This window comes from Acyrthosiphon pisum, chromosome A2 (assembly GCF_005508785.2).
Source record: "Acyrthosiphon pisum isolate AL4f chromosome A2, pea_aphid_22Mar2018_4r6ur, whole genome shotgun sequence".
NCBI lineage: Eukaryota > Metazoa > Arthropoda > Insecta > Hemiptera > Aphididae > Acyrthosiphon > Acyrthosiphon pisum.
In genome coordinates this window covers 23,201,653-23,270,297 of record NC_042495.1, presented here as the reverse complement: position 1 = coordinate 23,270,297, position 68,645 = coordinate 23,201,653, and the positions used below count along the sequence as shown (strand labels likewise).

General features: G+C 28.1%; 3 protein-coding genes across 10 annotated transcripts in view; all 3 read left to right on the top strand.

The window, feature by feature from the left end:
• LOC100163693 (kelch-like protein 2) overlaps window positions 1–1,561 on the top strand; it is a gene marked incomplete in the record, with an annotated part of 48,679 nt that extends 47,118 nt beyond the window's left edge. Inside the window, 1 exon segment of the mRNA XM_029489116.1 lies at window positions 1,117–1,561. Coding sequence (XP_029344976.1) covers window positions 1,117–1,290 — 174 coding nt within the window.
• Window positions 1,562–10,629: 9,068 nt separating this feature from the next.
• Window positions 10,630–18,754, top strand: LOC100165327 (kelch-like protein 2). 5 transcript variants are annotated; one of them, XM_016804419.2, is made up of 12 exons: window positions 10,642–10,778; window positions 12,764–12,864; window positions 13,905–14,061; window positions 14,142–14,277; window positions 15,839–16,014; window positions 16,072–16,168; window positions 17,185–17,341; window positions 17,411–17,517; window positions 17,583–17,870; window positions 17,946–18,086; window positions 18,148–18,409; window positions 18,485–18,754. In XM_016804419.2, exons 2-12 carry the CDS (start codon window positions 12,828–12,830, stop codon window positions 18,667–18,669), a joined length of 1,743 nt encoding a protein of 580 aa, XP_016659908.1. In that variant the 5' UTR covers window positions 10,642–10,778; window positions 12,764–12,827; the 3' UTR covers window positions 18,670–18,754. The 5 variants fall into 5 exon arrangements, with proteins under 5 accessions (XP_016659911.1, XP_001943576.1, XP_016659909.1 ...); XM_016804418.2 differs by having other exon boundaries at window positions 14,142–14,370; XM_016804422.2 differs by lacking the exon at window positions 12,764–12,864 and having other exon boundaries at window positions 10,630–10,778; window positions 14,147–14,370.
• A 1,933-nt stretch (window positions 18,755–20,687) lies between these two features.
• LOC100163255 (ring canal kelch homolog) lies at window positions 20,688–44,550 on the top strand. Of its 4 annotated transcripts, XM_008184951.3 has the most exons (14): window positions 20,688–20,877; window positions 21,103–21,211; window positions 31,924–32,080; window positions 32,153–32,381; window positions 35,212–35,387; window positions 35,446–35,542; window positions 36,570–36,726; window positions 36,797–36,906; window positions 36,976–37,269; window positions 37,350–37,496; window positions 37,554–37,815; window positions 37,891–38,031; window positions 43,331–43,413; window positions 44,233–44,550. In XM_008184951.3, the coding sequence occupies exons 3-13, from the start codon at window positions 31,944–31,946 to the stop codon at window positions 43,390–43,392; spliced, it is 1,812 nt and encodes a 603-aa protein (XP_008183173.2). In that variant the 5' UTR covers window positions 20,688–20,877; window positions 21,103–21,211; window positions 31,924–31,943; the 3' UTR covers window positions 43,393–43,413; window positions 44,233–44,550. The 4 variants fall into 4 exon arrangements, with proteins under 4 accessions (XP_008183173.2, XP_016659901.1, XP_001943634.2 ...); XM_016804412.2 differs by lacking the exons at window positions 20,688–20,877; window positions 21,103–21,211 and adding an exon at window positions 21,254–21,639; XM_001943599.5 differs by lacking the exons at window positions 20,688–20,877; window positions 21,103–21,211 and adding an exon at window positions 28,913–29,254.
• The last annotated feature ends 24,095 nt before the right edge of the window (window positions 44,551–68,645 follow it).

Below are 68,645 nucleotides of genomic sequence, written 5' to 3'. Positions count from 1 at the left end.
ACTCTAAATTTATAATCTTAAACGATAATCATTTTTAGGTAAAGATTTTGTCATTGAAGCGTTGAATTTCCATATAATAATGAAACTACGGCACTTTAATATGCCCCGATCAGTTCGTTATTCACCAAGGCAGACTGGAATCAAAGTATTATTGAATTCACATTTAAAATTATCTTTTGAATATCATTCTATTTACTTATATTTTGCAGTTTCTTCTTGCCATGTCATCTAGATGTGGAAACTGTTATACAAGCTGGTATGATCCAACAACCAAACTATTGCATAAAATAAAAAAACTAAAGATGGCGTATGAAGTATGTGCTCTAGCCTTAATAAAGAATCATTTAGTTTTTGCTTTGAGTAGTCAAGATATCAATTTAAGAACAGTTAAAATGCTTGATTTATGTTTACGACCACTTCAATGGAAACCAAATGTTGACATGTTAGTCGATCGAAATATTTTTGGAGTTGGTGTCATAGATGATCGTATATATGCTGTAAGTTAGGTTCGGTTCCCTAACTCGTTACTAATTGTGTATTATTTCAATATATATTATTATTCATTGTTAGGTTGGCGGAATTATTGATTTGACCGCATTAAATACTGCAGAAGTTTTTGATGTAAGTGTACAAGAATGGCAATTAATATCAAGTATGTGTACTGAGAGAATGGGCCCCGGTGTTGGAGTACTCGATAATCTTTTATACGCGGTAAAGTTTTTAACTATCAGTTCTTAATATTTACATTACATTTAATTAATTTTTTAGGTAGGTGGTTTTAAATGCCCATTTTCCTTGAAATCTGTTGAATGTTATGATCCCAGCCTTGACATATGGTCACCAGTCGCACAAATGTCTACAAGTCGTCGACGCCTTGGTATAGGAATCTTAGACGGTGTAATGTATGCTATTGGTGGTATCTGTCAGGAACATGCTAATTCAGTGTATCTTAAAAGTGTCGAGGCCTATACACCAATTGCTAATTTATGGTCTCCAATAGCTGATATGCACTTAAGCCGATACGATCCAAGTAACTATAAAAATTACATTTTTAAGAAAATCTTTCTAATGAACTTATTGAAATTAAATTGAATTTTCAATTTAGGAGTTGTCACATTTAATGGTTTGTTGTATGTTATGGGTGGATCTGATGGATCTAGTCAGTTGGGCTCTTTAGAAATATATGACCCCAACACCAACACGTGGACTATGGAACCATTGCCAACAAGTGGAGATGAAATTCATGGTGCAGTCATCATTGATATGCCATCACATTTGAGATCTTATTAGCTTATAAATGGTCTTATTGTTGGTGGTTGTATATTTTATTCATATTTATTTATAATACATAAACACGTGTTAAGTATTATTACAATTTTGATTTTGTTATTGTTTTTAATAGTTTTAGTTAACTATTTTATTATCTCTCAGTAAACTTCTGAAGAAATCATCCACATATTTGATTATCCATATCTTCTTATGTAATGGTAATTCGTTCTTATTAGTAAAAAGTATTATTTTTTGTATGTAAAATTAACTATTGTTTTCAGGAAGACCTAATAAATGAAATAACTTTTAATCTAATTTATATTTAATAATTTATTTTTTATTATATCTTTAATACCTTAATACAATGCTAATTAGTAATTACTATATTTACTACATATAGTATATAACATAAAATACCGTACATTGACAATATTTGTTATTTTCAAATATATAACACTATAATTATGTATGTCTATACGTTTTTATATTTTTTTAACATAATTCAAGTGTAAACATTAAAATAATACAATGTTTTTGGGATTGATACGTGTTGTTCGTTTTTCTTACCGATTTTCGTTGTTAAGATTACTTATTAACAATAAAACATTTACGATTCATAGATTATTTCAGTATATGAAAAAATAACGAGTGATTACAGGTGTAACTTGCACGTGATATGAATTCTACACACAAATGCTCCTAAATTGCCTATCCAAAGTGCCGTCAAGTTTACTTACGAAAAAATTTGGTAATAATAATATTATAATATATACATATACATATATATATATATATTATATCATTATATTTTAGACTGTCTACAATGTACGAGAATATTAATTATCGGTTATTCATCTTGTATTTTTTGTTGGGTACAAACTTTTAGTTTAATGATAAGTTACTTTTGTATCACATATCGTGTTAACATCATGTTAACGTTTTATTCAGATGTATTAAAATTAAGCTTTATTTTTTTATTACCCATTATTTTCAATATTGCAGTTTGAGATTTATTTTAAATTTTATTTTTTATCGTAGTACCGCTGGATATAATAATCATAGCATGTCAAAAACTATACAGGAAATTTCTTAAATGGTAAAGTTTATATGATTACCGATTTGAGTTGGACATATATTATATCGGTGGATTCGGTCCCATAATAGAAAGTCAATATTGTTTTTGAATGAAATATTCAAATAATCAAATATGATGGTTAGTTTCTGCGTAATACTAGTCTAATAAGTATAATAATATGATATTGTATATTATTGCATACCCAATCAGTTTTCTTGTAAACCATTAGTGACATCATAGTGTATAGTAATGTGTGAAGTGAGAGAATCAAAATCTAAAGTACTAAGAAAAAATTGCCCAAACACCAGTCAGTGACCCAATGCATACACATTTAAGGTATTTCGTGATTTTCATATGAAGCGTCAGCGGCGTCGGGTAACTATCCTGATCGAACACTCCCCTTCTACTAAGACGGTACTAACATAACCTCCGCGAGGGTATCCACCTTATTCACGGACTTATTTAAACTTAATTGAAAAAATAAAATGTTCAACTTTATTTAAATAACCTTTACTTGTCATACTTGAAAAGGCGGCATGTTATTCTACGTGCAGTTTTCAATTAGATGATTATTTTTTCAAATTTTATTATTTTATTAAAAATTTGCTATGCTCTCTCGAGACATTTTTAATCTAACTTTCACATGTATTTTGACTATGTGTGCAATTTAATGCGTTCTTTTACTTTTTATACTTAGGTAGCTTGACTCTGCTGGGTCGTTGGATACCAAAAACAATATTTATACACTAAAACCACGATGGATATAAAAATATTATCAAGTGAGTATAAATTAAACGAATGTGCACTATTAGTTTGATTTTTTAAAGCGAATGAAACAAATTTTTATTTTACTCCTTATTAATTTAGAATTTTTTTTTTTAAATATAATAAACGTCTAAACAACCGCTCCCTATTAATCTGTGATGTATTATACGTAATACAATTAATATTATAGGTACTCACAAACATAATTTATACAACTAATTATTTTAAACAAAACAGAAATGTTTAACCAATGTTAATTAACCAGTATTAATTAACCATAAATTTTTTTTTCGTTTAAATAAAGCTAAAAATTAAAGATAATATTTTTTTAGCAATACAATTTTGAGCTTTTTAACACGATTTTTATTGAACATGATTTCATAATTTCTATTGAATTTATCTATTTCATCTGACTCTTCGCGTTCTTACTATATTGCTGACAAAGTTAGTTAATCTTGTCAATGCAATGCAAATACAAATCCATGTTCTAAAAATTTCAAATATTTAATCGCATTTTAGTAAAACTACTAAAACAAATGTCATTGAATAAATTATTCGTAAAAATGATATAATTAATATGATATTGTTTACAAATATGATTCAAAATATTGATCACACTGACTGTAAGGTTTAGTAATTAATATTATTTTATTTACCATAAATATTGTGCATTTTTGAATATTGCTAATTTATTTAAAGATCTTTACATTTTGAAATATAATTAAACTGTATATAAAAATTTGGATTCCGAGAGGTGCTATGTCGATCTTACAATGTGTGTGTTTTTATTTTTTATTTGGAACAGTAAAAATGATTCTTATATATAACTCGGAATTTCTCTTAAACAAATTATGGCTCTATAAAAAAACTTGAACATTTAATTCAAGGTTGTCATATAGTCACTATAACATAGTGTAACTAATTAAGAAAAAAGTCAGATGTAAATTCTCAATAATTGTATAATTACGAGCATCTAAAGGTAACATGTTGACAAACTTCGTCTAAATCACAAATATATGAAAGCTTTTTTAAGTTAGAAAATAGTAATACAAAGAATATTTTGTTTTTATATTTAAGATTTGAAAATTGTTGCTTTTTCAAAAGATTTCATTCTATTTTTTTATGATTTCTATTTAAAGATAGTATTAGATAATATTTTCATACACAGGTACCTCCGATATCTCAGAGACCTCGCATTGTAACAGTTTTAAATTATAATATTGTTACATATATAAATAATCGCATAGTACAACTATCGCAGTAATTACATGGTTACAATTACGTATCACATTTGCATAAAATACTATTTGGGACATCGCTATGTTTATACAACAAAACTGTTTTTTGTGTATACCTAGTTTTATTAAACATATAATAAAAGTATTATTGTATTATATCACACTTGAGATACAATATAATAAAAATAAAATAATATAAACACCATCACTCCGCTCAGAATCTAAAATATTCAAATTTATTGAACAATCAACAATTAAAACATAATTTCATAAATTCCACTTAAAAAATGTTGTAATAGAATAAAAATAAACATGTACAGTTTTTAGTTTTTTACGGAAATTATTAAAGTATCTTTTTTAAATATTATGCTATAATTTAGTACGTTTAGTAAATAATATTATGTTTTACAATACACATTACACATGAAATAAATATCCGTGATTTACTAATTGATTACACGTGAATTAAATTCACGGATTTCTTGAATTTCAATACATTAATCTTAATTCACGTTCAAGGCTGGGTATATACGAGTTAATGAGTTAAAAGTTAAGTTAATTTTAACTTACTAACTTAACTTAGTAGTTCGCTGTTTTAATTAACTCAACTTTAACTTAACTCGTTAGGTTATATGTTAACTTAAAATCAACTTGTATTATTTTTAAAATTACCAATTATAATTCCCAATTATTAAGTTAATTTTGAATTTTCAGGTTATCCATAAAATATTTTAGTATATTAACGGTTTGTCGATTTAATTTATTTAATTCATCGAATATTATAAAATATTATTGGAAAAAATATTTCTTTTCGTATTTTTTTAATTTTTATAAATATGGACTAATATACTGACCTGCTACCAAGAATTGCAGTAACTCCAAAAAGTGATATGTTGGGAAATTGTGTTTAAAGGTTTTTTTAATTTTTGACCCAGAAGTTATAACTTTTTAATGATTTTTTCTATAAATTATTTTTAATAGATGTTCAAGTTATTTGTTGATATATTTTTTTTGTACTTCATTCATTTTTTGTATATTTTTACCACTTTTAAACATATTATAGGAGTTACTGCATTTTTACTTAGGAAATAACCCACATTAAATGTACAAAATGCAGTAAATCCATTCCTTTGATTCTTAATTTTTATATTATGTGCACTCTGCAGCAGCCTTCTACTGAAACATTAAGTTAAACTAAAATATAAAGTTGATTAAGTTTATAATCTTTTACCAGTAAAAAAAGCCTATTAATTATATTTATGAAATTAATTAATAAGCAAGTACAAGAAATATAAATACTAAAATATCATAATTATACCTAATAAAAGTATATTATAGATTGATTTGTAAATTTATTAGATAAAAACACTAATTAGTAATAAAACATTTTAAAACATAATTTCTTTATTTTCTGATTTATGTAAATAATAATAATAATATTAACATTAATAACAACAAAAGTAGTGATTAGATACTGACTTGTATCAAGATATAAAGGAAGATTAATAAAATATTGTTATAACATAGGTTAGTGGAGTTACGGCAAAGAAGCCATTTGAACACACAATATTACTAAGGCAATATACAGTAAGAGCATGTAAAACTTCTAGAAATCCGATTCCTAAGAAATAATGCAGTAAATCCATGGACTTGCTGCTTTTGTTCTTAGCATATGGCTTTACTGCACTTTTGCTTAGTATTTTATCTGAATTCCAGAATTTCTTTGAAACAATAATCGATTTTCAAGGAGCTTATAGTGGTTTTACTGCATTTTACCTTAGTTCAATTAATAAGAATATTATATAACCTCACTTTTCACAATTTTGGAGATACTGCAATTCTTGGTAGCAGGGCAGTATAATAGTAATATGTTATATGAATTAAGTACTAATGAAAAAATAAAATAACAAATAATAGTAGTATAATACAATGTGATAGGTATGTAGACCATTGTCGCCCCTATGACCGTATTATAAGATTTATCAATAGCTATATGAGCCTACGAATTCACGTTTAATAATAGTGGGCTTATTCTAATTATTATTAACCATTAGGTCTCATTAGTTATTTCTTATTATTTAATATTTTATAATTTATACGATTGTCGATTATCATGAATTGTGACTATTTCTATTTATTTATTTATATATTTAACATTTATATTATAATTGTATTACAAAAATACCTACCTACCTATAGTAGTGTAATACACATTTGACATTTATACATTCTTAGTTCAAAGTTTTCATTCCTCAGTTCCTCACTAGTTTGCTTACACTGCTGCCAAGTGATTTTCACTTATTTTAATATCTTTCCAATATTTTTTTTTTAAATTAACTTAATAATGGAAGTTAAATTAAGTTAACAAAATGTATTAACTTAACTTAAAACTTAATTGATGTATAAAAATGTTTATTAACTTAACTTTGAATTTAATTGAACAAAAAATAATTAACTTAACTAACTGAGTTAAAAAAATTATTAACTTGCCCAGCCTTGCAAATTTGAGAGATCTAGTACTGTGATCACTCAATTTAAAATAATTTTTCTATTATAACAAAGTAAAATTTTTTGTGTTGATTAAATTTTGTTGAGGCCTGACAGCCGCCGACCGACGCTCTCACACACACACGCAACACATTATTCGTTTTAATGACGTTCATTATTTCGTTCATTATATTATTGTCTTATTTTTGTATTATTTCGTAGTTCATCTATTCTATAATAGGTATTGTAGATTACGCCCGGTGCGTTATCAGCCGCCGCCGGCTCACCGGTGTGCATATATTTAACACGGCCGCCGAAAACTAGTTCGCTCTACAGTGTCAGCGAGAACTCATACTTTTTGCCATGGTGCATATTATCGCTGGTGTGTTTTATATTGTACTTATTATTGTAATTTTATTGACTTGGTGCAAATCATCAGTGGTTTTTTTTTAATATTATTGTTTTCTTTCCGAGGCGCGAATCGCCATAATATATAACTATTGTAATATTATTATTAGTGTTTGAAAATTTCATGAAATTTAAAAAAATTAAATATTTCAGTATTTTAATACATTTTGTTTTAAATTTTATATTTACATATCATTGTGATAAATCACCATCATAATTGTATGGAACCTAGATGTATACCTAACTTTTTGTATTATACATTTAAAATGGTATTCAACATTTTTAATTATTGTAATGTTTAAATGGTAAAACTGTAAAAGTAGGTATATAATAGTATATATGTTTATTGTATACCTACTGAATTCTTACATTAGAATTTAGAACACTGAATATTGTGTTAAAAAAAAAATAAATTTTGTTTTTATTGGTGTTAAAAAAAATTTCCATGTTTCATGTTTCTGTGAAATATTTAATACTTCAAACACTAATTATTACCTATAATATCATCGCAAGGAGCGAATCGTCATATAATTATTATTGTTGTTGTGTGTGTCAACCTTTATTCATTTTATAACACTGCAGAACAAGTTGGCCAGTCTGTGCGAAAAATATGTAATACAACTCTCCTAATGCATTGTTGCACTGACATTTGAAAAATATTAAAAATCCATAATTTGTTAATTTACAATTGATTTTTATAAGCATATATTAAAGTCTAATAATTTAAAAAAAATTTTGCTTTGACACTGAGGTACAGAAAAATGTTCGATCTTCTGTCAACGACTATGATTAAAGGCAACAAATACATCTTCTGGTTAAGACTTAAAACTGTATATTATATTTTCAGTATTAAATAATAAATGGAAAGACAATATTTCACGGCCGTGCCTCGTCGACGCATCTCGCAAAATAGTGCAGATCGCCTTCGAGTTCATAAAAACAACTGGTTTTTGTTTGCATACGTCAAACCACGAAGAAGTGACATTTTTACTAAATATTTAGATATACAATTATGAGACGTTGAATATTTTGGTAATTTTTGTACTGTTATGTATTATACATTTTCTACTTTTTGGAGTTTTTTCCAAGTTATGTTAAGTTGGGTAATTGATAATTATTTATGATACAATGACTCCTTAAAGTTCTATATATTCTTTTAAAATTATGTTACACTATACAATGAGTATATTTAATTATAATTATTAATCACATTTTCATCTACTAAAATGTTACATTATGTTGATTTGCGTTTCTTTGGCTATAATCAAAGCGTTACGCAAAATCAGTTTTTTAATCTACCATTATCAACAAACAAACTTTAATTATCAATGTCATACAAAAATAAATATAGTCATAATTACATGATACATAGCTACATAATTGATATGCAATAGCTTTACCGCTGCAGTCCCCGAGTTCCTCAGACCTTATTATTAAATCTACTGAGAAAATCTAAGTTATTTCAACTGTAAATTAAGCTAGTCAAGTCCATAAGTTGATTAGAAAATAAACTAACTATAGTTAAGTTAAAAAGTTTAAAAAAAAAATAACTTTTTAACTAGTTAATGCCCACCTTTGTTAATCACAGCGTATAAACCACTGAACTCATTACACGGAACGCGAATAATGTACATTATAATAATATGGTATGAATAATGAATCCTGCTAGGAAGCCGCCGTATTAATATTATGCATTCTGAGTCATGGGAAAACATGATGAAATATTACGTTATTTATGAAAATAATTGGTATCATCATCATAATATTAATGTTAAAAATAAAACGGAAAGCACTCGGAAGGACATTTTACACAATATTATATGAGGACTATACGCGGTCCATGCATTTAGATCAGTGCGGTATAAACCATGCGCGCACTTGTTGGTACGGAAAACCGTCTAAGCACGGTCTAAGCAGTTCGCGATAAAAAAAGATACTGCTCCGTGTTATATTGGAAAAAATTATATTTACAGTGTAGTGGAAACCTACTTGAAAGCAAGGCTGGGCATTAACGAGTTAAAACGTTAAAGTTAAGATAAACAGTTAATTTAATTTTAACTTTTTAACTCAACTAGTTACTTTTATTTTGGCAATTTCTTTTTTAATTAACGTGAAATTAGCAAATTAATTTTTGATTTTAAGAAGTAATTTAAGTTACTTTATTTTGTTTTTAATTTAATTATATTTCACTATTTCAGTCTATTTCGTTTTCATGCCAAAAAATGTTTACCATGAATTGTTTAAAGTTCAAAATTTATATCATTCGAATCTAACTTATATGGAAATACTGTATAAAGTATAAACACTATGGCCTATAATTTAGTTTTGGGTTGGAAAAATAAAGTACAAGTCAAATTTTTTTTAACTTAAAGGACTCATAGATAATATAAGAATGGATAGGACATAAGAACTTATCACATGAAAATTTAGTGATACTATTTTAAGGTTATATGGGGCGAATATTGATGTGATAATTGATAAATAATAATGAATATTAAATAACATAATTTTATTTTGTTAAAATATTATTTTCCAATTTCCATTTTCCAGGTACAGGTGGCAAAACAATCAAAATACAAACTGACAAATATCTAAATATAACTGACTATCATATTTATTCATTATTATTTAATAAAACAGTTTTGCACATAACCTCAAAAAGCCTCATATTGTCTTTCTCTCTTTACTTTCTCTCTTCCCCAAAAAAGCACACGGCCTCATATGGAACTGGTATAGGCATGTCCTATCCATTCTTATATTATCTATGAAAGGACTACACAACTGAAAATATATTAATTTTTTTTATATTTTTGGGAAATATAACTAAATAATAAAAGACTATAGGCACCACTAAAAACTGTTTGCGTCCAATATTTAGGCAGTTATGGGCATTTGAAAAATACGCGTGACGTCATAATTTCGCCGCCGCCGATTACTGTTTACACGATTTTACGGGAGTGATACGACTCTCGCTGTTTGAACGCTTATAACTCGGCTATAACTGGCTAAATATTGGACGCAAACAGTTTTTAGTGGTATCTCTGTTTTTATTTCACTTGATATTATATTTTAAGATCGACTTATTTTTTTGAGTGTTATGGTCCTTTAATAAAAATGTAACAAAAAGTGTGTATTAACTTTTAACACAACTGAGTTAACCTATACTTAAATTAACTTTTCACTTTTTCTTATTTACGAATATTAACTTAACTTAACTGAGTTAAAATTAAATCATTAATTTGCCCAGCCTTGCTTAAAAACCATCGAGTGGTCCACGACAGCAAAAAGGTTGAGAGCCACTTGTCCAATTGATCGGCTGTTGAAACGGTAGGCGGCGGCGGTCGGAGTTTGCCGCCTATCTCATACCTATTACCTATATTCTTTGGTGCATTACACGTTTCGTCAGTAGTTCAAACACAAAGGAAATTAGTAGTTGTGTCTGTGGCAGTGTCAGTGGTAGCTACGAATACTACGCAGTATTTACTCTTTGCAAATAACATCAAACATTTGAACAGTATAATATTATATTAGTTTTGGTAAGTCTTAAAAGTTTATTAGTTATTACTATCATCGGCAACGGGTTATAAATTAAATTATCTACAGTTAATATTTCGTAAATTCAAATATTTTTTGAAAATATTTATTTCCACCTAGGAAAAAAAATAGAAAATTGTCCGCACCTGTAAATATTATAATATATCCACTATAGCTATTACTTAGGTAAGATTGAAATACGGATTATGTGTAAAATAGAATAGGTATGTACCAATCATTTATGTTTCGGAACTCTATTATAATGTATTTTATAATACATACAGTTATTTTCATATAGCCTAGAAAAAATATAATATAGCTATCAAATTGTGAAAAGATACGTGGGCAAACTTAAATTATATTATGGTTAGAAATAGTGCTAACGCTAAGTATAGTGTTATAACATTTAAATATGATATTGATATTGTCTATAAACTTTATATTATACTATTAAATTATTTTTTTCTACACATATTCGGCCGAGTGGTGACAATGTCCAAAATATTATTATTAAATATGTGCGATAATTAATTTACATCGTAAATAATTCAAAACAGCTTCTAATATCCACAAAATGGTAAAAGTATAGTAATAGTAAAAATTACAAACTGAGTTATAATATTTCATAATTGGTCGATTCACTCTAATTTTTAAACTAACAGAGATAAACGCGATCTTCTGAGTATAAATTTGATACCTATATGTTACGCATTTCTAAAACAGAGACAAAAAAACAATATGTGTGTAACGTCATCCTTACTTCTTAAAAAAAAACATGATATAAGCATAAAGATATTATGTCCTTTGTAATACACATCCACGGCGGTGTATTTACGGAATTTATGGATTTTAATTTTTTTCCTGTTAAAACACAGAAAATTCTTTTGCCACTAATAGGCTAATTCGGTCGAGATCGGAATTCGTGCCGATCGAATTTTCTATGGAGATAATATTAATTTTTTTTAGTTCTATATATATATATATAAATATATATTTATTTATATATATGCGTGTAAATATGTAGGTAGCGTACCTACCTATTATGTTAATATTTTATTCTAAGTTATCTCTGTGTTCTGAACAATTACATTTGAACAAATATAATTTGATAACTATTATAAATATTTTGTGGTCGTGAATTTTCTATGTTACGCACTTGTAAGACGCAGACAACAAATATCTGTGTAACATCCTCCTTAAACCTATTTCGCACTTGAAAAAACATGATATTATATAGGCATAAAGATCACTTTATGGTCCAAGTATAAAACAATAGGTATAGAATAGAAACTCGATCAGCTGATTTAGTTTACGTTTATCTAAATAAATCTGAAATCTGAAATCGTGCTGTATCTATATAGTATTACAATTTATAGACCACAGACATAGATAATATATTGTTGATGTAAAAAAAAGAATAACTCGGTGGTTTTATTCATTCATCGTGTGTGTACTGTATTAATTATTAGAAACAAAATGTGATTTTGTATATCGAGCAAAAAAAAACAAACTTGACATTTTTTGTACGTAACCTTACAATGATAATATTAGTGATAAATACATGTTACTCGACAGACTATATTATGTACAAAACGGATGATACGTATAATATATTTTATATTTAAAGATGTATCATAGTCGATGTACATAATAATGTACTGTAGTAGGTACTAGGTATATATTAAAATTAGCAGAATCATAACCACTGATGAGTGAGAACTACTCGACAGCAAAACAAAATAGGCGAGTACATAATGTGTATATCATAATATTGAATCAAATATGTCATCGCATATATCTAATACTATATACTCGCGTGTATCCTACCTTTCATAAAACTCCACACAATATGTATTTATCTATCAGAAACGGTGTACTTATTCTAGCCAGGGCCGCTCTGAAAAACAATTTTCTGACTCAAATAATTTTTTTTTATTATTTTACATTAAAATCTATATTAGTATTTTATTACGTCAATATTTTACAGGTATATACATACAATATCATTATTATTTATTGATGAGTCTCATGTGGAGCAGGGGTTGGCGACAATGACTTATGTGTGCCGTATTCCAAGCATAGTTCGGGGTCAGTAGCAACCGGATGGGTAACCGTCCGGGTTTCTAGCGATGAATCCTCGCCCCACATACCAACCAACTGTAAATCACCCCCACCAAATGATAATGGTCATATAGTTGAAAATGGTTTAGAGTTTACAAACAATAAAAGAAAAAAAATAGCTTTATTTTAGATTCTGAGAGGAGTGATTCATAGATTTTACAACAATTTTTGTTTTTTTATAGTTATTTTTTTTTTGTGTGTCATTACCTTTTAGGACACTAAAAAATGATTAGATTTTCTGCAAAAAAATTTTTAAAGTGAATCTAGTGGTAGTTTTTGAAAAAATTAATTTTTGGTTTTAGTGTAATCTCTAATTAAATGACTATAGATACCTATACAATATACATATATGAAATTTTTACTGAATATTTATATTAGAATTTTCCTTATATCATACAATTTTCAAAATATTTTGACTTGTTTTGTGTTGCTTACGGCTTTTCATTTTCCAATTCTTTTAGTATTTTTTTTCTATTAATGTCAAAAAATTTTAATTGTTGGGTCAAAAAGGGTGAAAATGTAATACAATGTTCTTGATTTTTGTTACAACAGCAGTTGAAAAATATTAAAAATACATATCCACAATTTTTTTTTCCAAACATTTAAAGTTCAAATTCTTACAAAATGTATTAAATTAAAAAATGTAGAAAAGGCTCAACTTAAGAGGTTTTTTTATAGTTATTTTATGTTGAAATTTCGACGAAATTAGATATTTAAACGGAGAAGAATGATTTTAATTTTGTGTACCTCTCTAATTTAATCCTTTTTTGTTTGCCGGAATATTTTAATTTTTAATTTTTTATGTCAATATTCATTATTATCAAAATAGAATAAATATGGAAATTTGTTAATAATAACATGAAACGATATTATTACTTACATTAGGCGGATAGTGGAATAGACGACCACTATCGGTTGTAACAATTTAAATATTCCTTACTTATTGCATTTAGAAGCTATTCACATACATAATATAAATAATCTATCATTTGTATGATATTTTTAAGGTGTTATGTCCATAAAAGAGATGGATTTCGTAAAACCTGTTACGCCGTGGACAAGTGGCCTAAAGCAAGTTTTGAAATCCAACGGATGTAAACCTACAACATATATAAACAGCTGTCATACTAACAATTTTATTGAATTCCTACAATGTTTACGAAAGTATGACATCTCGAGTATGCCATGTTGCCATATTCGCTCCTATCAATATAAATAATAATAACATATTTTTATGTTTTAAGGGAAGAAGTGTTATGTGATATAAAGTTAAAAACAGATGATGGTGTAATAGTGTGTGCACATAAAGTTGTTTTAGTTTCGGCTTGTCCATATTTCCGTACAATGTTTACCAAATTTGCCGAAGCGGATAAATATGTTGTAAATATAAGAGATATAGATTCTAACATTTTACAACTGTTGATTGATTATATTTATACTTTCAAAATAATGGTGACTGAAGAAAACGTAATGGTAGATATATAATATATATTTTTTTAATTTTTAATAGCCATAGCCCAGACAGCAATTTTTTGTTTAATAATATTATTATAACATTAAAATCACGAATAATATTAGTATAACGTCATTATAAAACCATTATAATAATACCATTGTTACAAAATGCTGTACCTATGGGAGGCTGTCTGGCTGTGTGTCAAATAAAATGATGTACCTAGTGATGAAGCTGCCACACAATATGGATTTTTATGTGGTGCTTTCGGTTTACCTACCATAGATGAACGAATTAAAAAAAAAAAAGACAGGCATGTGGGTATTAGTCTGCTCTACTTACGAAAAGTCAGGTGGGTCATTATAATGGATGTGTTCAATTCAGGGATGGAAAACGTTTTTAATTTTTAATTTTTCGTTTTTGTTTATTGATTTAAAAAATATGGTTTTTGTTTAAAGTTAAATTAATATATATATATATAACTAAAATCATTATTATCTGTTTGAAATATACCTAATTTCGCTAAAATTTGAGCTTAAATTATCTATTAAAAAACTGTGTTTATATATATTTTAAATTGTCGGTTACATTAGGAAATAGGTACTAATGACAAATCTCGTTTTAAATTTTCAATCTTTAAATTACGAGTTTTAAATGCTATATGAAACAAAATCTTTTTTGAATTACAACAAAGTAAGAAAATCGTAAGATGATACATCATTGATCTACAATTTGAAGAAAAATCATTATTAATTTGTAACCAAAAAATATATAGAATTTACGGCAATTTTGATGAAATTACCAAAATTCTAATTTCAGACACATGTAAAATATATTGCGGATGGTCGCTCAACTTATTTTTAATTACACTAATAACAGATAATGTTAGGAACCAGCTATAATTGTATTCAATTATTAAGTTTCTTGACACTAACAATTATTTATCGACAATAATTAAAATTAAACTGTACAAAATCAACATTTGCCGTGGCTATAACAGCTCAAAAAGAGTACGTATTTTGATAATTTCATCAAGTATGGACAATTGTTGAATAAACTAAATTAATGAATTTGATGAAAATTAAATTAATTACTGGTTAGTTTTTGATTTACAAGGTAACAACTTGTTTAGCGAAATATCCGCATCGTTCCTTAATTTTGTTTTGAAACTGTTTAAATTAATTTTTCTACTAAAAGAGATGTAAGGCATTGAATGATAAAAAAAAAGTGAAAAAAAATAAACACATATTTCTAAACTTTAAGTTGATAATTGGCAGCAATTAAAAGACAACTTTTAGGAGAGTCTAACTATTAAAATATTAAGTATTGGAAAATATTAATCCAGAACTGTTAACTGTTAGTCAAAAATTAGCAAATGTTGCTATAGGTCAAATAAAAACGTTTGGGATTTTTAAAACTTGATGAGCTTAGTTATTTTAGATTATAATCAAAATTATTTAAATTCATAATTCTTGTTTATTTGTTTAGGGTCTGTTATCAGCTGCTATATTCTTACAGTTGGATTATGTAAAAGGCGTATGCGTTAAGTTTTTACAAAAACAATTGAACACTTCAAATTGTCTTGATATCAAAGAATTTGCCGAATTTTATAACTGTACGGAATTGTTGTCAAGTTCTGAAGAATACATAAAAACACATTTTTTGTAAGCTTTATTATAACTGTCAGTTAATTTTATAAATATTATGGTCGTGATTTTCAGAAAATTTGTTGAAACAGAGGAGTTTCTATCTTTGTCTTGTCAAGAAGTGATTAATCTAATCTCCCGTGATGACATTAACGTCCCATTTGAAGAAAAAGTATACATACTAAAATTCATAACTGTTGTATTTAATTAATGATGGTAAATTAATTTACTTAGGGTGTTTGTGAGGAAAATATTGAATCACATGATTCACAAATACTAATCACAGGTGGGTGGGTGTTGGGTACCCAAATATACATAAATAATTATGTAAATTTTTGCATGATTCAAAAGTATTGTAATTATACATTTTAATTTCTGATTACTGGGCTATACTATTATGGTTTGGTATAATTGGTCGTTGTCCTTATGTCAATCTAAAATAACTTTACTTAAATTATAATGGTATTGTATTCGTCTCACAAGTGCGTAACATAAACGCTCAGCAGATCACGCTTAACTCCGTTAAATTAAAAATTAGAGGGAATTGTCTTCTTCCTAAATTTTAAGGTAAGATTACTTATGGCGTCTCATAGGTTTTTTGTTAAATTTTAATGTTAAAGCGAGTTATTGTAACATTTTAAGATGAAGAAACAATTTACAATTTTAAAATACTAGATTAAAAATTAAAATAAAAAAGCCTACGATACGCCCTAGATAATAGTAATACCTTTGAAATTTATAAGAAGTTATTTCACTGTGATTTTTAAATCAACTAAAATTTGTTATGCTACGCACTTGTCAGACTGTGACAAGCAATGCCTGTGTAGCGTTCTTTTTACCTTGAAAGAATACAAAAAAGATAGGTTAAAAAAATTATAAATTGGATTCAATAAATTAAAAGTTATTAAGGAACACAATATTAACTTAACCAGTTTAAAATCTATTTAATTCCAATTAGTATGTGGATCACGTAAAGAGTGACTGCTTTCTATCTAATTTCATATTAACATTAACGTATAAGACAATTAAATTGAAAAATCAACATTTTTTTTTTTTACTTAAACATGCCTGATTGTGTATTTTTATGTTTTGTAGCTTATGTATATATAATATATAATATAATATATTATATTGCAAATGTAATTAGTTTTAGTTATATTTTAATTTAATCATATTTATTTGTTGTAGATATTTGAATGTGTTATTAATTGGGCAAAACATGAATTAGCTTGTAGAAATGACAGTTTGCCTAACCTAATGGAACATGTTCGTTTGTCATTGGCACCCCCAGAGTATTTATCAAAAAATGTAGTTGATGAACCTCTTTTTAAAAATAATATTAAATGTATGTTTTGTATTCATTATGCTTGTAACGTAAATTTAAAAGCTTATGCAATAACTATAAAATTTTCAGGTAAGGATTTTGTCATTGAAGCTTTAAATTTCCATATCGTAAAGAAACATCGGCACTTTAATATGCCCCGATCAGTTCGTTATTCACCAAGGCAGACTGGAATCAAAGTATTATTGAATTCACATTTAAAAATTATCTTTTGAATATCATTCTATTTACTTATATTTTGCAGTTTCTTCTTGCCATGTTATCTAGATGTGGAAACTGTTATACAAGCTGGTATGATCCAACAACCAAACTATTGCATAAAATAAAAAAACTAAAGATGGGGTATGAAGTATGTGCTCTAGCCTTAATAAAGAATCATTTAGTTTTTGCTTTGAGCTGTCAAGATATGAATTTAAGATCAGTTAAAATGCTTGATTTATGTTCACGGTCACTTCAATGGAAACCAAATGTTGACATGTTAGTCGATCGAGGTAGTTTTGGAGTTGGTGTTATAGATGATCGTATATATGCTGTAAGTTAGGTTCGGTTCCCTAACTCGTTACTAATTTTGTATTATTTCAATATATATATATATATATATTTCTAGGTTGGCGGAGATAATGATTTGACCGAATTAAATACTGCAGAAGTTTTTGATGTGAGTGTAAAAGAATGGCAATTAATATCAAGTATGTGTACTGAGAGAATGGGCCCCGGTGTTGGAGTAATCGATAATCTTTTATACGCGGTAATTTTTTTTTTTTTAAATTTGTTTGTAATTCTTACATTTCATTTAAATAATTCTATAGGTAGGAGGTTACAATAACGGATGTGCTTTGAAAACTGTTGAATGTTATGATCCCTCTCTTGACAAATGGACACCAGTCGCACAAATGTCTACAAGTCGTCGACACCATGGTATAGGAATCTTAGACGGTGTTATGTACGCTATTGGTGGTGACTGTCAGGAACATGCTAATTCGGTGTATCTTAAAAGTGTCGAGGCCTATACACCAATTGCTAATGCATGGTCTCCAATAGCTGATATGCACTTAAGCCGATACGATCCAAGTAACTATAAAAATTACATTTTTAAGAAAATCTTTCTAATGAACTTTTTGAAATTAAATTGAATTTTCAATTTAGGTGTTGTCACATTTAATGGTTTGTTGTATGTTATGGGTGGATCTGATGGATCTAGTCGGTTGGCCTCTTTAGAAATATACGATCCCAACACCAACACTTGGACTCTGGAACAGTTGCCAACAAGTGGAGATGACATTCATGGTGCAGTGGTCATTGATATGCCATCAAATTTGAGATCTTATTAGCTTATACACGGTCTTATTGTTGGTTTTTGTATATTATATTCATATTAATTTATAATACATGAAAACGTTTTAAGTATTTTTTACATTTTTGGTTTTGTTATTGTTTGAATAAAATTGTTTTTCATAAACTTAGTTGACTATTATATTATCTCTCAGTGAACTTCTGAATAATTCATCTACAAATTTTCTTTAAATATTCTTGTTAAAATAAGGTTAATTTATTTACAGAGTAGGTAATAGTGGATTACTATACAGTTGACAGTAGTATAACAAAATTGTATTATTTAAACATTTTATTCATGATTATCCATTTCTTCCTACCTAATGTTAGTTCGTTCTTATTCGTAAATGTATTGTGTATTGTTTGTAAAGTAACATAGTGTGTACAGGAACCTTATAACCTAACAAAAGCAATAACTTTTGTTCTAATCAATATTTAATAATTTTTTTTTTTTATTATAATATCTTTGATATTATTATACAATACTAATTAGTTATTAATACTATGAAATATAGTAATTACTAATTAATATATTTCATAGCATATAACATAAAATAACATACGTTAACAATATTTGTGATTTGCAAATATATGGCACTATAATTATGCATGCCTACACGTTTTCATATTTTTTTCATGAATAAAGTTTAGGTAAACATTAAAATAATACAATGTTTTTGGGCTGGATACATGTTTTTCGTTTTTCTGACCGATTTTGAGTGAGATTTTCGTTGTCATGTTTACTTATTAACAATAAAATATTTATGATGCATAGATTATTTTGTTATTTAGGAATAATATCGAATTATTCTAAGTGTAATTTTCAGGTGATATGCATTCTACACATAAATTCCCTGCCTATCCCGTGCGTCGCCCAGATTTTTTACGAACAATTTGGTTATAATATTATTATTATACTGAATACTGTCTACAATATATGAGAACATTGATTATAAATTAAGTAACTCGTTACTTTTTTTGGGTACTAAATTATAGTTTAATCATAGTTCACTTATGTACCACAAATTTTGTCTTAACTTTAATTTATCATTTTATTCAGATGTATTGAAACTAAGCTTTATTTTTATGTTACCCATTCTTTGCTCCTTTTCGTGCAAATTACTTTTAATTCGCTTAACTTTGATTGTACGCATTGAAATCGTATTCAATAGAATTCAAGAATTCAACGCTAAATAATTGTCTTTACGATTGGACTATAAAATGGGTAATGAGAGTATAATTATAATTATTATAAGTAAGTATAGGTTTGGAATATAAAATATATGTTAATAATTATTAATTACTATACTACTACATTATTTTACTTAGCTGATGTTTTGTTTTCTATTGTCGTTTTTACATTCAAAATAATAGACTCGTTACCTGTAGGTTCTGAATAATTTACTATATTATATTTGAATAAACTTGTGTAATGAATATACCAGGTAAGCTCATACTTGAGTGTTAAAACTCAAACCCAATTAAAACATATTACAGAGTACAAAATATTATAAGACAACACATATTCCTTAACGATTGCATCATAGTCTTTACAAGACGTACGCACACTAAAAGATGCCATAGGGCATATACTAATCAAGTATAACTTACACGACAGAACCACATCCTCCGCGCACGCGCTAATGCTACATACACTTAAACAACAAAATAGGAGTGCCAAAATATTGTACAAAGAGATGGTAAAAATAAGACTCGTGAAGACAGGACATAACAAAACATTGCTTTCGCGAAAATATAACACAAAATGCACACATATGTGCACTATACGACATTCTCTCAAACAACCAGACCTATCCTAACCTAACCTAACCTAACATGCAAGAAACCCCTCTCGTACCAATATTGCCAAGAACCAACGACAATGTGCAAAAACACAACATAAATGCACGCGCATGTGCAATTCACGTAACGAACGCGAACAATCAATTCTGGTGTTACGCAACAACAATAGAGTGGGGATAAAACAATCGCTTCCCAATATAAGCGAAACGAACAGACAACAGACCAACAGTGCTGCACGACAATCAACACACATGACCACATCGATGACACACACAGCGAATCTACACATCACCGAGCAGTTTTTATTAATTTGAAATTTATCTTTCTTCAATATATTTGCAGTTAAAATTCTCGAGCAAAAGACCAGGGTAATTTGCACTGAGTGAGAGAACTAAACCTCGAATGTAGGTATAAGTAAATGATAAGCAATCATAAAAATAATAAAGATTCATATATACTTGCAATAAAATACACATGAAATACACACTAACCAACATCATAAATCAAAGCAACTCCTATATACTTCCATACCATCAATTATCTTCTCTACTCGCAAAACATACTTACAAACTCTATTAAATGACCAACAGTGTGTAATATAGAAATGTAAACTTAATAAATTGTGATAGGATATTGTAGTGTAAATCGTAAAGTGTTAATGACGTGCATCGATCCACACCTATCAGAGACGCACACATTCCAACGAGAGTCTACGTGCTTTACTCACTACGACACGGGGTAAGTGAACATATATATTTTTTACACTCGAAGACGAATTCTCAATTCGTCATTTAACATATATTCAGTAGTAGAATAAAAATCACGTAAAAACAGTTAGCGATAAGCCATTACATCATACTCGCTCACATCCATTGCTATTCGCTGATTTACAGCCCGCACTCCCCGCACCTTTCCATCATCTCTACATTTTTACTCTACTACAAAATTGTGTTCAATACAATGTAGAGATGAGTCAATGCTTAACAATTGTCCATACGATTCGACATAAAAATACTGGCCAAAGTATGAGAAACGTATTTAGTTACATTAACGCGGAACGCCCGGAATTTTTATTAAATAAACTATTGTCATTCTTTATTGGTGAGTACTGAGTTTGAATCTAATTGGAAATCATCGCAGAAAAAAAAAAGAAAATTAAGTTTTAGGTAAGTATTATACTTTGGACAGTTTTTTATGAAAATATCTCAGAGGGCCCGTGTTACCACGCTTTATTTTTATTTTACTAAGGTTACTCGTTATAAAATTGATAACCCTATCAACGTTATCGTACGATCTCGATAGTTACTATTGGAGGTAAGCAATATGTATGCAAATATGCAATATAAAATATTTGTTAATAATGATTGACTACCATACCTACTCAGAGGCGGTTTGTCATTTTTCAGTTGATGGTTCAAGAAAAGTTAATACCACCCATCGCACCCATCTACCAAAAAGTCATATTAGGTACAAAAACTTACCTAATTTTTACAAGTTTTTTCACAATTATTATTTATTCTAAAACTTGCTTAATAATAATTGTAATGATATGATGTATTGAATACCTATCCAATTGTACAGGCGAGTCGACATTACTAAACCAGATATATAAGACAAAACTAATTTTATCTTGAGCGCTTTATTTCATCATTTGCCTTAATATAAGTAGTTAGGCGAAGTTGGTGGCAACGTACACACTCCTTTATATGCGATGAAAAAATTTGGAAATTCCGACGCATTTTACACGGTGAAGTGTATAACGATGACCACTGCGCATGCCGACCGCTTATAGTAGGGGTCTTTTGGTAAAAACGCAATCTGCTTTTATATTATTTTATTACCTATGTTATCATCGGGGGCGGATTAAGATACAAATTTGATCCGGGAAATCTATACGCAAACCGGCGTTTTATGAAAAAAATTATACAAATAAATTTGCCTGGTAAATGCAGTTATACTAATTAATTGATTAGTACACTAGTTCGCACTTCTTTGGTTAATGTTTTTGAGTCACCTGTCACTTTACTATCGATGATCTCATCTGTTTTTAAGGCAGATATTTTACGATGGACATGAACACGTTACGATACAATCGCGGTTGCTCGGATGATTCATGTTATCATATAGGCATCACTAAACACATTTTGTTGTATAAATTAAAACTATTTAACCAGGCGACTTTTTTAGAACTCACGTAATATTAATGAGTAGGGTTAGGAAGTTCTAGCGAATGCATAATATTTTTCTAGGTTCGTCCTAGAATATTCAAAGTAATACACAAATATGTTTCACACTTCTTTAATGACATACATGAAATCTTATTTTGCTATTTTTTGCATATTTACGGTTTTTATTGCTTTTTTGCTAATTTATAATTTTTAGTACTATTTTTGGGTATATTTTCATAATAATATACCTAATATAGGAAATTGTCACATTATGTTAAAAATAATGATTAACTTAGCTTGAAGATTTAAATAGTAACTATAATTATAATTGCTATTTTTTTAAGTATGCACCAATAATAACGTCTGTTGACGTTGAACGTTCGTTTTCCACTTACAAAACTATACTATCGGATAACTGCAGGTCGCTCAAATTCGAAAACATAAGAAAACATTTAATAATCCAGTATTATTTTCAAGATAAATAAATTAAATAATTTAATTATAATTTATAAGTAGGTACACTTTTACAAACATTTTAAGTAATTTAATATTTTTATTAGCAGTTTATAATTCAACCAGTCTAGATAGTCCCTCCCGTCTATGAACCCAAACATTTTATAAAATTGTAAAATTACGTTTAATTGTGTTAAATGTGTTATGCCTATGTGTGCACTTTGAGTGGTTTTTTTTTTATACTTGGCTCAACTCTGCCGGGTCGTTGGATATATAACAAAAACACCATATTTATGCACTAAAATCATGATGGATTAACAATATTATCAAGTAAGTATAAATCGAACAAATATGCAATATAAATTTCATTTTTTTAAATAATGAAACAAATTTTTATTTTACACCTCCTTAATTTAGAGTTTTTTTTTTTAATATGATAAACGTATTAAAAACCACTCCCTATTGATCTGTGATGTATCACATGTAATACAATTATTAATATACTCACATACATAATTTATACAACTAATTAAATTGAACAAAACACAAATACCTAACTTATAAAATATATTTGTGTCCAAGTCTGTAGGTATCTACAATAAATTAATAATAATAATAACAGGGTCAAATGAGACATCAAATATTTATTGTTATTTTTAATCTTACTAATCACATTTCTTCAAAAATATTATGGTTAGTAATAAAATATAATACAATACAATTGTGTATAACAAATATTAATAATTGTTAACCAATATTAATTAACCATAAATGTTTTTTCGTTTAAATAAAAATAATAATTAATAATAATATTTTTTTTCAATAATACATATAATATTATGTAAGAACAGACATGGCAATACACATGTATAGTATATCAATGTACAATTAATATAAATAAATGTAGGTAATACATTTAAAAAACTGTAATAATAAAGAGCTTTAGAGCGAGCTATATATACTGCACACTGTATAACCATACATTTATAACCATAACAACGTAAAATAAATCTTAACCAAGCCAGCTATTCAGAAAGTTCATTAATTTTAATAAGAATACGGTTCTCACATTGTCTAACAATATAGGTTTAACACAGGGCTTGAAATCGTTTTCAAAACCGATTTCAGAAACCGATATAAACCGTTTTAAAACCGAAACCGAAACCGTAATCAAAAACGAAACCGAAAAAAATTGGATACCGGTATTAAAGTCAAAACCGAAACCGGAAAAAATTGGATACCGGTATTATAATTTAAAACCGAAACCGAAATAAATTGGATACCGGTATTAAATTCAAAATCGAAATCTGAAAAAATTGGAAACCGTTATTCTTTTTTTAACTGACGTGTCTTTAAATACGTAAATTCTATTAATACGCATAATTAATAATCATAATAAAATTGAGATCATAATTAATTTTGTTGAGAAACATTTCATTATTCGCAAAATTATTAGTTGCTTTATAAATAGTAATGACATAAAATAAAGTTACTAGCAAATACTATATATGATAATTGACAATACGGAACAAAGAATGATAATTGTATAGACGACATAGCCCCCTGAAAATACTTTAGAAACCGGTATACAAAACCGAAACCGAAACCGAAATTTCTTACTACCGGTATTGTTAAGTTGAAACCGAAATCGTAAAATTTCAAAACTGGTATACAAAATCGAAACCGAAACCGAAATTATTTCAATCGGTTTCAAGCCCTGGTTTAACATATAATATACATTTATCAATAAAAACATATTTATTTATTTTAAAATCTATTATTTCTCTTTTTAATATTGCTGAAAATCAGGAACATATTATTATGAGAACTATTTTGAGCTAGAAAATAGAAATTCATAAATATTTAAGATTTGAAAATTGCTGCGATTTCAACAGAGTTTAATATATTTTTTATAATTTCTATTTATAGATAACTACCTAATATCACAAAATATTTTCATACATACCTACGGTATTTCAGAGATTTCGCATTGTAACAATTTTAAACTATAATTTTGTTACACATAAAAGTAATCGCATTGTACAACGCTATCCCAGTAATTGCATGGTTACAATTTCTATGCCACATTTGTTATAACAAATTACAGTCACATAGAATTATATTTGTGACATCGCTAAGTTTAAACAATAGAACTGTTACTTGTAGCTATAGCTTCTTAAAGATATTATAGAAGTATTATTGTGGTATCACACTTGAGATAACTAAAATACAATCGCATAAAAGTCAAAATCACATTATTGCCCAGTACCTAGTTGTACCAAAAAAGCCATGTACACATTCAGTTGCTTCATAGCCAATCCCGGATTAAAGGGGGGGGTAAGGGGGGCAGGGTCCCAGGGAAAATTGATTTCGCGGGCCCTTCATTAACCCCCAAATAATTTTTTTTAACACGTCTAAAAAAGTTTTTTACAAAAACACACTTTTTTAAGTAGGTATAGGTATCACGATTAAAGATAGTTCATGATAGTTTTTTTAATCATGGTAGCTGTAGTAGGAAAATTATTATTAATAATTATAAAATAAAATTGTTCTCAATTTTATACCACGAAAAATTACTATAAATAATGAACTATGTTTTCCAACAATTTTGTTTGTTTTTTTGAACATTTTAAACCGATTTAACTATTAAAAATAAAAATGTAGTAATAAGATAAAAATTTTAGAAATAAAATGTAGTATAAAAAAATTTAGTTATAAGAAAAAAATCACATTATTGCGCAGTAGTTGTACCAACAAAGTTGCATTCAGTTCATTCACAGCAATCGAAAACTGCTAAATAAAATATTGTGCGCAACACCATTCATATAATGCACTTTTGTTTTCATTTTGTATTTATCAGCATTATCCTTTTACAAATCATTGTATATTGTAATGCACAATCATAAAAGATTGTCAAATTACATCATGCCTTCAATTTAAATTATAATTGTCACAGTGGCGCACTAAGGGGGGAGGGCTATGGGGATGAATATAACTTCTGATTTTATAAATAATAATTTATTGACAAGTTAAATTGATAAATTATCAAACTATTATATTGTTTTTGTAAGTTTTTTTAATTTATAATGGTCAATGGAAACATCAAACGCGTTTATTAAATGTGTGCTATCGTTGTAGGCGCCAAGTAAAGGCGTACTGTGTGCACAAATAGGTACGTAGAATCAGTAGCTATAGGTTTTATTTTTAATTGATTCCCGACCAAAGGTTAACAACCGTCGATATGAGAACGCTATACCAGCATGATCTGTTTCCGTCTTACAAACATACAACATGGCAAATTTTTCGTTCACGATAATACGCATTTTACTATGTAAATTTTAAAATTAGAGTGAATTGACTGGTTATAAATTTAAACGTAAGATAGATCATTATAAATTCGTATTATTTAGAGCATCTAATTTAGGAGGCTTCTATTGATACCCACATGAACCAGTGTAGCTGCGTAAAAAATTCGTTGACGCAAATAGCGTTTGAGATTTGGGGGGGCTAATATGGCCTTACTTTGATAATATTGAATACGCTTAAAACAAAATGTAGGAAATGTTTGGGAGGACTATGGACATATTTTGGGTGGGGGCTTAGCACCTAAAGCCCCCCCTATTTGCGCCTATGTTGATATTATACTACACAAGTCGTAAACTATTAAGTATTGGCAACTTATGATAAGCTTTTAATCACTCTGAAAAAAACAAATTTGAACTGTACAATATCGTCTAAATATGTAAGAAAAAATTTAATAATTGTGAAATATGTAAAAAAATGTATTTATGACAAAATATTTAATAATAATATGTAAATTCAAATATAGCTCATTTTATCAAAAATCAACAAATTTATCCCTTGCCGAAATTGGTTATCATGACATACTGAAAATATATTATATTTACATATAAATCCGAGCCTTAATAATAATACAGATTAAGCATATTATATTTTATCTCACAGTAATAGTTATACAACAAATAAATAATAATGAATAGGTATTTATAGATTTCGTTGTTTTGGATATAATTTTACCCAATAAAGAACTTTATCTATGACAATTCGACTTAGCGTTTTAATTTTTTTGATAACACTAACCAATCATTTTTAATAATTAAATGAAAAAAAAAACATAAAATGTCACAAGAGACCCTCGGAAGATGCGAAAGTATATATATATATGAGCTTAGAAATATAGATTTATTATGTTGAATTTGAAGTAAATATTCTTAATTTAAAACAGTGCTCTCATATTATTTGTAGGATAGGATTGAATAATTTGAAGAATTATATTTGTTTAAATTTTATTTTTCCGAACACAAATAGATAACTTTTATTAGAATAAAATATTTACATAATAGCTAGGTACGCTACGTACACGCATATATATAAAAATTACAAACAAATTAAACTAAAAAAAAAAATAAAATACCTCCATAGGAAATTCGTGGGTCACGACTTTCGATCTCGACCTACCCCCAAGCTTGACGCCCAGTCCGTCTTCTGATTTAGAATGTAAGTGGCAAAATAATTTTCGTTGTTGTTCGAAATAATTGAAAAACCAGTAGAACTTAATATATAAAAATCACCTCTCCTTTTAATAATATAATAAATAAAAATAGTCGATAACCCTGAAACTTTTGGTCGGTCCAAAGTGCCATGCATGGTCCACCTTCGGCCAGTCGCTAATACGTATAATATATTTTGTATTTATAGGTGTATCAAATTCCATAGATACTGTAATGTACTGTAGTAGGTACTTATTTAAAATAGCTCGTATGGGTCGTTCGCATGGGCCTGTCACGGGTCTTTCCGTTGATTCCTACACGTCACAGAAGTGATAAGAAATTTGCATTTGTGCTGTCTCTATAGAACATTATAAAATTTAATGATCAAGGCTATAGATATTACGTATTTAAATCAAACATTTCATCATATTGGTACTTGCATGTATCCTACCTTTCATAAAACTGCACACAATATGTATTTATCTACTAAAAACGGTGTACTTATTCTAACCAGGGCCGTTCCAAAAAACACTTTTCTGAATCAAATATTTTTTTTTCTATTTTACATCACAATCTATATTAGTATTATAATATATATATATATATATAAAGCTATATATATATATATAGCTTTATTTAGGCGCCTGATGTGGTACAGTTACTAATGTATGCTGCGGTCCAAGCATCGTCGGGCGTCAGTAGCACCAGGATGGGTGACCACCCGGGTTTCCAGCGATGAATCCTCGCCACTCATATACACTTGTGTTGACGTGTCCTCAACCAACCAATAGTAATTCCCCCCCTCCCCCACGAAATGCTAATTGCCATTGTTGCCGAGTTCAAAACAATAAAAGAAAAAAAATAGCTTTATTTTAGATTCTGAGCGTAGTGATTCATTGATTTTACAACTATATTTGTTTTTTATTATTTTTTTTTTTGTGTCTATCATCACCATTTGGAACACAAATAATGCTTACAGTTTCTTCAAAAGCATCTTTTATGATAGAAAAGTGAATATTATGCTAGTTTAGGAGATGAAAAAAGGTGGACAAGTGTGTGTCGCTCTGCTGTACAGTAGGTTAAAAGTGGGTAATGGATGGTGTTAAATTTGAATTCAATGATAATTTTTTTGCCAAGCTATAATAACGTATCGCGTTATACAACTCTGTGCGGCGGCGACGACGGCTGTTTCCATATTATCTCCCTCTCTTCAGTCACCTCTCATTAATTGTAGGTAATGTGAATTATTATTATTATTGAAATTATTGCAATATTATCAATGTTCTTTATTCGACGATTATTTTATTCTCTGTCTTTGTACACGATTTATCGACTTGTCTTTATCAATGCATTCTTTTTTCTCTATAATCTATTATTCGGACAACGCCCTTTTTTTTGTTACTATTATTATAGTTTTTTGGTCCGCTATTAAAGCGACCATAATTTTGTGATCTACTAATATAGCGGTCTGTATTAACTATATGCGTGATCCACTATCAAAGCGAGCACTTTAAGTAATTCGAATTATTTGTGTTACTATTTATGGTGAACGCGGTTGCCTACTATTATTACTATTTTTATTTTTATATTGTGTGTTGCTATTAAACCTGAGATACCTCAGTAAAAATACGACCTCCAAAGCTACAATCGTAAGTCTTTATTATTATTATTATTATTATTATTATTATTATTATCACCGTCGAAATTGCCGGTTAAATATTATCACCATCGGTGCCGAGCGAATCTTCCGCGTAAGTCGGCCAGCAACATACGTTGTGTGAAAGACCACCCACGTCTTCCATTTCGATGTTCTATCCACGTTTTCGTCAGCCCATCATCATCACGGGTTTTAGAAGCTTAAGGTAGCTTTAAGTCTTGTCCCTGTTTTGTGAGCTCTGCGGTCATTGCACCAGACCGGATCGACTACGGAGGCCCCCTCCCCATAACTAAATTGCACCATCATCATACCCGTGATATGTCTTTTCCGTCCTAGTCTTCATCATACACACACACATATATATATATAATATATACATAACATATTTACGTAGAATCTTATATTACATTTTCAATCCTTAGCTATAAAAGACGAACATTTTATACATTTTTAACTACTAAATAATATTTCAATTTTAATTAATAGTATTACATTTTCAACTGCTATTGTAACAATATATCAAGAGTCGTGTATTAAATGTTCAAACTTTTTGGTCAAAAAAAATAAATCCTTATTGATATTTATAAAAAAAATCTAAAAATATTGAAATTTTAAATTGTCCGTTAAACGCTCAAAACGAGTTAAAATAATTTTAATATTTTGTCTAGTATAGGAATCGATAAAATATACATTCAGTCAACTATTTGAACTTAAAATGCTTATAAAAAAAACTGTGGTTTTTAATATTTTTCAAATGTCATTGTAACATTATAGTAGGAGCTTTCTATTAAATTTTCAATCTTTTTAACCCAACAAATAAAGTTTTATTGACATTCATAGAAAAAAAAATAAAAAATAATTCAAATATTATTATATATTCATATTTTTTTATAATATTATTATTTATAATAAATTGAAAATTTTATCGTGTATACAAAATTCTAGTACTATTCTAGATTGGTCAATAAGCGTGAAAATGTAATACAATGCTCCTAACATAATATTGTTACAACAGAAGTTGAAAAATATTAAAAATACATATCCACAATTATTTTATATAAACATTTAAAGTTCGAATTTTGACAAAATGTATCAAATTAAAAAATTAAAAAATGCAGAAAAGGTTCAACTCTTATAGCTAAGGATTGAAAATTCCATGTGAGAAGGTTATTCTGACACCAAAAAAATCTAAAAATTTAAAAACACGGGTTATATTAGATAAATATAGTTATTTTATGTTCAAATTTAGACTAAATTAGATATTTAAACGAAGGAGAATGATTTTAGTTTTGTATATCACTCTAATCTAATCCGTTTTCGTTTGCCGAAATATTTAAATTTTTAATGTCGATATTCTTTATTATTAAAATAGAATAAATATGCAAATTTGTTATTAATAATATGAAAGGACACAAATTATATTAAAATTATAGAAAATAGTTCATGCCTGCACATATAGAATACGATGTTATTACTTACATTAGGCAAATAGTGGAATTTACGACAACCAAGGCTGCAGGGCATTAACGAGTTAAAAATTTAAAGTTAAGTTAAATAATTAATTTAATTTAAACTTTTTAACTTAACTAGTTACTTTTGGATTTTCATTAACTTAACTGTTAACTTATTAGATTTCTTTTTTAATTAACGTGAAATTAACGAGTTAATTTTTCATTTCGAAAAGTAAGTTAAGTTAATTTATTTTGTTTTTAATTTATTTATATTTCACTATTTCAGTCTATTTCATTTTCATGTCAAAAAATATGTATCGTAAATTGTTTTAAGTTAAAAATGTATATCATTCGAATCTGACTTATATGGAAATGCTGTATAAAGTATAAACACTATGGCCTATAATTTAGTTTTGGGTTGGAAAAATAAAGTACAAGTCAACTTTTTTTTAACTTAATAAAAATGTAACAAAAAGTGTGTATTAACTTTTAACACAACTGAGTTAACCTATACTTAAATTAACTTTTCACTTTTTCTTATTTACGCATATTAACTTAACTTAACTGAGTTTAAAAAAATCATTAACTTGTCCAGCCTTACTTAAAAGCAATCTGGTGGTTCACGACACCAAAAAGGTTGAGAGCCACTGGTCCATTTGATCGGCTGTTGAAACGGTAGGCGGTGGCGGTCGGAGTTTGCCACCTATCACATACCAATATTCTTTGGTGCATTACACGTCTCGTCAGTAGTTCAAACACAAAGGAAATTAGTAGTTGTGCATGTGGCAGTGTCAGTGGTAGCTACGAATACTACGCAGTATTTACTTTAAAATTCAAATAGCCCTTACTCCGTAAATTTAGTAGCTATTCACATAAGTAATATAAATAATCTATCATTTATATTATATTTTTTAAGTATTATGTTCATAGAAGAGATGTAAATATACAAATATACAAATTTGTTATCAATAATATGAAAAAAATCACATAATATTAAAATTATAGAAAATAGTTCATATCTACATACTTACAGAACATTGATACAGTGTGATCTATACGATATTATTACTTACCTTAGACGAATAGTGGAATCATAATATATATGGTATCACTATCGACTGCATAAATTAATATATATCTTACTTCTTAAATTTAATAGCTATTCACATAAATGATATTCATAGTCTATCATGTTTATTATATTTTTAAGGTGTTTTGTCCATACAAGAGATGGATTCCATAAAACATGTTACACCATGGACAAGTGAGCTAAAGAAAGTTCTGAAATCCAACGGATGTAAACCTACATTTTATATAAACAGCTGTGATACTAACAGATTCTTTGAAGACCTACAATGTTTACGAAAGTATGACATCTTGAATATGTCATATTATCTTCTATCAAAATAAATAATATTAACGTATTTTTATGTTTTTAGAGAAGAAGTGTTATGTGATATTAAGTTAGAAACAGATGACGGTGCAATTGTGTGTGCACATAAAGTTGTTTTAGTTTCAGCTTGTCCATATTTCCGTGCAATGTTCACCAGTTCTGCTGGAGGGGATAAATATGTTGTAAATATAAGTGATATAGATTCTAATATTTTACAACTGCTGATTGATTTTATTTATACTGGCAAAATAATGGTGACCGAACAAAACGTAATGGTAGGTATTATATAATACCTGTAATTATTTAATTTTTAATAGTCATAGGCTACGTGTCAAATAAAAGGATATAGTGATGAAACTACAACACAATATGGATTTTTATTTAGTGTTTTCGGTATATCTACCATGGGTAGATATAAAAAAAAAAGATAGGCTTATGGGCATTAGTCTGCTCTACGAATAAGGAGTCGTGTGAGTCATTATAATAATGGATGTGTTAAATTAGAATTCAATGATATTATTTTGAAGATAATTTAGTGTTTTACTATTTTTAATTTATTTTATAATATTTACCCAAATAGTAGTTTCATATTGTTATTTATTCGAAAATAAATAAATATATATATATGCAATCGTTGTATGAGAAAAACGATTCTGAGCGAAGACTCAGTTCCTTGACTCGCTTACAAATGCATTTAAATTTTTACTTGTAGTACCTGTTTTGCTACCGTTCATACTACGTAGGAAATTCCTACACTCTCGTTTATAATGTCCGAGTTTACCACAGTAATAACATTTTACATTATTTTTATTAGTAAATTCTTTTTTACCATTACCATAACTGCCGTTTCTTCCATCAGATCTGTTTTGAAATTTGGCTGGAAATGTCCTCGATTTCTTTTGTTCACCAACTTCACCTTTGATCTGGATCATCCGTGGTTCTTCGATCAACAACCGACTAGTTAAATTATTTATTGTTTTACTTCCCGCTGGGATAGAATCCCATGCACTGTAAAAATGATTATATTCATTTGGTAACGTCATCAAAATGTGTATCTGGGCCCATAACCTGTTGAAAGTGCAGCTTGACAGACTAACCGTTTTAGTATTAATATAAATGAATAACAACATGACAATATGATTATGTATAAGTATAATATATAATAACGTACAACTGGACAATTTAACGTGACTGTACACACACACCGTATACGCACTGTACGACGGTGTCTGCGCAAGAGAGGTTATACATACTGCAAAGGCCCTATATATATGATTAGTTGAGGTCATCCCGTATCCGTATACAATATAGAAAGCGATAGTAAAAGTGTTGCACAGCTATATCGTAACTGCATAAGTATAACCAAAACTTTCCAAATTATAACAGAGTAATAATAAAGATAGGGGGTCGATAAGATAACTAAAGGAGAGTTTGCACCCAGAGTCTGATCAATCAGTGATATGAGACGTGCACCTATCACACACCTGCCACACACACACACACACATACACTCATACGCGCCATCTGTTATTTTTCTATCATATTTATATTTTATCTTTGTGTTGTTAATAATCGTTATATTTTTTCATTGTGAGTTAGGTATATAATATCTTAGTTACGAGACGACGTGGTATCGTCCTTAGGTCGTCTCCGCGGTACCAACATAATATATTTTAAAGTAAATTTTTACATTGACCAAAAGTATGTCGGGCAATCCAAATTGCCCAGGCATTGTTATAGAATGACAGGTCATAGTAAACAATTATTACTAACTGATTACTGTACCCGAAACTGATGGGCACTGTGCACAATGCCCGACTACCCCACTTTGTCCGCAACATATATATAATCGTTGTATGAGGAAAACGATCCTGAGCGAAGACGTCCTGTCAGTCTATATAATTATAACTACATTTTTTTATTATAAGAAACAACTAAAATCGTTACTCCCTGTTAAAATGTATCTAATTTTGTTTAAATTTGAGCTTAAATATTTTAATTTTGATTAAAAAGACTGTGATGATATAATTTTTTTTTTTGTTGGTTACACTATGAAATAGGTTCTTATAATAAATCTTGTTTTAAATTTTCAATCCATACACTATGAGATTTAATGCTTATGAAACATAGTCGTGCCTATGTTTTTTTATTGATATTTACAGAGAAATATTTAAAATAAATTGACAATTGAAAATGTCTTATATATAAATATATATACGATTTATAAGATCAAAAACTTTCATAAATTAACCGAAATAATTATACCGTATTTTAAATGCTATTGATTAATTTCAAACATTCGGTGAAAATTATAAGTATCTATCGTCAATCATTTTTGAATTACAAAACTATAAGAAAATAGTAAGAATCATTGATTTACTATTTGCAGAATAATGTTCGGCAGTTTTGAGAAATTAACCAAAATTCTAATTTCAGAAGCATGTAAAAATATATTGTGGAATGACGCTCAACTTTTTTTTAATTACACTTATAATTAATAATAATAGGAACCTATTGTATTCAATTTTTAAGTTATTTCACGCTTAAGTTAATAATCGACAATAATTAAAATTAAACTGTACAAAATCAACATTTTTCCTTGGCTATTACAGCTTAAAAAGAGTACGTATTTTGATAATTTCATCAAGTATGGACAATATTTGAAGAAAAATTTGATGAAAATTAAATTAATTACGGTTTAGTTTTGGATTTACAAGTTAACAACTTGTTTTGTGAAATATCCGCATCATTCCTTAATTTTGTTTTGAAACTGTTTACATTAATTTTCCTACTAGAAGAGATGCTGAGTAAGACAAGAAATGAAAAAATAAACATATAGGTATTTGAATATTTCTAAACTTTAAGTTGATTATTTGCATCAATTAAATGAAAACTTTTAGGAGAGTCTAACTACTTAAATATTAAGTATCAGAAAATTGTAATCCATAAATGTTAACTGTTAACTGTAAATCAAAAAGTAGCAAATGTTGAATTAGATAAAATAAAAATGTTCCAACCACATCGAATTTTTAAAACTTGAAGAGCCTAGTTATTTAGATTATGATAAAAATTATTTGAATTCATTATTGTGGTTTATTTGTTTAGGGTATATTACAAGCTGCTATAATCTTACAGTTGGATTATGTAAAAGGCGTATGTGTTGAGTTTTTACAAAAACAATTAAATACTTCAAATTGTCTTGGTATCAAAGAATTTGCTGACTTTTATAACTGTGTGGACTTGTTGTCAAGCTCTGAAGAATACATAAAAATGCATTTTTTGTAAACTAATTAAATAACTGTCAGTGAATTTTTTAAATAATATGGTCATGATTTTCAGAAAATTTGTTGAAGTTGATGAATTTCTATCTTTGTCTTTTGAAGAAGTGATTAATCTAATCTCCCGTGATGACATTAACGTTCCATTTGAAGAAAAAGTATGCATACTAAAATTAAAAAGTGATTTAAGTACCTAAATAATTATGTAAATGTTTGAACTATTTAATAGTTTAGTGTTCTTAATTTAGTTAATTATTTAATTTTACAGCTTGAGTGCTGATTAATGGGCTATACTGCTACTGCAGTTTGGTATAATTGGCGGGTGTACTTATACAAATCAAAAAAAAAACCTTAATTAAATGATGATAGTATTGTATTCGTTTCACAAGTGCTTAACATAACAAAATTAGTGCTCAGAAGATTACATTTAGCTATATATAGTCTATATAGTATATTAATTATTAGTATAAACTATAATAATATGTCTACAGTATATAGTAATAAATACAATAATATACATATCGTCGGTAGTAATACCTCCGTCGCGGTTCTCAGAAATATCAATGCAAATAATATACAGTTCATAAATCACATAAATCATAATAGGAAAATTCGTAAATAACTTTTTACAAATACTTTCATTTTAACAAACTAACTAAGTTAAGTTACAATTATTTATAAAAAGAAATAACTTAGTTATTAACTAAGTTATTTTCTACATTCTATTTTTTTTTTGAACTAGTTAAATTTAAAGTTATTGAAAAAAGTAATTTTTAATTTAACTTTTAACTTTTAACTAGTTACTGCCCAACTTTAACAAATTTACAAATTTACAATTTTAAAATGCTTATAATTCGATTTAAAATTAAAATATAATAAAAAGCCTACGATATGCCTTAGGAAATAATAATAATAATAATAATCATAGCTTTAAAGTTTAAATTGAATAAGAAGTGATTCACTTCGATTTTTAAGACGACAAAAATTTGGTATATTATGCACTTGTAAGACGGAGACAACCAATGTCTGCGTAGCGTCCTCTTACCTTGAAATAATACAAAAATGATAAGTTAAAAAATAATAAATTGGATACAATAAACAATTTTTATTGAACTTTTATCACAATGTTTATAAAACAGTTTATTTTACTTAATGATTTAATTTAATCATATTTATTTGTTGTAGATATTTGAATGTGTTATTAATTGGGTAAAACATGAATTAGATTTTAGGTATGACAATTTGCCTAAATTAATGGAACATGTTCGTTTGTCATTAGCGCCCGAAGAATATATATCAAAGAATGTAGTGGATGAACCTCTTATTAAAAATAATCCTAAATGTATGTTTTTTTCATCCTTATGCTTTTACTGTAAATTTAAAATCTTATATAATAATTATAATATTTTAAGGTGAAGATTTTGTCAACGAAGCTTTGGATTTCCATTTTATCGTAAAGAAATATCGGGACATTACTATGCCACAGACAATTCGTAATTCACCAAGACAGACTGGACTTAAAGTATTATTGAATTCTAATTTTAAATAAATTATCTTTTCAATATCATTCTATTTACTTATTTTTTTTCAGTTTCTTCTTGCCATGAAAGATTCATCAGGAATGGGGAAGTGTTATACAAGCTGGTATGATCCAGCAACCAAACTATTGCATAAAACAAAAAAAATGAATATGGAGTGTGAATTATGTGGTCTGGCCTTAATAAAGGATCATTTAGTTTTCGCCTTGGGTTATAATTATTTTTATTCAAGATCAATTGAAATGCTTGATTTATCTTTGCAATCACTTCAATGGAAACCAACAGCTAACATGTTAGTCGATCGAAATCGTTATGGAGTTGGTGTATTAGATGATCGTATATATGCTGTAAGTATACTAATAGATTATGTTTCCTAACTCATTGCTAATTTTGAGTAATTTAAATATATATTAATATTTAATGTTAGGTGGGCGGAGACATTATTGGTGATTCTCAGTTAAATAGTGCAGAAGTATTTGACGTGAGTGTTCAAAAATGGCAGTTGATATCTAGTCATATGTCTACTGGGAGAATTAACCCCGGTGTTGGAGTACTCAATAATCTTTTATACGCGGTAAAGTTTTTAACTATCAGTTCTTAATATTTACATTACATTTAATTAATTTTTTAGGTAGGTGGTTATAAATACCCATTTTCCTTGAAATCTGTTGAATGTTATGATCCCAGCCTTGACACGTGGACACTAGTCGCACAAATGTCTACAAGCCGCAGAGCCCCTGGTATAGGAGTCTTAGATGGTATAATGTATGCTATAGGTGGTGACTGTCAGGACGATACTAGTTCAGTGGGTCTTAAAAGCGTTGAGGCATATACCCCAATTGATAAAGTTTGGTCTACTATACCTGATATGCACTTGTGCCGAGTCGCTCCAAGTAAATATAAAAATTAATTTTTTTTAAGAATCTATCTAATGAACCTATTGAATTTAATTTGCATTTTTAATATAGAAGTTGTCACATTTAAGGGATTGTTGTATGTTATTGGTGGATTTGATGGATCTACTAATTTGGATTCTGTAGAAATATACAACCCAAATAAAAAAACGTGGACTATGGAACCATTTCCTACAAGTGTAAATGGAATTTATGGTGCAGTAGTCTTTAATTTGCCATCACATTTGAGGACTGATTAACTTATACATGGGCTTACTGTTGGTTGTTGTATATTATGTTCATATTAGTTTATAATGCATGAACACATGTTATAAGTATTTTATATATTTTTGCTTTTGTGAATGTTTGAATAAAATGGTTTAAATAATTTTAATTTTCTATTATATTACCTTTCAGTAAACTTCTGAATAAATCATCCCCACATTTTCTTTAAATATTCTAGTTAAAATAATGTTAATTTATTTGCAGAGTAGTTAATAGTGTAGTACTATATCGTTGACAGCAGTATAACATATTATTTGGCCCTGCACCTAAATAATTTACTGTAAAAAAGGGAAGGTTCTCATTGGAAAAACAGATATGTGTATCGACGAAAAACACTCCTTAAGTAGTAGAAAATAAATGTATGAATTTGAAATAATTTGGTTCAGCCCAGTAGATCCTTTAGTATATACAAATTACCATAATTTATCGGAGAATAATAAACAAGTGTTGTCTGTATATGTTATTATCGAGTCATATATTCACAAGCACCAAATGATGTTAATATTTTGTGCCATGTTATTATATGTAATCTTATATAAACTTATACGTAGTAGCAAGGCTGGGCAAGTTAATGATTTTTTTTTTTTTTAACTCAGTTAAGTTAAGTTAATATGCACCAATAACAAAAAGTTAAAAGTTAAAAGTTAATCTAACTATAGGTTAACTCAGTTAAGTTAAAAGTTAATACACACTTTTTGTTAAATTTTTATTAAGCTAAAAAAAGTTAATTTGTTTATAAAACCCTAGCGTACCTAATTTTTTTCCAACCCATAAAATTATAGGATATAGTGTTTATATTTCATACAGTATTTCCATATAAGTCAGATTCGAATGATATACATTTTTAACTTAAAACAATTTACTATACATTTTTTTGGCATTAAAATTAAATCGATTGAAATCGTGAAATATAATTAAATTAAAAACAAAATAACTTAACTTAACTTACTTCTTAAAATGAAAGATTAACTCGTTAATTTCACATTAATTGAAAAAGAAATTTAGTAAGTTAACAGTCAAGTTAATGAAAAGCCAAAAGTAACTATAGTTAAGTTAAAAAGCTAAATTAAAATTAACTTTTTAACTTAACTTTAACTTTTTAACCAGGGCTTGGAACCGAAATTAAAAATACCGGTATTTTAACCGGAACCTATTGAAAATATTGAAACCGGAACCTTACCGAAACCCTTTTTTGATTTTCCTAGGAACCTAAACCGGAACCGATATTTGTCGGAAGATAATTTTTCGGTTAATTTCGGTTTTTTTCGGTTCTAGTTTTACTTAATTATTTAATATATTTAGCCAGGTAATACATATTATTAAATAATAGTTGATTCGGTTTGGTTGTAAATGTATACGGGTAATTATAATTGTATATTTCTATAATCTAACAGTTCCAGGAAACAATAAAATATGAGCATGAGCATTTACCAAAATAAATATAATAAATATTGTTTTTCGCCCGTTCGTAAAGCATGTCGTTATGATTATTTCCTTATATCTTATAATTTATAATTAGTTTTGGATAAAATGTCTGGTAATGTTGATGAATGATATCTATAATAAAATGATTATTAAAACGATCAATATACACACCCGAACAAATTGTTATCAGTTTGTGACAAGGACTTATAATTAATATTATAATGGTTAAATTTAAATTTAAAAGTAAAATAAATTCTATTTCAGTCTCTTATTATACTATATACCTATTATGGTATCATATTAAATTAGACTAAAAATTATCAAAAATGAATTCAGATTTTGAAACCTAAAAGTTGAAATAAGAAAAAGTCAAATAATCAAAACAACTTTTGGGTCTAGGACATTTCGCCGGCACCGCGCGCAAATTTAACTTTTGACTTGGGGGGCTGAATATATTAAAGGCAAGCAGACCATTACATTATAGTATTTTAAAATTGTATGTCATAGGTTTTTTGGGGGGGCTACAGCTAGGTTTGGCGGGCTTGAGCCACCCAGGTCCCCCTCAATTTACGCCTATGGGTATATGAATGAAATTTATTCTTGATTTTTTTTTTACTTTTTGAAAAAAAATATAGGTACCTCTAAATACCGGTACTTACCGGTACCAGAACCGAAACCTTAATTCTGTAATTTTAAGAACTGGAACCGAAACCGATACCGAATTTTTATTTTTTTGAAGAACCGAATTGGAACCGAAACCGAAAAAATCATAAAGGTTCCAAGCCCTGTTTTTAACTCGTTAATGCCCAGCCTTGCATAGTAGTAATTATTATTGTATTAGGTATGGTAAAAATATTATTTTTCAAACATTTCTTCATGATTTTCCATTTCTTTCTATGTAATGGTTGTGCGGGCCGGGACAACAATAATACGTGCGCCCGGACACCAACCTAGGGTCTTTACACCACTAACACCTAAGTCCTAGAAATGTGGAGAACAAGCTGGATGTGTAATGGTGTAATAGCTCGAACAGTAATGGTCGGGATCGCCTAGCAATAATTGCCTAGCAGTAATTATTACTGTCGGCTATGTAGTGCGTGTTGTGGATTATATGTATTTGTGTATAAATTTTTGTATGTGTGTAGGTGTGTAGGTATACAATTAAACAATTAATACAAAATATGATAACACAGTTTATATTGGTAACATTTTGTATAATGGTTACACGACTTTAAATAAAATAAAATCATATAATAATATAATAACGTGCGGCCCTTATGGCCGAACAGAATATAATAATAATGTGTGAATATTGAGTGATATATGGATGACAGTAATAATTTCACAGACACAATTAATGTATAAATTATAATAATTCAAACGATTATATTAATACACCGTCCTTATGTCCAACTGGAATAAATTATGATAAATAGTAGCTATTTGAACTGTTAGCTCACATAAGATAAGTATAAAATATAAAAAGCATGTGTGGCCCTTCTAGCACGATACTATAATAATTAGAAAATTTCTTCGGCCCTTATGGCTCAACAGATTTAAATGTATAATAAATCAATAATAATAAAAAAACTCACAATTTGTGGAGCGCAGACTGGCCAGCTGGTCCTGTGCTATAATAATATAAAATAATACACGGAAATGCCACAATAAATTCAAAATAATATAATATGCTGCTTTTATGGCTTACAATGGTAGACTAGGCAATAAAGATATAAATAATATTTGGCAGCCAATGCGGCGGTGTGCAATATAGCTGGTATTTATCTACGTGCTATATAACTCACAATACACAACACACAATCATAATAATCATAACGAAAATAAAACAATACAGAAATGGTGATAATGATATGTATGTGTATGACCAACTGTTTCTCCATGACCAGCGATACTTAATCAAATATATAATTTATTGTTGCTTTACGGCGGCAACAAGTATAATATTATTATTATCTATTAGTCCGTGGTATAGACCATGGACCACAGATAGAGTCTAGATACGTATAATACTCACTGAAGTCAACTACAAAACAAAATAGGTATGTTCCTACATAATATTAATTGATTAAAAATGATACACGTATTATATTTAATCAAGTATTTTATCATATTTTATGGTACTGGCGTACGTAATTACCGTCAACAAAACTATACACATGTATTTGTTTACCAAAAACGGTGTATATAACTACTAAAACTTACCAAGTAAATCTATTGCTGATGATCATCATTTTTATGTATTTTAAAAATGTGTATAATATACAACGCTGGGCATTAACGAGTTAAAAAGTTAAAGTTAAGTTAGAAAGTTAATTTAATTTTAACTTTTTAACATAACTAGTTACATTTGGATTTTCATTAACTTAACTGTTAAGTTAAATATATAATTATATTTCAATATTTCAGTTTATTTCTTTTTCATGTCAAAAAATATGTATCCTAAATTGTTTAAAGTTAAAAATATATATCATTTGAATCTAACTTAGATAGAAATACTGTACAAAATATAAATACTATAGTTTATAATTTATTTTTGGGTTGGACAAAATTAAGTACGCTAGCGTGTATATAAACAAATTAACTTTTTTTTAACTTAATAATAAGTTAACAAAAAATGTGTATTAACACTTAACTATAGAGTTAAACTATAGTTAAATTAACTTGGTGTTTAACTGAGTTAAAAAACTCATTAACTTGATACTTATTTCTACAGTATATGTACCATGTTGTAGTTTTTATATCATCCCAGAAAAAGTTTGTTTTTTTGGTTGATATTTAACAGTTATCAAATAATATCGTAAGTAGGAATTAATTATTTGTTATTTATTAAATTTATAATTTAAAAATGTAGTACAAAATATTTATTAAATTTTTAATTTGATACATTTTTTCAAAATTTTAACTTTAATAATAATTATAAAAAACCATTGTGTCAGTTTATTTTTAATATTTTCAACTGATATTGTAGACTTTTATTACATTTTAATGCTTTTTATCATACAAATAAATTTTTATACAAAATTATAATATTATATTATATTGAAGACTTTTTTTGGGTACTAACTTTTAATTTAATCTTAGATTACTCTTGTTATCATATTGTTAACTTCAAGTTAATACTTTATTCCGATGTATTAAAGTTAAGCTACATTTTAATATTACCTACTCTTTTAAATTGCGTTTGAAAAAAAACATAATATTAGATAAAAGATATTATCTCCTCTATAATTATACCTAATAAAAATACACGGTTCATAACACCACTGTGTAACGGGGAGATACGAGGGCCATAACTTGGTGGTTTTTTAGACCTTTAGCCATATGTCGCAAGATTGACTCCTTCCACGCCTTGTGACACGACAACATCTCGTGCCAGGGGGTGCATGGGTGACCAGGCATCAGTCAGTGACCCATTTAAGATATTTCGTGATTTTCATATGAAGCGTCAGCGGCGTCGGGTAACTACCCTGATCGAGCACTCCCCTTCTACTATGACGGTACTAACATAACCTCCGCGAGGGTATCCACCTTATTCACGGACTTATTTAAACTTAATTGAAAAAATAAAATGTTCAACTTTATTTAAATAACCTTTACTTGTCATACTTGAAAAGGCGGCATGTTATTCTACGTGCAATTTTCAACTAGATGATTATTTTTTCAAATTTTATTATTTTATTAAAAATTTGCTAGGTATGCTCTCTTGAGACATTTTTAATCTAACTTTCACATGTATTTTGACTATGTGTGCAATTTAATGCGTTCTTTTACTTTTTATACTTAGGTAGCTTGACTCTGCTGGGACGATTGGATACCAAAAACAATATTTATACACTAAAATCATGATGGATATAAAAATATTATCAAGTGAGTATAAATAAAACGAATGTGCACTATTAGTTTGATTTCTTAAAGCGAATGAAACAAATTTTTATTTTACTCCTTATTAATTTAGAATTTTTTTTTAAAAATATAATAAACGTCTAAACAACCACTCCCTATTAATATGTGATGTATTATAAGTAATACAATTAATATTATAGGTTACTCACAAACATAATTTTTACAACTAATTATTTTAAACAAAACAGAAATGTTTAACCAATTTTAATTAACCAGTATTAATTAACCATAAATCTTTTTTCGTTTAAATAAAGCTAAAAATTAAAGGTAATATTTTTTTAGCAATACAATTTTGAGCTTTTTAATACGATTTTTATTGAACATGATTTCATAATTTCTATTGAATTTATCTATTTCATCTGACTATTCGTGTTCTCACTATATTGCTGACAAAGTTAGTTAATCTTGTCAATGCAATGCAAATACAAATCCATGTTCTAAAAATTTCAAATATTTAATCGCATTTTAGTAAAACTACTAAAACAAATTTCATTGAATAAATTATTCGTAAAAATAATATACAGTCGACTCTCGATAATTCGAAATTGACGGGACTGTTGAAAAACTTCGAATTACCGAGTGTTCGAATTGTTGAGTAGTTTGAAATAACGAGAGGGCAAAAAAAATTCGAATTATAGAGAGTTAAGAAAAAAATTTTGTTTTTATTATTATACATACACACACATTATTCATTTTAATTACGTTCATTATTTCGTTCTCTATATTATCTTATTTTTGTATTATTTCGTTGTTCGTCTATTATAGTATTATTTAATATTGTAGATTACGTCCGGTATGTTATCAGCCGCAGCCGGCTCACCGGTGTGCATATATTTAACACGCCCGCCGCCGAAAACTAGTTCAATCTTCAGTGTCAGCGATAACACGTCATACTTTTTGCCGTGGCGCATATATATTATCGCAGGAGTGTTTTATATTGTACTTATTATTGTAATTTTATTGTCGCGGTGCAAATCGTCAGTGTTTTTTTTATTATTATTGTCTTTTTTTCCGAGGTGCGAATCAATAATCTTCTTATTAGTTTTATCTGTCGTAGCGCGAATCGCCATATATTGTAACTATTGTAATATTATAATTAGTGTTTGAAAATTTCATGAAATATTTCAAATGTGTAAAATATTTCAGTATTTTAATAAATTTTGTTTTATTTTTAATAAATTTTATATATTTACATATATTTGACCTTTTATGTAGGACAGTTGCGTATCGTTCGATTTTTGGGTTATACATCGTTTGCGCCTCAATATTATTTAACCATAGAACCGAAAAAAGTCGTATATCAATAATTAGAATATAAAATATATGAAATATTGATTATTATAATCTCGGTTATACGCCTATTGTAGTCGTTGACTGCTAAACGAAAACGCCACTCTAAATGGTCATCGGAAAATAACTTATAGCCCAGTAACTATTCAGCTTTTATAACTTTTTATGTGAGAAAATGCCATTTCACACTAACCGGTTAATGTATTTAATAACTGTATAAATTAAATGACAATATTAATATAATATAATAATAATTAATAAATTTTAACCAGTCCATCGCGATATACCGATTGGGCCCGTTGGTTGTTTTATGTGCATCACTATAATTATTATTAATTTTGATCTTTTATGTAGGACAGTTGTGCATCAATATAAAAAGTCTAATATCAACAATTAGTACATTAGTATTATAATATTAAGATTGTTCGGACGACAAATATATTATAGTGTTAATATTTATCACTAAAGGTGGGCATGTTAATGAAAATAACTACTCAAGTTAATTTAAGTTAAGAGGACACAAGATCGATAAGTTAAAAGTTAACAGATAGTAGATATCACGTATTTTAAAGATTTAATCATTACTACATTTTTTTTTTTAACTTAGCTTTTTTTACACGGAGTTATAACGAAGTGTTTTTGGTGTGATTGTACTTACACGTAGGTATATAATGTATAAATGGTGAATAATAATTAAGAATAATATTTTCATAAAACAAATTAATCAATTAACATGATCGATGTACCTACTTAGGTACAATTATTACTAACGAATTCGGTAGTTAACAATAACAGTGGCGTATTTAGGAATTTCGCTAGTTGGAGGGGGGGGATGAAATATATAATAATAGATACACCCATAAATACGTACATAAAATACAATTTTAAAATCCCCTAAATTGTTGAGGTTAGTGTGGATCAAGGTAAAATAAGAATTAACACAAATTGTATAGTACCTATAATAGCATTTATTATAAATTCATACAAACGCCAATCCCGTGTTTAATACTATTAACAAAAAAAATAGTTATAAAACGAAATCCAGTTTTATATTTTTTTGTATGCTCAGTTCATCGATAACCTCATCCGGCATGATTAATGTATAACCGGTGACAAGTCAATAAAGCCAACACATTAAGGGCTCGTATTATAATAGTTAAACTAATGTTAAACCGCGGAGTTTGGCCGGTAAAATCAGTGGGTAGCGTAACCGAGGTTTAAACTGTGATTGTAAAACGGGTACTAAGTGCCCGTATTACAATCTTTGAACTAAGCAGTCTTGTAAAGTATTCGAATAAAAGTATTTGAATACTTTTTAAAGTATTTATATGGTATTCTAAATACAATTTTTTTAATGTATTTTTTAAGTATTTTAAATACTTTTTAAAAGTATTTTTAACAGCATTTAAATACTATTGTATTAAAATACCATAAAGTCCGTTTTATTAATTTTAATTTATTATTTTTCACAAACAATTTACAACAATAAAAATAATATTGTTTTCGTTGAAAATTAATATTATGTTTTTCTGTAGTAAAAGTAGGTAATAATAATATATAAAATTTAAAAAATACCACCTAAGAAAATATAAGAAAATTGAAAATCTAATAATTTTGAAAATAGCTCCATATTTAGAGTTAATACCACTCTTTAGTTTATTTTTTTCATTAAAATTTAATCAATATTAGTTGAAATATATCTGAATGCAGAATGAAATATGTGAACATGTACCTATATATGTCTAAATAGTCAGACATGTGATAGTAATTGTTAAAATCTATGGTAAGTAGTACCACGATAGGTACCTATATATACTGGTGTACAATATACATATATATTATAATATAATACCAAAAAATGTAATAATTATATCAAAAAATTTAAAATTATACTTGTATTTGTATTCAAATACTTTGTAAGTATTCGGAAAATACATTTTTATAGTAGTATTTTAAAAGTATTTTTGGTACTTTTTCATAAGTATTTTTTACAAGACTGGAACTTAGGTTAAACCACCGAATTCGGCTGGTAAAATCAGTGGGTTAGGCTTAACCGAGGTTTAAACTATGATTGTAAAACAGGTCCTAACATAATATATAATGTGCCCATATTTTAGATAACATAAATACAATAACATTTATTTGCTTCTAAACATTTATTTTTATTTTTTTATTTTGCTTATAAAATATGATTGGATAGTGATATTAAAAAAAAAGAGCACGCTGTTGCATTGATAAGGTTCTTCTTTGCGTGTTGTTCAAATTTGGTAGTTCTACAACAAATATGGTGCGAGAAAAGTTGTCCCACGCAAAACAATTTTATGCTATGTTATACCTACATTTGTACGACGGAGACAACACAATATTATGCGTACGTGTATGAAATCCTCTTAATAAAAACTTGAAAAACATCATTAAATTTTAGCAGTTGATACAAGAAAAATACAAAATATTTTCAAGATTTCATGAATATTTGGATAAAACTCTTTATCATAAACATCTAAAGCAAGTAACCCAGAGGTTTTAATAATAATTGTATTTAATAATTATAAAATCCACGGCGTGTATCAATGCTTTTTGGTGTAAAAAAGTGCTATAATCATTCTACGTGTCCGCTAATATAATATTATACTGGCTGACTGGAAAAACATTAAGCAACGTACCGCGTTAGCCTTTGTCTCGGAGATATTCGAACAATTAATATTAATAACAGACATCGACGAATTAATCTCATGTTATTTCAGTTACAGTCCAAACGTCACAATCGTGAACGTCGAACGGAAATCATTACCTAAGTCATTGCAGCAATAGTGTTTAGGTGAAACCAGACATCGGCGTCGCTGCCGATAATAAATAAAGAAATGTGGTAGAATGAGAAGTGAAGAACTCTGCTCCGCCTACGCAAATTGACCGTGACCGAGATGGTGCACTAGGGCGTATAGCGGGATGTCGGTATACGAACAACAATAACCAAGGAAACAGAATACTGGTGCAGTCCTACTTGGATTGTAACGTAAAATGGCTGAGGTAGGCGTATACCCGAAGAATGGTGACCACCCTATGGGCCGGAGGATGTCGTTCGCCCTATCGTTAATTTAGATCTTTTTTTAAGACGGTCGCACATCGTTCGATTTATGGGTTACAAATAATAATTTGCACATCGGCCGTTTAAAAGGTCGTATCTACATAATTTGTGTATACCAAAAATCGCAAGTTGTTTTCTAAATTTCTAGTGGTATCCATCATTTACAACGGGCTCCTGAAGGTCAAAAACTATACTAAGGCTCTACATAGAATGGGTATGCTATGCCACCATTTTGCGACTCATTTATCAATGATAAATGTGATAAAATAAAGGGGAGAAATTCAAATTCACATAACATTATTAGTCGCAAAATGGCGGCGTAGCATACCTGTATCTATAGTGCCCTAACTATACTATATTAGTATAATAAAACTTTTTTTCATGATTATGCTCACTATTGTAAATATCGGGTATGGACTCGAATTGCACTTATTTTAATCGAAATGCACTTGGGCTCAAAAAAGGTATTCTGACAAAAATATCATATACATTTGAAGTGGTTAAACGTTTATAATGCATTTCCATTCCCACTAACTGGCTTTGGACTGACAATGATTTTAATTATTGGCCTAGTTAAAAATGATTGTTTTATACATACCATTGTCCATTATGTTAGTATAATATTATACATACATAATGTATTAAATCATCAAATATTATTATCATTATAGGTAATAACCTTTTTTTTTTAACTACTACTTTCTTTAACACGAACATACATAATATTATAGAATTGGTTTTTTCGTCTGGTCTTTGCACTCTTCTATTTCTCATAATAAAATAATAGTATTAATAATAACAATATAATCAAATCCTATAACCCATAGCAACCATTAATAAACAAAAATTTCTATCGTAAATCTCCAAATCCCTGTATCGACACCTCCCCGGGTCGGGCTTAATGGGTCCAATTATGAATCTAAACCATTCAAAGACCTGAAAGACCTACTCAAGCACACACAACAAATTCCATTCAAATCGGTCCAGCCGTTTAAGAGGAGTTCAGTGACATACCTACACACGTACAGTAAAATTTTATAATATAATATAGAGATAGTAACTAGATTATAATAGTTACTAAATTGCTGTATTACTGTTAAGATGACAATAGAAATATAATAATAATGCACAGCAATACGAAAATATGAAATATAATAATAATTAAGCACGGCTCTTAAGGTAAACCGGTACAATATTATGTTTAATGATGTGTGGCCCTCCTGGCCCAACAGAGCAAAATATAGGTATACGTATAGTTACAGTTATTTGAGCTGTATGCTCGTATAAACTATAATTATAATAATAATTAATATGTATACCTACTCTCGCCTTTCACAGAATAGGACATACCTACGTAATAAATAATAATAATATGTATCATAATTTATAATTTAATTTATAAACGGCGACCGGAATACGAAATAATGATTTTCTGGTTATTGTTTACACCGGTTGGCGTCCGTATTACATAATTAGATAATCTACATTTATCACATTTATACATTATTACATAATAATTCACGGACGACATAATTAACATGGAAAAATGAAATATACAATAATATTGTGTGTGTCAGCCAGTCGGTTGTGGAGTGATAGGTACGCGGTGTTTATCAAAATATTGACAACTGTATACCCGGGTAAAATACTTTTTATAAGTGTTTCAAATACATATACCGAATACTAAAAAAAGTATTCAGAATATGTATTCGAATACTTTATGATAATAATATTACTAAGTATTTGAAATACTTCACAAAAAGTATTTCAAATATTCTACGAATATTTTTTTTTTAGTAAAATTAGATTTCAATGGCAAAAATATTAATTTTTAAATTCTTTGTTTATAAATGCTCATTATTATAATATCGATAGTACAAAATATTTTCCGACAAAATATAGCCCTCCATTAATTGTAATATAAGATAATTTATTGTTTGGAAAAATATGACATTTAACGAATTAGCTCTAATTGTATTGATACCTACATTATTCATTTTTTATATTATATCCAAGTAGAGCATTCGAGTTACAGCCTACAGGAAATGTACCTAGACTTAATCACAATTTTAAGTGCGTTAAAATCAAACTACAAAGATTTTGAACTTAGGTGCATTTGACCAAATATAAAATAAAGGACTAAAAACACTCTTCTGTAAATTATTAATCGCTAAGGAGTCACTGTAATGGATGTGTTGAATTTGAATGCAATTATAAAAAAAAAATATTATACGCGTAAATAATGTTTGAGAAGTTTGTATTACGTTTCAAAGCTCTTTGACCCAACGAATTAACTTTTATTGATTTTTATATAAAACAAAAATTAAAAAAATTAAAATTGAAAATGTTCATAAAAAGCTCATAACGAGTCAAAATATTTTGAAAATGTTATGAAGTATAGAAAATGATAAAATTAATATATTTCGAATTTATGACAATTTTAAGTATCTAGGGTTATTCGTTTTTGAATTACATCAAAATAAGAAAATCGTTGTTTGACAATCAATTGAATGTTTTAAAAATGTAAACTTCAAACGATCATAAAAAATATCATTTTACATGTACCTAATATAGTTTATTATGTAAAGTATACCTACCTATAATTATTATTTATATAGGTATTATAGTCATTGGTAGCCGGTAGGTTGATCATCTGTTGAGATGAAATTGTTTTCATCAATATTAAGTGCATACCTACCTATAATAGATACTTAATAGTTTTTTTGATCCTTGTCCCTCCAGCCTATTTTTTAATAAATTGTGGACCAATTTGAAAAAACCCTTTTCAATTGTGCTGTGACTACTTCTAGGTATAAAATTTGTTCTGCTATGTTTTCTTAATCATAATTCTTACTCTAAGCCCGATACCGAAACAAATATGACTACCCATATATGTACGTATAATATGTATAAAACGTAAAATCCTCGAAGTTTAATACCTACGTATAATAGTATGTATTATATAATTTATCAATTATATATTTGAGTATTATATATGTCCCAACACTGATTAGGTAATATTGTAAAATATTCATTTTGTGGAAAATAGATTATTATATTTATTTATAAATTTAAATAAGCTAAATATAATGATTATCTTAATCTGTCAATGTCAACTCCTTTTGTACCACTAGATTTAAATTTGTAAATGTATAATTATTTCCAGACCAACTAAATTACCGATTAAAATAATATAATATACAAATTAATAAATATTTTACTATGATACAGAATATTATAAATAAGAAATTTATAACTATAGATATTTTAATTTATCATAAAATTGTACAATATAATATTATAGCTCTATACTACATAATACTATTTATAATTTTTTTAAAGTACTTCAACTCATTTTTTACCATTCAATTTAAAATTGGAAATTTACAATTTTTGGAAAAACAAATAAACTTAATAACATTTTTTTTTTTTTTTTATTGATCTTATAAAACATCGGCTTCTGTGGCCATTAGCTAACTTAATAACAGTTTTCCTGTTAAAATACAATCGTAAAAAATATATATCCGCAAATATTTAGAGGTTACAGCTCAAGCATATAAATCACTCTAAGTATATCAATATATTTTATAACTCATGGTTGTTATTTAGTGTGTTACTGTTAAAAACGTATGAAACATTCTATATAATTGTTGAAGTCCTAGACAAAATGATAATCAAAACTTTCAAACTTATTTTATTTTTCTTATTGTGTCAATCCAAAAGCATTTTATGCCAAACTTGCCTTCGGTAAATTAATAATTCACCTTATTTATTAAACATAGTACATCATTTCTTTGATTAACATTGATGTACATAGTACCTACATAGTAAATACAATATATTATTATTTATACATAATAATATTTTACATTTATCATTTTTATTACAGGGAGAATATCGTTTGGTTATTGATAAAGCATATCTGTGTGGATCAAGAACAAACCATACGATTCAATTTAATATCTATTCTAGTAAAAATACATCAAATATAACTGAAATTAAAGGGGATATAACATTTTTGATACCTTTCGACAATAATCTCACTGTAAGTATATAATGTTTGATTTAATATTTTGTATAATACAGCGAAATTTTCTTATTATAATGCCTGAAAGACAAAGACACAAATGCAACAAAAAATATTTTTCAAACAGAGAATTTTCTTAAATAAAATCTGTGTATGTATACAAATAGAAGGTTCGACTAAGGAGTACTTAGATTCGACTTGGATTGGTTGACTATCGAAAAACCAATATTTTTTATAGGAATTATGTGCATTAGTTGCAGGAAAAAACACTAGTTATTATGATTGGAATATTGGCTATACTTTCAGGCCTGTATTTATAACTGGTAAAAGCCACAAAAATTACGGTGATTATAAAATCAGTTTACTTTTAATTTATTTAGTAAATTAAACGGCCTTTAAGATGGAGTAAATCCACGAGAATTATTTAATTTGTCACGGGTGGCACTGTGCTGGATCCATTTGTTACATTTATTTGGTTACCACTTACCGCATATTTCGATGACCAAAAAAATCTCATTAAATGCAAGTTCATTACAGCATTGAAGTTTTTCTAAACTAGCTAATTCATATGAAGTCCAATTGATTTCTATTAAATGAACGATGTCGATAATTTTGATGAATGGTATAGGTACAAGGGAGATTGAGCGGAAAATCTATTGGCATTAAAATTATTAAATATGTAAAAACTTTTATATTGTTTAATGGAAAGCATAGGTACACTTTATTTGTGATTATTGTTGACACGCTCGATGCTAAGTATAATTGAGGGGTGGAAATCCAAAACGTACTATTGCCGAAATTGCCAAATGGAATTAGATTTCGTTTATTTCGTTAGATTCAGAATAGATCAAAACGTACTATTTCTGGTCAACTCTGACATTCAAAATTACTGGTTAATCCAAAACGAAACTTATCTATACCTACATAAAAAATTATATTTAGAAAATTAAACGTACTTTTTCCAGTTTCACGCTAATAAACGTACATATTATTGCCAATGTTAAAGGAATAGGCATATCAATCATTAACTATACAAAAACGAACTCTTTTGTAAAACGTACTTTTTTATGTTATGTCATACCATACTGTTAACCTTGTTGTAGCTATATAATATAATATAAAACTATATAATATATATAAGGAAGTAAAAACGTTAAGCAAAATCATACTAAAATTTAAATTTAAAAATTGAACTCTAGAATATTTAACACATTTGAATCGTTTTAAATATAAATAATATATTATTAGAACCAACGCACCTTAAAGCTAAGCTTGTGGCTGTGTAGGGAGTAACAGTACACAAATGTGATTTAATTATATCACAATATAAGTGGTATGATAAATAATAAAAAAAAATACCATATAATAAAGAGAAAAAAGTTGATTAGTGGATGTCACTGTTCTGTATAGTAAGTTACAAGAGGGTCATTGTATAATGGATTGTACCAAACTTAAATTCGATGATATTATAATATCATTAACTACTTAAAAAAAAAAAAATGATTGTTAGCGGAAACAGTTTGTCAGTCTGGATTTTTTGTATTGTTATTATTCATTATAGCCTGTTAGTTGATTAATATTATAATATTAATATTTTTCATTCGTTTCTATGATGATAAACAAAGCATTAGAATTTAAAATTCAATTTTTAGCGGTTCTTCGTAATTTGTCGTTAGTTTTTCATAATTTTCTAAAAGATAAGGTACTTTATGTTGAAATCAAAGCACTAATTCTGGTAGACATTTTGTATACCCACAGGATAAAAAAAAACTAAAATAAAATAAAATAAATTAAATAAATTAAATACTTTTAAAATGTATGTATTTGTGTTATGTATCTTTATTAAAATGCAATTTAAACGTATCTTTTACAAAACTGGCCCAAGTTATAACTATGAATAAAAAATCTACCTAAAAAGCAATAAGTAATATTTGAAAAAATGCATATTTAAGAACCGGTAAGAACCGGAATTAACCGGAACCCTTATTTTGTAATTTTAAGAACCGGAATCGGAACCGGAACCAATCATTTATTTATTTTAAGAACCGAACCGGAACCAGAACCGAAAAAATTCTTAAGGTTCCAGTCTCTGATCTATAATTATTTGTCTTTGAATCACAACAAAATAAGAAAATCGCTACATGAGAAATCGAATGAATATCCAATGTTGTAAAAATTTGAATTTCAAACGCTCATAAAAATTTAATTTGACTTTCTTATAGACACTTTTTTTTTTTGTTTAAGATAGATAATCTTATAAGGAATCTTGTATTACATTTTAAAATCTTAGATTTAAAAAGAAAAATTTTTACGAATTCTTAACTCAAAATAATTTGCTAATTTTCATGATTTTTACATATTTTGTAAATTTTTTGATTTTTAAATGATAATAAAAAAAACCTGTAACTAAGGATTTTTAATATTTTTCAAATGTCATTGTAACAATATAGTAGGAGCCTTGTATTAAATTTTCAAGTATTTTTACTCAACAAATAAAGTTTTATTGACATTCATAAAAAAAAAACTAATTAAATTGGAAACTGAAAATGTCCGTAAAAAGCTCAAATAAATCAAAATATTTGGAAAATGTTATGGTGTATAGAAAATGCTAATATAAACATTCAGTCAACATTTCATTTCTCGAAAACAGATTTTACGTAAAAATTCCTGTTTTTCCTTGATTTTTGTTTTGTTTTTCACTGCGCTTTTGAAAACTACTGAAAAATTGTTACTTTTAACCCCCAAAGTACCAACTAGCTTCATTTTTATATCAGAAAAGATACTGTTGAAGAAAATCTAAGCATTTTTACTGTCCTAAAAGGTGATGATAGACACAAAAATTTAAAAATTTAAAAAAAAAGAACACATCATTGTAAAATTAATACATTCATCGTTTCATTCAGAATCTAAAAAAAAATATCTATATATATATATAAATGAGTGTACATTTTGAATACATTTTATAAATCAAGATCCACCGAACCGATTTCGATAAAAATTTCAGGGCATATTAAGATTGATATGTAGATGGTCTCAATGGAGTTGTACGCTGTGCAATAAGTGGTTCCGGGGTTATGGCATTTGAAGTGCACACCTGGCGACTTGGCGATATTTATTTTGTATATATTTAAATGCAAACGATGGAAACCATGGAAATTAATTAATTTGTTTTTTTTTTTCGTTTTTTTTTTCGTTTTTTTTTACAGTTTTACCTCAAATCGTGTGCCATATTCGATTTCATTATCACATTGCGCAGTAAATATATCGTACAGCTGCACATACACCTGGCGACATGGCCAAAAACAACAAGTTAAGTTGTGGATTAAAATAATAATAGTGTATTGTATATTGCTATGTTACGGGCACCTTTGTTGACTTGTATTATTATTTTTTGTCAGTATATTATTATATATTATATCTTCTAACTATATAAATGTGAAACGAAGATCTTTGTATAGGGTCAACTCTGGAACTACTTATCAGATCTTCTTGAATTTTTCTAAACGAAATAGTATATCACGGAGAAGGTTAATATGAAACAAAATTTAAGGAAAATCCACCGCAAAAGTAGGAAATCTGGATGTCAAATATAGAACAGTGACGCAATAGGTTTGGTTAGGATTTTCTATTAATTTATTATATTAATCCACCATAGGTAGAATACGACAAATTTGATATAACTTTGGTACTTCAGAGTTAAATCATACACTTATGTACAAGCTAGGGGTTCACGATCTACCACAGGTATAGATTGCTTATTAATATACTGCTGTGAATCGGAATTTTTATTCCGGACAACGGAAAAGTTAAGATTAAATCTAAACACCATACACCAAAAATTAAATAACGAATTGAACAAAGTTTGAGTCATAAAGAGTTGGTACATTTAACGGGCAACGAAGCAGGGCTTGAAACCGAAAAAAAATTTTCTGGTTTCGGTTTCGGATACCGGTTATGATTTTTTCCGATTTCGGTTTCGGTTTCGGATACCGGTATTGACTTTTTTCGATTTCGGTTTCGGTTTCGGATACCGGTATCGATTTTTTCCGATTTCGGTTTCGGTTTCAGATACCGGTATCGATTTTTTCCGATTTTGGTTTTGGTTTTGGATACCGGTATTAACTTTTCCGATTTCGGTTTTGGTTTCGATTTCGGTTTCGGTTTTTAATGGTTTAAACCGGTATTCAAAATCGGTATCGAAAATCAGTTTCAAGCCCTGCAACGATGTGCACATATTCAGCTTGTTACAAATAATAATAATAATAATATAATAATAAATAATAATATTATAGTACGTAATTTATTTCATTACATATTTAATAAATACCTAATAAATATAATTCAATAATTTATATAATAATATGCGTCCTATGACATACGTATTACGGACATACTTATTCTTACTTAATTTTAAAGATGCAGGAAACAAGGAAAAACGGGAATTTTTATTTTTTAATTGATTTTGGTTTTTGGTGTAATTCTAAAAGAAATGAACGTAGATAAGTGAAATTTTTACTGGTTGTTTATATTAGAATTTTCTATACATGATAAAATTTTCAAAAAAAATTGATTTGTTTTGAATGGATATTTTTGGTTTCAATTTTTTTTAGTTTTTTTTATAACTATCAATAAAAAATTATTTGTTTGGTAAAAAAGCTAGAAAATGATTTAGAAGGTTCCTAATATATTGTTTCAAAGACAGATAAAAAATATACATAATCCTCTGTCAACATTTTTTTTCAATAAGCATTTAAAGTTCAAATTTTGACAAAATTTATCAAATTTAAAATTGAATAATTATTTTAGAAAAATAACAATTGTCCGCCACTGACGTTGTTATTACGCCATATGTACTGCGAAGTGCTATCGGTGACTCCTCCCTCTTTGGGCTTCTGTTTATCGATTTTGGTGACTGGTTGACTATGCATAATAAGCATAACAACTATTACTAGGGCAGAGGACTTTTAGCTCTAAAAAATCACCAAATATATGTAATTAAATATATACGAAATATGCATTAAAAAATATGCATATTAAAATGAATATTTTTGAACAACAAATAAGAATTTTTCTGTGGGTACCCATTATTTTAATGAATACAATATTTTATTTAAATTTTAGTTTAACAACTTACAATTAATTATTTGAATTATTTTGGTTTATTTTATAAGTTTTCTACATTAAATTTACCCCAGCACGCGACAAATAATGCGTTATAATATAATAATAAAATGTTAACTTATAGTTCTTAAACATAAAAACAGAGGTTGATTTGGTGGGACGCAGGGGACGGAGTCCCCTTCTTTTTAAATTTTTTTTTTAGCGTACTCCTTCTATTTATTTGAAACGGAACGCTGAGAACGCAACATAAGCTAGTGAATTTGTAAATCGTAATTTCCTGATGCCAAGATTACTTAAGAGGCCTCGCTACTGCCGTCAATTTTAACTAAAAAGGCCTAAAGTATTGATATAATTAATGTTAGATAACGTCATCCGATTTTGACTCTAAAAAAAATTTGAACTTACCAGAAAATTGTCTATAGATCTTACAAAGCACTTTGTAAAAAACTAAACCTTATATTTTTGTGAATTGTAATTGAAAACTTGAAAATATCATCTTTTTCGAATCATAATTAAAATTAAAATGAATATGAAAAACGGAAAATGTTTCGTACGATCTACAGTCGCGTTTGGCATGACGGACTTCTTTTCAAACTTAGGCACTTTCTCCCTTCACCTTATTTTCTTTTAATTAAATCCTATCTTGATAACCGGTCTTTTTCAGTACGCCACAAAAATGAATTTTCTACTATCCAAAAAATTAAGGCAGGTGTTCCTCAGGGTAGTGATCTCTCTCCTCTACTTTATAATATCTATACCTCTGATATGCCCACTTCCAATCAAACTCTTCTCGCCACATTTGCTGACGACACAGCAATATTTGCTTCAAATAATGACTCAGACACCGCTTCACACAACTTACAATTGCACTTAAATTTAATTGAGTATTGGGCAAATAACTGGAAAATTAAAATTAATGACAATAAATCCGCTCAGGTAAATTTTTCCCTTAAGAAAAATGAATGTCCCTCACTCAAATTTAATAACAAACCAATTCCTCTTCATCAATCAACTAAATACCTAGGTATCACTCTAGAAAAAAGGCTAACCTGGGCAAATCATACAAAAAATAAACGCAAACAACTTAACTCCCGCCTCCATTTACTCTGACCTCTTCTAAAATCAAAAATAAATCTCAAAAATAAAATATTAATTTATAAATCTATCATAAGACCAATATGGACCTATGGTATTCAAATATGGGGCCCAGCGAAACCAGCTAACATCTGTCCCATCCAAGCCTTTCAATCCATCTCATTAAGACTCTTAACCGGTGCTCCGTGGTATATCACAAATTCAGCTCTCCATAACGACTTAACACTTCCAACAGTAAATGAACTTGCTAAAAGCTACTACAAAAAATTCCATTCCAAATTAATTAACCATTCTAAACCCTTTATCAAAAACATGTCTTCTCTCACACTACCTCTTAATATTCCTCGACGGTTAAAAAGAAATTGGGCTAGAGACCTTCTAATCTAAATCTAAAATTAAAAATAAAATAATAAAATAAATTTCAATGCCCGAACTCAAATTTTCTGAGGTTCTGTCACTGGACAATCTCCTCTTCATGTGCTTCATGTCTTTCTTTAATCACTATCATCATTGTTACTTATTGTTTTATGTGTAAACAGATTGTAATATATTTTTAATAAAAAAAAAGTTCCTCCAAAAAAAAAAAAAAACGATCTACAGACATTTTTCTGCTGAATTCAAATATTTTTCAGAATCAAATCAAACAACGTTAACTAACACTAATTTTGTCAAAAAAATGTATGATTTTGTAAAATTCATGTAGTGAAATTTATATAGTTATTGATTTATTGACATGTGCATGCGCGTACAAAAGAGGATACCTGCATTTAATCTACTCACACTAATAATCATTTACAACTAACACATAGATCCCGGACGGCTAAGACAACATTATAAGTTGCCTAAATGTTGCCCCTTAAATAATGACGTTAGCGAGGCCTCTTAATAGGAACACAATATTTTATATTGTTATTATATCATATTATAGGCTGTAAGTTGAATTAACATTATAAATTACAACTAAAATAACTGAAATCGTTTATTTTATTTTTATTCGTTTCTATTGTGATAACTGATAAACAAAGCGTTAGAAATTAAAATCCCATTTCCAGTGGTTTTTTATAATTTGTCGGTGGTTTTTCCCGTGGCATTAAATAACTATTGAGAAAAACGAAAAATGACCTTCTTAAAGTACCATCTTGATCTAATTTGCTAAAAGATAAGGTAGTATGTATTTAAATCCAAGCACTCCTTTTAGTAGAAATTTTGTAGGTATACTAAATAAAAAAATAACATAAAATAAACACCATTGTAAAACCACTAGATCCCTCGTTCTTAAACTTGAAGTCAATTCCAACAATGAATGAAATAATAGTGTATTTTCAATAATTATAAAGTGTACAAAAGTTGTATAATGTGTGTGTGTATGTGACTGATTGATGCGAAGGGGCTCTGGGCTCATTATTTAACACTTAGTTCATATAATTTGTTATAAGTATTATACATTTGTTAAGCAACTTATAAATTATAAATTATATGTAAATATGTTACATATTTCCATTGTTTCATACAATAAGTCAACTTTTAAGAATGTTCACTTAGAAGTTGACGACTATAAACTTTTAGATATCATAAACATTTTATTTTTATTTTTCATGAAAAATTCATGAAATATTAAGACCCTATTTATAATTTAAGACTATTAGCTAATAGCTCACGAAATGATTTAAAACGACCAGCGCCTGACTATACCGTTAACAAAATAACGAATAATAGACAATGGATTTGGATAGGTAAAGTGCGATTATTAGGTACTATTCTAGTCTAATCGCAACTTTTATAACTTTCATAATTAATATTTAGGTACGCGGGATATTTTTTCATGGAATATTTTGGTTTTTGGATATTTTGTCGTGAAACCGTGACGGCGGTCAGCGTGATAGTGTTGACAACGTTGGCTGTGGACCGGGAATGGTGACGTCGTACGCGGTGCGCCTGTCCACGTAAAAGTACGCGAATATGGCCGTGTCGAACACAAAACGCGAAGTGAACGACACAATCATCAGTGGCCGACGGCCCACCCGGTCGGATATGAGCGATTTGACGCCAGCCATCGCCCGGAACACGCGGACAGGCCCTGCACGATGACGATCGCTATAAGGCTCACCCAGTCGGTGAACAGCTCGGTGAAAGACGCGTTGCGCATTTCCTTGCATATGCACTCGATCACGGCGTCTATATCTCATCGTCCTCCGTACTGCCGGTCTCGTCGACGCGTAGCCAGACCATGGAACGTCTGGCGTGCGCTAGCCGGTTCTTCAAACGTATAAAAGTGCGAGGACCCGGGTAAGTTAGTGAACAGTGCGCAAGACGCCAACGGGTCCGCAGTAGCGGCGTACGTGAGCCGCGTGTAATACAGCAGGTACATGCCAGCCGCGTACACGTACAGTATGCACACGTACATAATTGTCTGGACCATCGTTCCCAGGGCGCCTCTGATCTTCGGCCTGGTGATCTCACCCGAGTACACCGGTAGCAATGTGTATCCACCGGCCGCCATCAGGCCCTGCACGAACCGCACGGCCAACAGCACTCGAAACGTGTCGACGTACAGGCCACTTTGGAAATACATTACGATTCCACGGGCCACATATTTTTTTTTTTATTAAAATTGAAAAAAAAATTACAATCTATATACAAATAATACTATAAGTAATTGTGTTGACATTTCAAAGGGCCACATATACAATTATGTTAGTATTAAAACAAAAATATACAAAACAATTTGGAGTAATTATTTTAAACAGAATTAATTATTATTATAACATAAGTTTAAAAAAAGCCCAATTCGCCGACAAATGATATTGGCCACATGCTTTGTTGCATAATCACGGACCACATGGTCTTGAATTGGCTTAACGAGGTTTCCAAAATAAATTAAAGGTAAATAATTGTATTAAATATTATCATATAGAGCATATTCAGATTTTTATAAGCAAATACCTACATGCTGTAAATGGATTTTCATAGCTCTACTTACTTTAGATTTTTTAAATGATTTTAACGATTTTTATTTTATATTTATATTTTTACTGATATTTAAAATCAATTTTAAGTCTTGTACTTAAGAATCAATTTTTTGAAGTATTTCACAAAATTAAAAACTAAGAATATTTTTGTTATAGGATGTTGTCACACTAAATCCAACGAAACCTCAAAGCTTTTAACGAAGTAAGATATTTATTTTCACTATCCTATTATAACTATTATTCCTATATTTTTTAAAATTAGATTTTATACTTTTTACTATTGTAAACTACTTTTTACGACTATGTAATATTTAATATTTTACTTATAGGTATAATATATTTTAGATTCTGAGACGAGCGAGGAATGTTTTGGTTTTACAATGATGTTTATTTCTTTTTCTTTTTTATTCTGTAAACACTTTTTCTCCCTTTAAACTTGCTCAAAAGTATCAAGTATAGCATCTTTTCTGAAAGGTTATGTTCTTGATCTGGTACTTTAAACAGGTTATTTTTTGATTTTTGAAACGCCACTCGAAATAAAAGTGGTTTTAGGAGAAAAACGTACGATTTCACGATTTTATAATATTAAATAATTACGGACGACATTTTTTACCAGAAATATTGCTTCAAATGAAAAATGACAAGAGATATTTTTTTTTATATTTTGGATTTTGTTCCTTACGGTTTAAAGTTCGAAAAATTTTAGCCATTTTTTAGCTATTTTAAAACACTTTGTTTATCTCCATTGAAACGGATAAAATTAAATAAAAAAGATTCCTTCGTCTGCTCAGAATCGTTTTTTATCGAATGCAATCATTGCATTCAAATCGAATACAGTAAATTTACACTATCCTGTCCGAGGCCTTCAAACATCCTCCACCGAAATGCGCTGACCTACTTTTTTATAACTGAACTGTACTTCTTCAAATTGGGTGTTGTCAAATTGAGTGTCAGAAAACTGGTTGTCGGCGAACTGGGAATACACCCTATTTACTCCGTATTTAATACAATATACTATATATATAAAATATATAGATAAAAATATAGATTCATTATCATTATTTACATTGAAGAATGACGATAAAAATCAGTGATATACGTATACAAATGGCTAAGTAAAAAAAATATAAGACTTTCTAAAGAAGTGACATCATGAATAAATGCAAAATATATTGAATTTAAGTAAACTTATTTTGTTTCAATAATTTATTTACTTGGCGAGGAATTATTTAGAATAGTGTATATATATTGATAATAATATTTTTAAAATAATAATAAATTATATTTTAATAGTCCTTCGCCATTTAATTGTTTTGTTCTTCACACTTTGTTTGTTTTAAGAAACAATTCCTTGTCAAGTAAATAAATTATTGAAATAAAATGAGTTTACTTAAATTGAAGTTATAGTAAGAGTGTTGATTTTATTTGGCATTTCGATTCATTATTTATAATTTGTCGATAAAAGGATGTATAATTTTCATTTTGGGCTAGCCCTGCAAGTGTTTTTAGATTCTGAGTGGAACGATGAATGTATTGATTTTACAATGATGTGCTTTTTTTATTATTTATTTTTGTGTCTGTCATCACAGTTTTGGGCAATAAAATTGCTTCGATTTTCTTCAACAGTATCTTGTTCGATTTGAAGAGGAATCTAGTTGGTGCTTCGGGAGGTCAAATATTAAAATTTCCAATAGTTTTCAACGTAAAAAACGTAAAAATTAAGGAAAACGGTCATTTTTATGCATAATTGGTTATCCACAAAATTGATTTTGGTTTTTGCTGTAACTCTAAAACAAATGAACGTATAATATACATGAAATTTTAACTGGTCGTTTATATTTGAATTTTCTATACATGTGTAACGTGCTCACAACTGCAGATGAGTTGATGAAAGTAATTGAATAAATTTACGAAGATGAACTGTATTAATTGTATTTATTTTATGCTCAAACAGGTATATCAACAACACCTATGTTCGAAAAAAAAGTCAAATTTTCAAATTTTTTTCTTCATTGACGTTTAGAACACCATTTAAATAAATAGTATTACACAATTTTTTTGCGTCAAATTAAGCTCCTACCTACTATAAATCTATAAAACATAATTGTCGTTGTAAAAATTGTTTTCAATCATTTTGACAGTTAAAAGAAAGATATTTGAAATTTTTTTTGGTAAAATTGTTACTCGACTATACTGTAAACTATCTAGCTTAGTTTTGAAGTTTGCTTCATAATTCTATATCGCAAAATTCACAAAGAGTAAAAATTTTATTAAAAAGCCATCAACAGGTATGACACAGACACCTAAATTCGAATAAAAGAAAAATATTTTTGAAATTATTTTTTCATCGACGTATAGAAATTTAATCGCCATTTAAATAAACAGTATGGCAATATAATTGTTACCGTCAAAATAAGCTATTACCTTATGTAAATCTATGAAACACCCCAATGTGCAATCGATGTTTTAAAACATCCTAACAATGTAAATTTTAAGTACCTATACCTAACATTTCTTACATAATTTTTAGATGTTGTATTTATGTTGAATAATTGTTTGAAATAAATAAGTTTAAAAAGTTCGGTAAATTAACAATTATTGAATGTATGTTGTACAAAAATATATACGTCAATTAATGTAATCAGTGTTGTGCATTATCTAGATAATTTTATCTAGATAAGTTATCTAGATAAAATAAATATACACTATCTTTTTATCTTATCTAGATAAATAAAATAGTTATCTGAGAAAAATTATCTAGATAATTTTTTTTGTGAGAAATAAATATTTTAAGTTTGTTTTGCTATTTTTATTCGATTTTATTTTCAAGTTATTAATTGTAAATATTTAAACGTCGAATACTTCGTAGTATATTAGTATATATTTTATTATTTTGTATATTATATGCAATATGCCTATATAAATATAATATAATACTATTGATTATAAATTTATAAATATCAAGTACCTAATAGTATTTGTGATCAATAATAATACAGAAATATTCTGGAAACGTAATGTATTATTGGTGACTTTATACCATGTATAGCAACAATTTGCTGGGCCTAAACGTTCAAATGTTTCATAAATAATAATATATTATTATAAACTTAGATTATCATGATTAAAGTAATAAAGAATAATAAAACCTATCACTGATTACTGAGAATAGCAAACAGACGACAGTAATTGCTAATCAGTGAAAATGGACATGTTTTTATAGATTTAGCTATATTTATAAAATATTTATGTACAAATATACAATAAAAGTTATAAATAGTCTGCCGACTGCCAGCATAATAACGACTCAATGTTTAGGATCCTACATTCATACTTCACACAACACTCCATCATTGTTAACCCGCAGCGCTGTTGGACGTTATTTCGATATTGGTTGTTGGTTTTAAAATAACTATAATATTATGTTCATTATTTTGTTAATTATTAACATTAAAATTTTTATTCAGTAATTGTTTAGTTATCATTTTGAATTTTAATATAAAGTGTTATTAACTGATTATAAACAAAATACGTTTAAAAAAGAAAAAGTTTTATTATGTAGTGATTATCATTTTATAAATTATAGTTAGGTATTAAGTAATAAACAAAAAAAAAGTAGATTTTACTTATTTTGTGGGTCCAATAGTAAAATAAATCATAATCTTATACTTTTATTATTATTATTTTTTATTAATTCAAAGGCTTCGATTACAGTGATTATTAGCCCAAGTGTTGTTTGCATCCTAAATGTACTTAGACAATATTAGAGAAAAGTGTAAATAATAGAAAAAAGAGAACAACTTTATATTATTTTATTTATAACGAAATTGCCATTTTATAAATGCAAGCTTTAAATTGTGTAAGTTTTTTTCAATTATCTGTTTTTTATCTAGATAAATGTGTTTATATTTTATCTATTATCTAGATAAATATTCAATGGATTATCTGTTATCTTATCTAGATAATTTGTTGGTTATCTTTGCACAACACTGAATGTAATCCTAAAATGTCATAAAAATGTTTGATTACCATGGTGTTTAATAATAAATAATAATGTTAAAATTACATCCTATTTATGTTTTTGCATTGAAATATATTCTAAAAATAAAATAATATATAAAACAAAACCCCTATGACTATATATAATATGTTATTGTTGTGTGTTATCGCGATGAACCGCAGGCATCACGTCGCGCGACTGCAGCTGACGGATCGCCGTCGGTCTGTTTAGTCGCCTCCGAGCAATCTTATAGGTACAAAACTAAATACAAAAAAAATATTATCACACAAAACGTATACTGAAATTTTCAAGCTGATCAAAGAACATTGTTTTTTTTTTATTTTACACATGTGTATACACATGCAAGTCTGCAACTGTTAAGTGTTTTACAATCGTTTTATACATAATACACATTGTAAAATGTCAACTAAAAAGGTAAGTGTTCAAAACGTCGCGCCGAATGTGTTGTCTTCATCTTTCAAATATATAGGTACAAGTCGTACAAGTGCACAATACTGCAAATGGTCCGTATTGTTAGTTGTTACCTTTAATATTAAAATAACTTAAGACTGAGCAACACATGCGAGTGTGATAATTTTCTTGTGTTTAACCAACTGTCGTAACCCACCATACTATTTAACTACTATAATATTTTAATATTTATAATTTATTTTAACGTCGTAACCCACAATGATAAATAGTGACAAATGCCACATAAAAATGTTAAAATAAGAAAACGTAAGCCTCCAGACTTTTTTCTTCATTATGCCCCATTGTTGGAACCCACATGCTGAAATTTAAAATGTTAATCAATTAATATTCAAAATTAAATATTTTGTTCGCATATGAAATAGGTACACCAATATATGTTATGTGGTAGGTATTGTTCATATTATTTTGTTTCAGATATTGGTAGTTTTGAGTTATACGCGTGCATCTATAGACCAATTTCATTTTTTTTCTTTTTCTTCTTATCGCTGTAAGTTGTAACATTTATAATTTCAAACTCAGCGTCCAACTCGTAACCAAATTATATTTTAACATCTCTTGATTCTGAAAAATATACTTTTTTTATTTCGCTGAATTTTTTTTTCCATTTTATAAAACTATTTTTACTTATGCCATTGTTTGATTTGAATCTGAATTCAAACTTCAATAGTCAATACACGTTTACGTCTGTGTTAGTTTTAAATTTCGTGCCGCTACAACTGCTGCGTAGGTAAATATTAATCACAAGTTGTTAACTCACATTACAATAAGTAATAAATACATAAATAACAATAAAACCAAAACGTCCGAAACCTACTATGGTTGGTTGATCTAATATTATTATTGTTATTATAAATTAATAGTAATACGTACATTGAATATCCGTGTCAAAATATTATTATTATTATTATTAATTATTATTATTATACATTTTATCATAAATAACACTAAATTAACTATACAAATAATTATTATAAACCAACTTTAAATTCTTAAGAAAACTGATTCTCGGGTATCACAGTAAAAATAAATAATTATCTAGTACGATCAAAAATGATTATGTACGTAAATAAAACGTTTAAAACGTCTATTGTAAAATTATGTTTTTGTAGGTTACGACAATATTAGCCTTTTGACCTTCGATATCATACTTTAATATAGACTTCGGCAGTTCTTATTCGTACACATGGAAAATATTAACTTCATAGCGTATAATATGATTTTCGTTATATTCAACGTGTATAATATTTTATTAAACATTTACTAAAATAATATATTACATTTTGACCTTTTAAAATATTATATATTTTTTATAATTATAACAAAATTGTGCTAGGAAAATCAGAAATAACTCTTATGGTGGTTTACAACAACGCCTGGTGTCGAAAGATATGCAGATATTATTATGTAAACACACTAGGTATACAAAAATAATTGAACATGTGGTCCAAACTACAAAAGAAAAATATAACCTGCACTTATGACTAAGTTACAATGAAAATGTGTTTAATGTTTACAGAAGCCCGCCTCTCAATTTCGTGTATGTAGTACAAGCCTTTGTTAATTAGGTGTGGAAAAATATTATTATATCTATATGGTTACGACGCGTTTCGTTATAGATTGCTATTTTACATACCTTCCTATTTAGTATAAAACTAAGCATTGACTAGAAAACATTTTATATTATTCTCATATTCAACGCTGTAAAATATTATTCAGTTATTGTACATCAGATTTGTATCTACGAACATGGCAAAAAGTATTAATTATATGATAGCTTTATGTTTTATATTAAATGTTCTTGGTTGTACATACGCTGATAGTAAGTATCTATTTATTTGTGTTTACTACCTATACAATATACATGATTCATAACAGATTCATATTTATAGGTATAATATAGATAATATTATAAATAACCATAGGTATAAAATACATGATTGTAGTTTTAGTTCATAAACTGTTATACTAAAAAAATAATAATTTGATAATAAGATTTCAAGCAAAATTAAATCAACTCAAAGTTCTTTTCTCTTCAACCCACTCTTGTTCGGTTAATCTAACAGTGGTATTTGAGTCACTTAGCTCCTTAAGTTCCAATTACAGGTTCAGTCCCGGTACTGATTTAATACCAAACACATTCCAAAACATAATAAGAAACTATTACATAACATTATAATATTATTTATAACATTTTTTGCTAACCATTAATTATTTTGGTTCCAGAAGCCGCATGTCTCGGTAAGTATTATTATATTTTAATTGAAAACACATACCTATATACATCATACATCTGTATAAAGTGATTTCCATTTTAATCATAATGTGATCACTTTTATTCAAATAGTAAATAAATTCAATAAATTACTGAATAAGGCGGAAAGTAGGAAACCACTTTGAAAAATAAAATAAATTAGAGTTTGTCAAAAAGTGCTTTTGCGAAAAAATTCCCACTTTTCTCTAATTTTAGATTCAGAGTGGAACGATGAATATATTGATTTTACAATGATTTTTTTTTGTGTCTGTTTACACGATAACGTAACGTGCCACACCTGCACAAGGACTGATGGAAGTATTTGAAATGAAGTACGAGGATGATAGTATACTTGTATTTATTAATACTCAAATATAATAATTATTAAATCAAAAAATGTTCTAAGTCCAATTAGTCCAAATAATAAACTGTAGGTCTGCGAGTTGTGACTAAGTATTTAGCTAGTGACTGTTCTTCGTGAGGCTTGTTGCTCATCTGATGAACGCTTGTCCAGCAGCTCTCCTCGATGGGTCTCTGTCCCTGTCCCTTCTATTATTTCACATGACTATACATGGTCATCTTGCGGTTAGATCTAGCGTGAGATTGTCACATGCTTGCACACCCCGGATGTCTAACATATATCTATTATTGTTGTACATTTGTGGTGTCATTTAATATAACAGCACAAATCCTAATTTATAATGTTTTAGAATTATTTATATACGTAGTCATATATCTATTGCCGCACGCCGCTCATGGTCACAAACTCGATATTATTAGCTACGCGCTGTATAGGTACGCAGTATCGTCGCGCTACTACACACGTACTGTATACGCGGTACCATCGATATTATCGAGCGCTCGTG

What these genes read in the sequence shown, in the direction of transcription:
- LOC100163255 (XM_008184951.3), top strand. Translation starts at nt 31,944, where the DNA reads ATGGATTCCATAAAACATGTTACACCATGGACAAGTGAGCTAAAGAAA. An exon ending in GACCTACAATGTTTACGAAA is followed by an intron (nt 32,081 to 32,152) that starts GTATGACATCTT and finishes TTATGTTTTTAG; the next exon opens with AGAAGAAGTGTTATGTGATA. An exon ending in TGACCGAACAAAACGTAATG is followed by an intron (nt 32,382 to 35,211) that starts GTAGGTATTATA and finishes TTATTTGTTTAG; the next exon opens with GGTATATTACAAGCTGCTAT.
- LOC100165327 (XM_016804418.2), top strand. Translation starts at nt 12,828, where the DNA reads ATGACTTATGTGTGCCGTATTCCAAGCATAGTTCGGG. An exon ending in TATTCCAAGCATAGTTCGGG is followed by an intron (nt 12,865 to 13,904) that starts GTCAGTAGCAAC and finishes GATATTTTTAAG; the next exon opens with GTGTTATGTCCATAAAAGAG. An exon ending in CAAGGCAGACTGGAATCAAA is followed by an intron (nt 17,518 to 17,582) that starts GTATTATTGAAT and finishes TATATTTTGCAG; the next exon opens with TTTCTTCTTGCCATGTTATC.